The sequence below is a fragment of the Podarcis erhardii genome, assembly GCF_964252035.2.
Source record: "Podarcis erhardii genome assembly, chromosome: 1".
NCBI lineage: Eukaryota > Metazoa > Chordata > Lepidosauria > Squamata > Lacertidae > Podarcis > Podarcis erhardii.
The window spans coordinates 23883194-23946654 of record NC_138497.1 but is presented as its reverse complement, the minus strand read 5'-3'; the positions used below and the strand labels follow the sequence as shown (position 1 = coordinate 23946654).

Below are 63461 nucleotides of genomic sequence, written 5' to 3'. Positions count from 1 at the left end.
GACCCCTGGGATATTGGAACAGAGCGGCATGCAGATTGAAATTGTACTTTTCTCATTACTGGTGGGCCATGCAACCATCGATCGTCTTCGATAAGCTTCTACTGCAGTTTGGAAAAGCAGAGCATGGAAGTTAAAAGTTAGCATTAGTTGGAAGGGTGTGAAGGAAATGTTCTGTTTGTGTAATATGATTTGGGGCTTGTTACCTGACTTGTCCAGAAAATTGGAAGGACAGAATTTCACTGAAGATGAGGTGAATGACAAGTTGGCTTGCCTGAAGTTGGGAATTGAGCCTTGAATAGTTTGAGTGCAAGTCATGTAGCCCCAAGCAATACCTGCCAGTGACTTGCTTTGGTAGTTAAGAGCAAGGATCTCAGAGTGACAGAGTAACATTCAGCCAGGACGGACGGCTTAAGAAATGGCAAGTCAGACGTAAGTCTGTATCTTTAGGGATCAAGGCTGCAAACACACTGAACTGTTTGTAGCACAAAAAATGTAGTTTTTCTCATTCTGCAATAAGAAAGCAGCTCATCCTCAACATGCTGCTTTCAATCCAGATTGATGCTAGATCCTGCCATCCAGAAGGATGGTGTGAATAATTGATATGCATTTAAAGCCCTCCCACTGATTAGGTGGTCCATGCCTTTTCCTCCTTGAAATGCCCCGTATGAATGAAGAAGTGGTAATTGCAAATTTGATATATGCCCACCCACAGGTGTGAATATACCCTGCTCCCCACATTGCTAGGACTGTCTACACCTGTTTTCAAATGAACACACTGGGGGGGGGGGCATAATGCAGGATCAATCTGCAATGAGCTTTTATTTTTGGAATGAAACCAGTTTCTCAAGAAGTACTTTTCAAGGGTAAAAAAAATATGCAACAGACCTAGATTGTGTGGACTACACAGAAGAAGAAAAACACAAGTACTCAGTCTCCATTGATTTTAGAATATATTGTGTGTATGTAGCCAAAGTCTAGAGAGGGAAAGCAGAATGTGTTTCACTTTTAATTCGTTTATTCTTTTGCTCTCAAGTGGAAGAATGATTGCGTGTGCACATTACTTTTCTTGTGTTTAAACCCTTTCACTGCCTTTTATTCCTTCTTCTTTTTTTTGGAAACTTTTAGTCTTTCATAAAACCTTGTTGACCCCCTTATTTTAAAATTGCCCCATATCTAAGCCTTTGAAGGAGGCTTTGAAGGAGGCTGATGGATGAAAGGCAGCCTTGTAGAAAAATAGCCCTTTCACCTGGTGGCAGCAAAGGTCTGAGGGGAAGGGGAAGCGAATAGATGGGTACACTCTGACTTGGCTGGATCTGCCTTCCCCCCACACAACAGAGGGCCCAGGGAAGCTGATGTACTGTGACTGTCATGAGTCCTGCGTAGACGTCATGGAGAAGATGGTCAGATGAGGAGGAGGATGAACAAGAGGAGCTTGGAGGAGGCTGGTCCAGGGGACTGACCTAGTGGGCTGTGGATTGAGAACTTGGAAGAGGAATCTGATCCAGAGAAGGGTACCAGCAGAGTTCCTACTCTGCTGGTCTGGATTCTAAGGATGGGTCTAGTTGTTAGTTGAGTGGTCCATCTCTCTCATACCAGACACCTTAGGCACTATGTCATCAGCTGATAAGGTGGCACCAGTGTCCTCCCTTGTCGGTGAAGAGTCCTCTACTGCAGAGGAGTCCTCTAAGAGAACATCTGATGGCAAGCTGGCTTCGCTGACCCTGACCCTGTCTCGAAGGATTTGGGTGTTACAGCACGGGCACAAGCAAACCATGCAGGCCCAGCCTCCACAAGATGCAGGACACAGCTTGCACAAATAATCATGCCTGCCCTAGTCTTCAGTTGACAGGGGGCATGTCAATTGTTGGAGCAACATATTAGCTAAGCCTAGCCATTTCTTGGAGTTATCTGCCATGCTTTACCTGCTTGTAACGTGCCATCCCTTGTTGGGATACTGTTCTGAGTGATGAGAGCAAGAGGTGGTGGACTCTCCTTCCGTGGAAGTTTCTAAGCAGAGGTTGGATGGCCATCTGTCATGGATGCTTTAGCTGAGATTCCTGCATTGCAGGGGGTTGGACTAGATGACCCGTGGGTCCCTTCCAACTTTATGATTCATCAATAAAGCTTTTAAATCTTCAAGTCATGGTAACGGGTGAAGCTCTGTGTCCAAGGAGAGCCAGGATAGTTGCTGTTGTTTAGTCATGTCCAACTCTTCGTGACCCCTGCCTTGTCATGGCAAAGGGGCTTGAATAACTCAGAGACACTATGAGCTATGCCGTGCAGGGCCACCCAAGACGGACTAAATGTGATCCACCTGGAGCAGGAACCGGCAAGCCACTCCAGTATCCCTACCAAGAAAACTCCATGGACAAGAACAACAGGCCAGGATAGTGGTAATTTTAAAAAGGGTAATTAATATAAATTTAGACTAAATGTCTAAATTTAGGGAAATGTCCTGGTGGCATGAGTCAACAGGATGCCTTAGAAAGTGGCATTGGTAGAGGGTTGGACTTTGAGACTTTTGGTCCTTTCCAACTCTATGATGCTGCTCAGCGGAGTTATCATACATAATATCCTGCGAATATTCATGCCATCAGACGTATGTTTGAAACAACAGCATATACAGCAGGGATGGGGGACCTGTTTCCCTCCAGTTGTTGCTAGACTACATCTACCATCATCCCTGTCCACCATGGTGACTGAGGCTGATGGGAGTTGAAGTCCAACAATGCCTGGCAGTCCACAGGTTCTCCGTTCCTAGTGTATGGTGTGAACCTACTCTGAGTGTGGAAAGCCAAAGAACTTACTAAAGCACTCATGAGGGATAATCATATGTGATCTGAAGTGTAGGATGCAGAGATAGAGGAGACTTATTTGGCAACCCTTATTAATTTTGTGGAGAGAAATAAACGTCTCTCATCTCCCTGATTCACAGACAGGAGGATTGTGGCTACAATTCTGCTTTCTACCTGAAAATTAAAGAAGGGTTTGTTTTTCTTATTTAAAGAAACAATTCTCTGTACCTCTGTAAATACTGTATCATCTTGCTGTAGAGTCGTAACAGATCCCAAGCTATATTTGCTGCTCAAAAGCTGCTTACCTCCTTAATTGATAGCCTTTCTCTCGGCACCCAAATGACAGGCTCCTTTGAACTTCAAGGAGGTGATCATCGCTGAAAGCCCGCCCCCCTGCAGGGAAAGGGTAAGCACCAGCGTGGGTTTAACCATGAACCTGCATCTTAACCACCTGATGCTGGCTGGGGCTTTGATCCCACAGATTGTAGGGTTGCAGGAGGGATGCTTTTGCACGCTCCCCTGGACCTGCCAAACTGTTAACCAGCCTGCTTCTGCAGCAGTCTGCCGCAGAGTTTGCGTTATTAATACTTCTTGCTGCCTGTACACTGTACACGTTCCCTGGCAGGAGCGGAGAGGGCAGGGAGAGGGGGAGGAGAAACATACACTTATCAAGAGCAGAGCACTTACTGCTGCATTGCAGAGGATGCTGCCATATAACAGCAGGGGTCAGTCGCCTGTGTCCTCCAACCCTTGGTTGCTATTTCTGTGGACCCCTTATAACTAGGGAGGGCATATCACTCACACCTTCCATTCCCCAATGAAGGGCAGGAGCTTTCTAATCAAAGGGTAACTAGAGAGAAAGAACCCGAATAACCTCGCGTGTTAATACCCACTCCTCTCCTCTCTCAACTGCAAATCATTTCACGTGTGCCATAAATATGACATGCCCCATGTGGCAATGTTCACCCGCTGCTGCCACCCGCTCTCCATTCCCAGCAGCTATCTGTGTTTCATAAATATATGCATCAGAGAGCCAGGATTTAGCTACTGTTCCCCAGTGCACACACCTTCGCTGCCATGGATAATGTGAAACGGACAATAGGGATAGAAATAACTTCCCCTTGGAAAAGGACTCGTTTCTGTTTCTACCTGTTTCTTCTATTCCCAGTCTTCAGCGCTCCACATTTCCACATCAGTTTGTGATTGAAACAAACAAGCACAGAACAACCCCCAAACCCCATGTCCTAATTAGTAAGAATTTCTCCTCATATACATGTTTTTGATGCAATTTTGCTGAATATATGCATTCTGGCAAAGCACTTTCACCTGATGCAATGCATTTTTGTTATTTAGGGCTCTCCCAGTTTGTTTCGGGCCCCACACATCAAGCAGGCCACACACTGGATTTGATCTTTGGCGCTGGTATAGATGTGATCATGTCTCCTTCGATGAAGGTGCCATGGTCTGATCACTACGCTCTGAAAGCCAGGATTGACTTTCCACCCCCACCCTGCTTAGGTGGTGAGCCGATTTGGGCTCGCCCGCAGAGGCTGATGGACCCTGATAGATTCCGTCAAGCCTTGCGGGACCTTGCTCCCCCTGGCGACTCATTGACTGAGCTTGTTGAGGGCTGGAATACCCAGCTCCTGGCAGCCATCGATGAGATCAGGCTCCCTGGTTTACCGAGGAGCTTCGGAAAATGAAGCGGGACCTCAGACGGCTAGAGCGAGTATGGCGGGGTGCCCGTGACGGAGCCTCAAGAACATCTTATACGGCTTTTATGAAAACCTATGAGATGGCAGTGAAGGCCGCCAAGAAGTCCTACTTCTCGGCCTCCATTGCATCCGCTAGCTCTCGCCCGGCGCAATTATTTAGTATAATTCGGTCTTTAACGTCCCTTGAAGGACAGCCAAATTTAAATAATAATCTGACACACAGCTGTGAGGCATTTGCGAGCTTTTTTGCGGAGAAGGTCCTGTTGCTCCGCCATGACCTCCCTGCCAATTTGGATACAATAAAGGAACTGGAGGCCCCTCGACTGTCCTCTGGTCCAGTATTGGACCACTTTGACCGGATATCTCCAGCTGATGTGGACAGACTCCTCAGAGCTGGAAAGCCCACCACCTGTCCTCTTGACCCGTGCCCGTCATGGCTGATTAGAGCGTGTCCAGACGAGGTGCGGGCCCCCCTGGGGGATATCATCAATTTGTCCCTTGGATATTCCCAGGGGAACTGAAGGAGGCAGTGGTGCGTCCGCTCTTAAAGAAAACATCATTAGATCCCTTAGATCTATCCAATTACCGCCCGGTCTCGAATCTTCCATTCCTGGGTAAGGTGATTGAGAGAGCGGTTGCTGAACAGCTTGGTAGATTTCTGGATGAAACATCTGCTCTGGATCCATTCCAGTCCGGCTTCCACACTGGCCATGGGACCGAGACGGCTCTGGTCGCCCTAACAGATGATCTCCGCAGGCAGCTGGATCGAGGCGGGTCGGGGCTGCTGATTCTTCTAGATCTGTCAGCAGCCTTCGACATGGTCGATCACGAACTCCTGGACCACCGCCTTGCCGACGTGGCGATCCAGGGCACAGTCCTTCAATGGCTGCGCTCGTTTCTCTCTGGTCGGGGACAGAGGGTGGCGCTTGGGGGGGAATTGTCATCGCGCCACTCCTTGGTGTGTGGAGTGCCTCAGGGTGCGATTCTCTCCCCGATGCTTTTTAACATCTTTATGCGCCCCCTCGCCCAGCTTGTCCGGAGTTTTGGGCTGGGCTGCCATCAGTTTGCTGATGACACCCAACTCTATCTGTTGATGGATGGCCATCCTGACTCGGCCCCAGACACACTGGCGAGATGTCTGGAAGCTGTGGCTGGATGGTTACGTGGGAGCTGGTTGAAGTTAAATCCTTCGAAGACAGAGGTCCTCTGGCTGGGCCGGGACGATATGGGATTGAGGGGGCAACTCCCATCTCTTGCGGGGGTGCAATTAGTGCCAGCACCGTCCGTTAAGAGTTTGGGTGTAATCTTCAATACCTCCCTCTCTATGGAGGCGCAGATTACAGCTATAACAAAGGCGGCATTTTTTCATCTCCGCCAAGCTAAGCAGTTGGCCCCTTATCTCTCTCGCCCTGACCTAGCCACTGTGATCCATGCGACGGTCACCTCCAGACTGGATTATTGTAACTCGCTCTACGTGGGGCTGCCCTTGAGACTGACCCAGAAACTCCAGCGGGTGCAGAATGCCGCGGCGAGACTCCTTATGGGGTCTTCGCTGCGAGATCACATTCATCCAGTACTATACCAGCTGCACTGGCTCCCGGTGGAGTACAGGATCAGGTTTAAGGTGCTGGTTTTAACCTTTAAAGCCCTATACGGCCTAGGACCCTCGTACCTACGGGACCGCCTCTCCTGGTATGCCCCACAGAGAAACCTACAGTCTGCAAATAATAACATCCTCAAGGTCCCAGGCCTCAGAGAGGTTAGGCTGGCCTCAACTAGAGCCAGGGCCTTCTCGGCTGCGGCTCCAATCTGGTGGAACGCTCTGTCACAAGAGACTAGGGCCCTGCGGGGGCCTGCAAGACAGAGTTGTTCCACCAGGCCTTTGGTCAGGGCGCAGCCTGACTCCCTCCTCTGGCAACCTGCACAGAATATTGCTTAATCGGTTGCCATTAATTTGATTTTAATTAATTTTTATAATGAATATTTTGAATGTGTGATTATTTGGTTATTTGATTATTTGATTATTGTTGGCCGCCCTGAGCCCGGCTTCGGCTGGGGAGGGCGGGATATAAATAAATTTTATTATTATTATTATTATTATTATTATTATTATTATTATCACAAATATATGCATTTTAATGCACACTTTACCTTAGAATATGTGTTTCTGTACAGTATATGGTACTATGTGGGGCTACCTTTGAAGGTGACTACAATCCAGAATGCGGCAGCGAGACTGGTGACTGGGAGCGGCCGCCGAGACCATATAACACCGGTCTTGAAAGACCTACACTGGCTCCCAGTATGTTTCCAAGCACAATTCAAAGTGTTGGTGCTGACCTTTAAAGCCCTAAATGGCCTCGGTCCAGTATACCTGAAGGAGTGTCTCCACCTCCATCATTCTGCCCAGACACTGAGATCCAATGCCAAGGGCCTTCTAGCGGTTCCCTCATTGCGAGAAGCCAAGTTACAGGGAACCAGGCAGAGGGCCTTCTCAGTAGTGGCACCCACCCAGTGGAACGCCCTCCCACCAGATGTCAAAGAGAAAAATAATTACCAAACTTTTAGAAGACATCTGAAGGCAGCCCTGTTTAGGGAAGCTTTTAATGTTGAATAGGTTGTTGTATTTTAGTGTTTTGTTGGAAGCCACCCAGAGTGGCTGGGGAAACCCAGCCAGATGGGCGGGGTAGAAATAATAAATTATTATTATTATTATTATTATTATTATTATTACTTGGCAAAATTCTCAGCCATGTGAATTTTGAAGAATGGCCGTGTTTCAATTCACATCTTGGTTTTGGAAAGAGCAGTTTAGGTAGGTTTGCTTTTAAATGGAAACTGACTTAAGTTTCTCTGCCTTCCCTACTCAGTAGTAGAACATCTGCCTCGCATGCAGAAGGTCTCAGTCTCAGGCATCTCCAGGTAAAGGCTGGAAAGCTGTTGACCGCTAATGCGCTGAGCTCGATGGACCAGTGGTCTGAGTCAGCATAAGGCAGCTTCCAGTGTCCCCCTGCCTCATAAGGAAACAGCCAAACTGCTTACCAAGGCTGGAGCTGTTGCTTCCCATTCTTGCTGCTTCCAGTAAATGCTTTTAGCGCTGGGAAATGCTGATTCATGAAGACCAGGAAGACACATTTACTGTGGTGATGTTGGCTGGGTGCAGGAATAGGACTGTATGACAGCACTGTCCACTGAGGACACAATGCTTGCCTAGAGAATCTAGATTTACAAGGTAAAGAGAAACTGCTTAAACATCAGGATTAAGAAAAAGAAAAGAAGGCATGATGGAGGCAGGCCTGCTAAGTAATCTTTAAATTCCCAGATGGATGAAACAATAAAGAGCTATGGCGTGTTAAAACGATCTTGTTCAGCACTAGATGGTCATCTGTGCTCCTGCGGAATAACCTTTATTCTACTAAGATAAAATAATGTTTGAACACAGCTTATGTATTCAAACATAATGTTTTTAGTAAAAGGAAAATTGTTATTGCACCATTATGGCTCAAGGAAAAAAGAGGCATTGTGATCCTGCTAATGTCAAGTACTTCCAACTCGGAATTACTTCAATGGTAATGCTAAGCATGCTTTTCACAGCACAACACACATTGTTTACTCAGAATTGTATATGCATTTCAGACCAACTGTCTTTCATAGCTCAGAGACTTCTGACTCAACATTGTTGTTCTTGTTACAGATAGGTAGCCGTGTTGGTCTGCCATAGTCAAAACAAAACAAATTACTTCCAGTAGCACCTTAAAGACCAACTAAGTCAGTTCTTGGTATGAGCTTTCGTGTGCATGCACACTTCTTCAGATACACTGAAACAGAAGTTTCCAGACCCTTCTATATAGTGAGAAGGTGGGGAGGGGTATTACTCAGAAGGGTGGTGGGAATGGGTGATTGGCAGATAGCTGTGATGAGCCTGTTGACGACTCTTAACGACTGCAATAGGTCTTACAGGAAAAAGCAAGGGGTGAAAAGGTGAAAAATGGCTTTGTCATGTATAATGAGATAAGAATCCAATGTCTTTGTTCAGACCAGGTTTCTCCATTGTTTTGAGTTTGGCGATAAGTTGAGGAACAAAGGAATTTCAGAAATAGACTGGAAAGAGAAGCTGCTGATTTACAACTTATCACCAAACTCAAAACAATGGAGAAACCTGGTCTGAACAAAGACCTTGGATTCTTATCTCATTATACATGACAAAGCCATTTTTCACCTTTTCACCCCTTGCTTTTTCCTGTAAGACCTATTGCAGTCGTTAAGAGTCGTCAACAGGTTCATCACAGCTATCTGCCAATCACCCATTCCCACCACCCTTCTGAGTAATACCCCTCCCCACCTTCTCACTATATAGAAGGGTCTGGAAACTTCTGTTTCAGTGTATCTGAAGAAGTGTGCATGCACACGAAAGCTCATACCAAGAACTGACTTAGTTGGTCTTTAAGGTGCTACTGGAAGGAATTTGTATTGTTGTTCTTGTTGTCTAAGTGGTAATACATGAAATGCCATATAGATGGGTTAAATTTTCTAGCCTGAACCGGAGGAAAGCCAGAGGAAAGAACTGAAGTGTTGACAGCAATACTGTTTCTTCTTACACCGTCTTTGTGTAATTACAGAGCGTGAAGCTTATAGTTACTACAAAAGGCTTATTGTGTCAATTTACCATTTTAGGCAGTCATTTGGAGCAACCCATGGTTAAAATTTTGCATAGTTAGCTGATTTTAGTGGAATATCACCTGTGAATTTTAGACCTCCTGGAGAATAAATGTCTGCACTTGAAAAGCCTGTTTGCTAGGGAGACCAGGTGTAAGACAGGGTGGGTCCCCTGTGCCTTTAATAGTTGTGCTGAAGAGGGGCTTTCAGCAGATATAGCTTGGCAGATATAGCTTTGCATTGGGTCACTCAACTGTTCACTTGTTAATGCCTTATCTTGCTTTTCTTTCAAGCCATCTCTTATGGTACAGAAGTTGTGCAGGGTATTTCAATGTGCAGTAGCACATGAGCCTACGGGTGCATATCATGCATGGATAATTAACACTACACTCACATTTGCACTGCAGTTTAACAGTGGTCAGAAATATGCATGGGGAAGGGGTGTTCCAACATGGATGCTTTGGGCCATATATGGCATCTTACACCGCAATCCTGCGGCAACACAGAATTAAACTCATTGAGTTTAATGTAACTTATTCCTAGGTAAAGTGTGGACAACATAGATGCCCCCAAGGCAGTCAGGGCCAACCCAGTGGCTGTGGGTACCACAGTGCTTCTGGGCACTAGATTGGAGACCCTGTTGTGACGTGGGGTTTGTGATTTCAGCTCTCTTGACATAATATGCTGGAGACAGTTCTCTAGTAACACTTCTTTATTAAAAGCAACAAGACTAAAACCTGAGGAGGGGAGAGCTACATTTATAGGGACAGGGAACAAGCTAGAAGGGATACATTTTGGAGGGAACAATATCAGGCAATCACAGTCCTGCCTTTTGGAGGCAACCAATAAGACAGAGGATCCAAATACAGCAGCTTAAATGAACCAATAGTAGCTGTACCCTCTGGAACCAAAAGGCAGTTACTTTACCCTAATTCAATTACAGACAATAATAATACAGATATAAAATCCTTTGACTCAATACACAACACCCCTCCCCCCCTAGTGAGCACAGCAGACGTAATCTCTCAGGTACTGTGGGGTCCTACAACTTCTACTTGATCTCCTGACAACAGGTGTTGCCGGTTCTGGATTGGGTGTCACCTGTGGTAGGGGGGCTGCTATAGGGGTTTCGTCAGGAACAGATGGAGTCCCAGACATCTCAGGGTCCCCTACCTGTACCTCGTCATCCTGAGGACTAGCAGACCCTGGTTCATTTGCTGAAGCCCCTGGTGATTGCACCTCTGGGCCATTTTCACTCTGGTCTTGCAGCTCTGTGTCGTTAGCCAGGGATGAATTATCAGACTCCTCCCTGCTGAGCGCCCGGCGCCTCAGCTGATCTATATGTCTCTTCCAAACTTGCCCATTTTCCAAGGTCACATAATAGGACACAGGTCCACTAGCCCGGGTGACCACACCAGCCACCCACCGCGAACCTCGTAAATAGTTCCTCACCCAGACCAGATCTTCAGGGGCGAAATACCTTGTTGTGTCAGTCTCAGCCTGGGGGTTTGCTCTTGAATTACGGTTTGGCATTTTATCCGGGTGGACATAATCCAACACCGTTACCAATCTTCTACCCAAGAGCAGCTCAGCTGGCGACTTGCCCGTCGCAGTACACGGCGTCGCATGCTGCAAAAATAACATTCGTGCGATGCGAGCTGACCAGTTACCCTCCATTAAGCGCGCAATGGATTCTTTGGCTGTTCTTACCATGCGCTCCGCCTGCCCATTGGAGGATGGGTGAAAGGGCGCGGATGTGACCCCCCTTATGAAGTTATCAGCCAAGAATGCCCTGAATTCCTGGGATACAAAAGCTGCCCCATTATCTGATACAATGGTCTCAGGTAACCCATGGGTTGCAAACAGCTGCCTCAACACCTTGATTACGGCAGCTGACGCCATGCTAGGGACCATCGCCACTTCTAACCATTTGGAATATGCATCGACGATAACCAAAAAGACCTTCCCCTGGAATGGCCCAGCAAAATCTAAGTGCAGCCGGCTCCAGGGAGATCTGGACTGCTCCCACCAGTGAACTGGTGCTCTGGCCACTTCTGGCCGCACCTCTTGGCATGCCTTGCATGTTCGTACCCATTGTTCTATGTTCTGGTCCATTCCAGGCCACCACACATAACATCGGGCTAGCGACTTCATCCTGACCATTCCCGGGTGTCCCATGTGAAGCGTCTCAAGAACCCTGTTTCTCAGTGGTGCTGGGATGATCACCCTATCTCCCCACAGGAGACAACCCTTATGCATGGATAACTCGTGCTGCCTTGTCGCATAAGGCCTGAATTTGTCTTCATGCGGACCACCTGGCCACCCCCTCCCCACCCAAGTGAGCACATGGGAGAGAACAGCATCTTTCTTCGTTTTCTCAGCAATATCAGTAGCCGTTACAGGAGCCCCCGGAAGTGTTTCCAGCATCATTATGTGCTCCGCTGGAGCAGGATCCTCATTGCTCCCGCCAGGAAGGGGCAATCGACTCAGCGCATCAGCGTGGCACAACCGTTTTCCCGGTACATGGGTCAAGGTGTACTGGAACCCGTTCAGGAATATAGACCAATGCAACATTCTGGGGGAGAGAATTTGTGGCGTTTGTTTGTTCGGGTTGAACAACCCCAACAGTGGTTTGTGGTCCGTTTCAATGGAGAAATGGCGACCGTACACATAATCATGGAACTTTTTGATTCCTGCCACAATTGCAAGCGCCTCTTTGTCAATTTGAGCATAGTTGCGCTCCGTGGGCGACAATGTACGGGAATAGAAAGAGATGGGCTTTTCCGACCCATCCGGTTCCCTATGACCCAGCACCGCCCCCAGGCCATATTGAGAGGCATCACATGCCAGGACCAGCGGCTTCGATTCATCATAATGAGCAAGGACGCTCTTGCTACTCAGCATTCCTTGCAAGGAGTCAAAAGCCTTCTGCGGCTCCTGCCCCCATCGCCACACATTCTTTTTCTGCAACAGTCTATGTAATGGTTCAGCTACCGAAGCTTTCTGGGGTAAGAACGAATTATAAAAGTTAATAAGTCCCAGGAATGACTGCAACTCCGTCTTGTTCTGTGGTTGTGGTGCCTCGATGATGGCCTTAACCTTAGCATCTGTGGGGTGGATGCCTGATGCATCAATTTTAAACCCCAAGAATTCCACAGTTGGCACCCCAAAACTGCATTTTTCCTTTTTTAGTTGCAACCCCACCTCCTTGAACTTGAGCAACACTGCACGGACACACGCAACCAGTTCCTGTGGGTCTTTTCCAGCAATCAAAATGTCATCAAAAAATGGCAAGACCCCCGGCAGACCTCTTAACAGGCGTTCCATGAGCCCTTGAAAAATCCCTGGGGCCACACAAACTCCAAATTGTAATCTGTTAACTCTGAACGCCCCTTTATGTGTGACAATAGTCTGTGCTTCCGCTGATTGTGGGGTTACTGGCAGCTGTTGGTAAGCTTGTGCCAGGTCAATTTTGGCGAACACCTTGCCCCCAGCCAGTTTAGCCAACAGATGTGATACGACTGGAATGGGGTATGAGTTTCCCCTGAGTGCCTTATTGATAGTACATTTGTAATCAGCACAGATCCTGACTTCCCCATTTGCTTTAAGGGGCGTGACAATTGGAGTCTCCCACTTAGCGGAGTCCACGGGTGAGAGAACTCCCTGCTTGACCAATTTATCCAGCTCTGCTTCAATCTTGGGTTGCAGTGCAAATGGCACTTGCCTTGGTTTGAGTCGGATTGGGGCCACCCCAGGGTCCAATTCGAAGTCAGCTGGGGGCCCTTTATAACAACCCAGTTTTCCATTAAAGAGACCAGCAAATTCTTTGCATAATGCCTCGCTCATCTCAGGGCAGGTTTGGATTGAATTAAGCCCTGATATACTCAGTCCCAGGGCGGGGAACCAGTCAGTGCCCAGGAGACTGGGGCGACTGCCCTTCGCAATCACCAGTTTCAGTACCGCCTGTTTGTCCCGGAACTGTACTCTCACGGCACACATTCCCATGACATGGATGCGGCCCGCTGAGTATGACTGCAAAGTTGCCGGGAAGGGCTCCAGAGGGGGCAACTTACCCCTGGGGAAGAATGTCCTCGCGATCTGGTCCGACACGATAGTGAATCCAGATCCGGAGTCCACCTCCATGTCGCACATCTGACCCTCAATCTTCACCTTGACGTGTGCCTTGCCTTGCGCTGGAAACTGCACGACCCTCCCGTTGATCTCCGTTACGTAGTGGCAGTCCTTTAGAACATGGTTTGCTGTGGCCGATCTGCGATGCTCCAGTCTAGGTGCTCCTGTCGCTCCCAACGCCGCCGATCTACAGACCCTGGCGATGTGACCTGTCTTTCCGCACGTCCGGCACATAGCATCCCGGAAACGACAACTCTTCCGCTCATGGTTTCCGCCACAACCAGGGCATCTGCCTCGGTGATCTTTGTGCACTGTGCAGGCCTGACGCACTGACTCGACCCCACGGACTGGGCTCTGGCTCGGAGTAGCCTCTAGCTCGTCCATGGCATGCGCAATTTCTATCTGTGGCTTAGGGGCCCTGCGACTGGCATCAAGCTCCTCTCTTTCATAATTCTCCGTGGCAGTGGCCTCCTTCAAGGCTGAAGCAAGGGTAACCTCTTCTTTAGCCACGATGCGTCTTCTGGCTTTCTTGCTGCTCAGACCACTGACAAACCGATCCAGGAGAGTCTCTTCCAGATCTTGGAAGTCGCAGTGCTGAGCGAGCTTCCGCAGTTCAGCTAGAAATGCAGATACAGACTCCCCAGCACGCTGCTGCCTCTTATGAATCTCCATCCGCCGGGCCATCTTGGTCTCAGTAGGCGCTAGATGGCTTGTTAGGCAGGCAAGAATATCTTTGAGAGATGTCTCACTTAGCTTCGCTGGGGCAAGCAATGCCTTGGCCAGCTTGAAGGTCTCAGGCCCACAGTAGCTCAGGAATGTGGCCCTTCTTTTGCTGGCATCGGTGATCCCTTGAGCCACTGCGAAGAACTCGAAGCGTTCGACGTAGTCTTCCCACGTGTGGGGCTCTGATGGCTGGAAGGGCTCCAATACCCTTGGACTCTCCATTGTCCTGTGGGCAGGGTCGTCTTCTCAGCTGGCCAGTGAGTCTTGTTCTTAGCTACAATCCGGACTCTGAGGCAGGGCTCCTTTAACCGCTCCTCAGCATTCCAGATCCCATCCTCGTCGCCAGTTGTTGTGACGTGGGGTTTGTGATTTCAGCTCTCTTGACATAATATGCTGGAGACAGTTCTCTAGTAACACTTCTTTATTAACGCAACAAGACTGAAACTTGAGGAGGGGAGAGCTACATTTATAGGGACAGGGAACAAGCTAGAAGGGATACATTTTGGAGGGAACAATATCAGGCAATCACAGTCCTGCCTTTTGGAGGCAACCAATAAGACAGAGAATCCAAATACAGCAGCTTAAATGAACCAATAGTAGCTGTACCCTCTGGAACCAAAAGGCAGTTACTTTACCCTAATTCAATTACAGACAATAATAATACAGATATAAAATCCTTTGACTCAATACACAACAGACCCCATGTAGATTATGTTGTGGAAATGGCAGGCCAGTTTCTGGAGGTGAAATGGTCTGTGCCACTTGCACTCTGATTGGTTTGGAAGCAATGAGTGCATTCTCTCAAATACTGCATTACACCATGCCTCCTTGGCAGCCATTTTCTGTTCAGCCATGCCCCCACCCCCCATCGCATAGCAGCCATTTTGTGACTGGCACTCACAGCATTTTCTTGAAAGGCATTGTCTGGTTCAAAAAGGTTCATGGCCCATGTGTATAGGATTGCAGCCTTGTATGTGTGTGTGTATCAGTGGGAGAGTTTAACTCCAGATTGCTAAGTTTTTTACTTTCTTAGTACAGTGGTACCTCGGGTTACATATGCTTCAGGTTACATACGCTTCAGGTTACAGACTCCGCTAACCCAGAAATAGTACCTCGGGTTAAGAACTTTGCTTCAGGATGGGAACAGAAATCGTGCTCCGGCGGCGCGGCAGCAGCAGGAGGCCCCATTAGCTAAAGTGGTGCTTCAGGTTAAGAACAGTTTCAGGTTAAGTACGGACCTCCGGACTGAATTAAGTACTTAACCCGAGGTACCACTGTACTGTATTAGCAACTCCAAAAGAGCTGTGCTTTCCTTTGAGGTAACGTGTAATAGAGTGTCTGAAGATTAATGAATATAACCTTGTAAAAAGGAGCCATAGGATAAAGGAGAACAAAAGTACTGAAAATGCAAACAAGGAAAAGGAGAAACTAAATAGCAAGGGGGAATGATGGTTCTTTTAGGAAAATGAAAATGAGAACCACATTTGGTTGCAGACCTGAAGAATGAGCAGGCCTTGATGCTACTGTTTGGCAGAGAAGATCGAGAAAGAAAAGGTTGCAATTTTGGGTTGTAGGGAGAGGTGCACAAAGCGATTCCAATAATCCTGTTGGTTACAATGCTCTTCGAGGTGGCTGGTTTCTTTTCTTTTCGCTTCCAAACTTGGTGTGAAGATACATATCCCTGCTGCACTTTCCCCAGCCTAATTTCGAAGCAGACATTTAGCAGGCCTTTCTCTGTAAACACCCCATAAGGCCAAATAGCTTTTCTATGGTCTTGCTACAGAAAATCCTCTAAAGCGTAGCTGTCAGTGCTTTATCAGCAGGATATGGGTCTCTTACATTCTCCAGCATAATCTTCCATTTGCATAATAGTGGCAGCTTTCCCCGTTCAAGGATGCCCTATTGTCTGACCACCTGAATGATGAAACTTAGCAGGGAATTTTTATTATTTCAGACTGTTACTTCAAGCACACATACACCAAGCAGAGTGAGTGTTTGGATGCAGAGGTCTGGAAAATATACATGAGAGCAGAGAAGAATTATTGCAAGACATAATTTACCAGAAGCGGAAGTCTGCCAGCACCAATATATTGCTCATTCTCAATGCTTTTTTGCCCCTAAAAAAAAATGTTTAGGGGTACTCTCATTTTCCTACTCGTATTGAAATACTGTTCCTCAGTGAGGCCAAACTTAGATTCACAAAATGTTTAGGAGTATGCATACCTCTGCGTCTCCCCCAGAAAAAAAGCACTGCTCGTTCTATTCTTTTCCAGTGTAACCCTCTCCTAGCTTTAACATCTATCGAAGAACCCATTCTCCCATGGGGCAAGGTGCTTTTGCCATCCTGAATACTGCAAACGGCAAAGAGGACATAGATTTGCAGTAGAATGCATGGTTTGCATGCAGGAAGCCCCAAGTTCAATTGGCGGTATCTTTAGGTAAAAAGATCTCATGCAGTGGGACTGGGGGAATACGCTCCCTGAGATCATAAGAAGCCATGGAAGACAAGTACTGGGTTAGAGCGCTCAATACATAGCAGCTTCATAATCAGATATGTAGAGGAGATGTGTAGATTCAGAGGTTAGGAAAAGGTAAAGGGACCCCTGACCATTAGGTCCAGTCGTGTGCGGCGCTCATCTCACTTTATTGGTCAAGGGAGCCGGCATACAGCTTCTGGGTCATGTGGCCAGCATGACTAAGCCACTTCTGGCGAACCAGAGCAGCGCACGGAAACGCCATTTACCTTCCTGCCGGAGTGGTACCTATTTATCTACTTGCACTTTGACATGCTTTCAAACTGCTAGGTTGGCAGGAGCAGGGACCGAGCAACAGGAGCTCACCCCGTCGTGGAGATTCGAACCGCCGACCTTCTGATCGGCAAGTCTTAGGCTCTGTGGTTTAACCCACAGCACCACCCACGTCCCAGATTCAGAGGTAGCCCATCAGAATTCTCCCTGGTTCCCCACGTCTTTCGTGACATACCAGTACATTAAATTTTACAGCACATCCCACCTAGTGGGAAGAAGAAACACACAGATTGAGTGCAGACCCATCACACATCCTTTACCTTCCAATACTCTTTGATTCGCATCTCCCTTTCAAATTTTACCACCATTCACCATTGCAATCCAACAGTATACACAGAATAAGCAGGCCTGCTTCCTATCCTGCCTGGATCAGCCCAACGGAACAGCTTTTAGGAGAGGCGATAGAAACCACTGCGCGGTAGAGAATCTGTGCATTGTTCTCTCCGTCCCTTAGGGAGCTCTCCTATCTTAATTCTGAGTTGCTATTGAGGAAGTGAAGGTGAGTAGGGGAAAGGCAATTCTCAGCTGTATGTATATTAGTGTCCCAGTGCACAAAACTTGACATGTGAAAAACGCACGTAGCTTTTGAAAAAGAGAAAAGCACGGCCAATGGATAACCTCCCTGGCGATGACATTGTTTGATAGAGATGGTGGCAGATGGATAATAGAGAGGGGATTAGAAGCAGCAAGGAGAGAATTTGCCACAGCCACGTTGACTGGTCTTAAAGCAATACAGAGGTTTGTCAATGTCTGCATCTTTACAGATGAAGCTTTAAATATGAAGTAGTGTGTGTGTGTGGGGGGGGTGTTCTGTGAATGATTGTTATAATTTTATCATAGCTATCTAAACATCACTTTTATCGTTTACCTCAATTTGTTTTCCACAAGGGTGATATATATATAAATAAAACAGTTGGAGTTTATCTGCAGTGTGACTTAAAGGTATTTTGAGGGGGAAGAGGGAAACAACACAAACAGTTCAGGTAATATCTTATACTGGAAATAATTCCAAAAGTCATCTGTTCTGATTAGCCATATTGATTCATATGCTGTTAATTCTCCCAGTGCCAACACAAACAAACAAACAAACAAACAAACAAACGAATGAATAAATGAATGAATAAATGAATGAATGAATGAATGAATGACCTACCCACATGACGTTGACACAAAAATCCTGCACAAACTATGCAATAAAAAGAAATATCATTATCCCCTCCCCTCTCTTTCCTCCCAACCACACAATGGCTATGGCAATAGTGTCTCAAACCAAATGTAAACGAACTGTGAAAAAGACTCTATGAATTGAAAGTGGAGACGCTATATGTACTTTTCCTTATTTATTTGTTTTGTAACACACACAAAAATCTTTCATAAAAACTAATGTTAAAAAGTCACCTGTTCTAGCCTCCTGTAGGGCTGATTCAGTCCAGTCCATGTGTATTCACACATATATAATGTTGATCATTATCATTACATATGAATGAGATGCCATTGGCAATCAAATGGTGAGAATGCATAAGCTAAGCTAGTCTTCCCCAACCTTGTGCCCTCTAGATGTTTCGGACTACAACTCCTGTCAGCACCACTGTAAGCCAGTAAAAGGTGCACTGAGACACAGAAGTCACTTGGGCATCTAGTGACAAAGAGGAATCAATGAGCACCCTCAAACTACAACTCTGGCCATTTGGGCAGACAAACAAGCTACTGAGAGTATCTCCAACCTTGTCTTGAGTGAACTATAGCTTATTGGGTTTCATCCAGTCCATTACTGCAGCTAGACATTGATCTAGCATGTCCCTTACTTGAATTCAATAAAAAAGCATACTGCACTATCTGTGGGGTCTCACACCACAGTTTCATTTAGAACAGGGTTTTCAGCTGTTGTTGGACTGCAACTGTTGGACTGAACTGTAGTCCAAAAACAGCTGGAGACCCAAGTTTGGGAAACACTGATGAAAATGACTAGCTGGTTGGGAGGGGGGGTAGGATGAAACCCTGTAGGACCCCAGTGCATAAATTCCATGAGGTTAAACAGAAATCCAACACTAACAGCTTCTGAAAATGGCTATCTAGATATGAGCAGAAATACTAATAAGCAGAGGCACCAACACCCAGTTCAGATAGTTTCTCCAGAAGGATACCATGGCCAATGCTATCAAAAGTCAAGGAGACTCAACAGGGTTGCACTCCCTCTGTTTTTCTCCCAGTGAATGTTATCCATAGGGTGGTGACCATGGACTGAGGTAATTTTGGTGCCAAAACCAGGCCTAAATACTGATTGAAATGGATCTAGAAAACCAAGGTGCTTCCACATGGCAGTTTATTGTGGGCTGCTTATGCATGACAAAGTTAACTTCCAGAAAAGCTCCAAATTCATGAAAAGGCTTATATTAGGATCCAGTTTTGTCCATTCAATCTTTTTCAGAGACAAAAGAAAGAATACCTCTTGTATGCCAAAAGAAGAAACTTCCATAGAAGAAACTTGCACAGCATATTTGATTCCCCTTCTCCCTCAAAAATTAAAAAATAAAATAAAAATTCTGGCCTTCAAGAAAAGTTAGGTTAATTCCTGAAGGCAGAGGATTTTAAAAGGCGAGAGGGACCAGATAGGGAAGGGGAGAGAGAGATCAGATAATGATAATGCTTTGATAAATCATGTGAACTTGGCAATTTTGATGACAATTTTAGAATACTGCTGTGTTTCCTGGGGCTATCAGTAGATGCCCCAGCAAGTACGAAATCACATCACACAGAATTAGGCATGATATGGAGCACAGCAGATGACAGACAAGGTGAACCAAAGTGCAGTGAGCTCAGAGTGGGATGAGGGACTAGGAAGAGCAATGACAGGGAGGTTCTTAAAGGTCCTCCCTTAAGTTGCAAACTTCTTTTCTGACAGAACTCTTTGCATCTTAAACACCCACATAAAGGCCAAAAATTCAGCTGGGAAAGGTGTCTCCATCTCCACACCAGGAAAAGGTCCTGGGCTCCTTTGGGAGGGAGGATGGGCTATAAATTTAATAAACAAATGAATAAATAAACGACTGGTTTCTCCCAAACAACGAGCCTGTTTGGTCTCAGCATACTTCCTTTGACAAGATACAAAGTCCTTGCTTGCCCACAGTTCACTTCACCGCAGCAGAGTCATGAGGCCCCCACCTCAGTGGCAGTGAAGCGGCCTTTTCTGCACACCAACCCCATTTGGAAAACCCAGCCAAAATGAATCCACCCCCAGGTGCAAATCGTCTTTGAGATTTAAATATGGATTTGAGTCTTTCTCTCATGCTCCCTGTGCTGATGATGCCAATGGAACTGGTGGAAACTGGGATGCAGTGGTTGTGGGGCAGAGAAACCATTCCTCTCCAAAGTCCTTGAACAGAAACATTTTCCTGGGTTTCAGTTACACTCTGTAGCTGAACCGCTGTAACAATGCAAGGGCCAACAGAGGAGAGCTTGTTTTCTGTCTGTGGATTAAGACATGCCTTCATTTCAACCCTGTGCTGATTTGCCTCAGAAACACTGTCTTTTTTCTCTCAGTTCATGCAGAATTCTCCTCAAACAGATATGCAGCTCACAGCCATACCTCACACCCCCACAAGTGCTAAAAATGGGTCCAATACACCATGTATTTATGTAACAATTCTCCACAGTTGTTTCTTTCCTTCCTAGCTACAAGGGGCATGGAAAAGACAATTCTTCCCGGGCAGAATTCAATCCATTTTTGAATTACCACCGTGCATACTTCTCCTGTACCTTGCAGGAACACAGCTTTCAAGGATGTTGAGGTAGGTGGTGGTGCTACGTCTACGTTAGCTTGAGAACTTGTGTTAAAAAATATAAATCAGAAGCAGCACAAAGCCAACCAAAGGCAGATTTCTGACACACACAAGCAGACACCTTTCTGCATTGTTTCATCCGAATGGTTCCTGGTTTTGCTAGCATTTATTTGTGACACCTCCGTGTTTCTCCCTTTTCAGTTCTCTGAATTCTGCCTCTCAAAACTGTCAACTGAAATCCCATTCATTTCTTCTATTTACCCACCAATATATTTTTAAAAATTTCCTCAGTACTAAGAAGCTTCTGTGGTGGTGGTGGTGATGATGATGATTTATTACATTTCTATACCACCTTTGGGACGTGGGTGGTGCTGTGGTTAAACCACAGAGCCTAGGACTTGCCGATCAGTAGGTCGGTGGTTTGAATCCCCGCGACGGGGTGAGCTCCCGTTGCTCGGTCCCTGCTCCTGCCAACCTAGCAGTTCGAAAGCACGTCAATGTGCAAGTAGATAAATAGGTACCGCTCTGGTGGGAAGGTAAATGGTGTTTCCGTGCTCTGGTTCGCCAGAAGCAGCTTAGTCATGCTGGCCACATGACCCGGAAGCTGTACACCGGCTCCCTTGGCCAGTAAAGCGAGATGAGCCCCGCAACCCCAGAGTCGGCCACGACTGGACCTAATGGTCAGGGGTCCCTTTACCTTTATACCACCTTTATCTTCCAAGGATTTCAAGGTGGTGAACATGGTTCTCATCCTCACAAACAACCCTGAGAGGTAGGTTAGGCTAAGAGATGGTGGGCTGGCTCAAGGTCACCCAGTGAGTTTCAAGGCAGAGTTGGGATTCGAACCCTGCTCTCCCAGCTCCAACACTCTAACCATTACATCACACTGATTATAGGAAAGAGCCTTTTCTCCAACAGTTTCTAGGGTGCTGCTCAGTGGAGGCTGGTCCATCAGGGCAAATAGGGCACTGCTCCACCATGGGTATATAGCCAGGCCTTTTGTTAGGGGGGCAGAACCTTGGTTTGCTATCTATTTTTACTGATTTGGGGGGCAGCTGCCCGTCCCTGCTCCCCCTTGGCTACGTCCATGTGCCCCACCAATGTACACCTGCCCTCAGCTAGCCCCTCACTCCCCTCCCCCCTAACAATCAATCAAAGGAGTTGCTGTGGCTGATGGGTGTTGTAGTCCCACCATAGCTGTCAACCGTCCCTTATTTGGCGGGAAAGTCCCTTATCCCAGTGCTGTGTCCCGCTGCTGTCCCTTATTGATGATGTCCCTTAAATTTCCTTGGTTTCAAAGAAAAGCTCCTCTCCCTCCCTCCCTACCGGCCAGGGAGGAGGGAGGCTCCAACTGTGTTGCTTGGCTGCGTTGCTCACCCAATAAGGAGTCTAAGAACGACTGAGTTTGCATGCCTTGTGCCTATCAAATTGGCCGCATTGCCTGGGGACTTGCCTTTGCTCAGCACTTCCTAGCAGAGAGGTGATGGTGGTTTTCCTTGCTGCATCCTCTTTGCTGGGTTGCTGCGCTGTGGGAACCACTGCTTGAGGCTTCGTTTGGCTGATGGCTGGGCTTTCTGCCTTTGGCTCAGAGGAGCTCAGAAGTTGAACATACCTGTGCCCAGAAAATCCCTTATTTTGGCTGCTGATCCCTTATTTTCGAGGCTGCTGGTCCCTTATTTTCAAATCTGTAAGTTGACAGCTATGAGTCCCACACATCTGGTGGGCCCCTGGCTGGTGAAAGCTGCCTTATTAAACAGTTCAAATTATCCCTTCTTGGAGATGAAGCTCCTCCCCCAGGATCCCCAGAACCTAAATCTCTGTGTGAGGATTGAGTGATAACTGTTGACAACATATCCGATGACAAGTTTTTCTTCTATGTCCTTCTTGGGTACAGTGGACTACTGTAGAGTCAGTAGAGTCAAGTGTTCAGGCAGTGCAGACTCTGCCATTAGGCAGATTCTGGCAGCTGGTTTGGGGTCAACAACCTGTTACTTGGTTTATTATTACTGCATTTTTTCTTTTTAATGTCCAGGGATTTTCTGCATGAGGGGCCAAAACAACTTGCCTAGCCCATGTCCTCCTTGACTGGGGTTGGGCACTAAACGCTATTCCAATGCAGGCAGAAGAATCTCTTCTGCCGGGGGGGGGGGGGCGCGAAGATATAGAAAAAATTGTGCTGCCTAATCCCACCCAGGGAAGTAGCTTTCTTTGCTCACTAACAGGCAGCTTGATAGTCAGAAAAGTTAATGTGCCAAATGGATACTCAAGGTAAAAAAAAAAGACTACTTAGAACCAATGATTATATCACCGGATGTAACACTGATAAGCAGATAAGCATGCTCTCCATTTGGAGACTGGAATTCCTATTCTCACTCACCCAGAATAAACCACACTGAGCTTCTTACTTCTGAGTAGACATCTACAGGCTTGCACTGCAAAGCCTTCCTCTGCCTGCATTCCCATGTTACTACAACAAAGGCTGTACAGTGGTACCTCGGGTTACAGACACTTCAGGTTACAGACTCTGCTAACCCAGAAACAGTACCTTGGGTTAAGAACTTTGCTTCAGGATGAGAACAGAAATCATGCAGCAGTGGCACGGCGACAGTGAGAGGCCCCATTAGCTAAAGTGGTACCTCAGGTTAAGAACAATTTCAGGTTAAGAACGGACCTCCAGAATGAATTAAGTTCTTAACCCAAGGCACCACTGTACACACATTTGTAGCACATTTTCCCAGCCACACCCCAAAAGAATACAGTGGTACCTCGGGTTACATATGCTTCAGGTTACATACACTTCAGGTTACACACTCCGCTAACCCAGAAATAGTGCTTCAGGTTAAGAACTTTGCTTCAGGATAAGAACAGAAATCGGGCTCCGGTGGTACGGCAGCAGCAGGAGGAGGCCCCATTAGCTAAAGTGGTGCTTCAGGTTAAGAACAGTTTCAGGTTAAGAGCAGACCTCCGGAATGAATTAAGTACTTAACCCGAGGTACCACTGTACTAGGAAATGTAGTTTGCCCCTTACAGCTCCCAGAACCCTTAACAAAATGCAGTTCCCATAATTCATTTTGGGGGGGGGGTAGGAGGGTGTGCCTTCAGCATGCTTTAACCGTATGGTGTGTTCACAACCAAAGACTGAAGCCTGCTGAACACTTCAGGGTGCTTTGGGAGAGGCGATGTGGAGTAAAACTACACAGCATGCATCAAAAGCTGCAGATTTATAATGAGCCAGGAGCATTTAAATGAGAGTCAAGGGGACTTTGCAATTCTGCGTGGGCAGATTTCAATTGTAAATTTGGCAGCTCTGGTATCCTGTGTTCTAATGCTATGGGATGAGGGGGGGGGGGAATAGGCTTTTCTCTCTGAGCAGTTGATTATTGAATCTGCACCAGCTGTTCACAGTAATCCACACTTTTCTGTGCAATGCATCCAGTCTGTAATTGAGGTCTCTCCATGTCCCTGCCTCCCGGCTCCCCAGCCCATCCATCACTCAACCTTCTGTAACCCTCAGAGCTTTAATTTTCACAGCTTCTTTTGCGGTATTAGAGGATGCTGGACAGCAAGCAGGGAGAAGCTACAGCAACAAGCATCAACACCAGTCACGGATTATAACCAATTAATCAAGAACCACCGTTCACTGCAGTGGTTGTTTTTCCAATCAAAACACTTTTAAAAGACTGTGTTTTGGTTACAACAGGAACTGTAAGGTCAAAAGCCCATAATCATAGAATTGTAGAGCTGGAAGGGACCCCAAGGGTCATCTAGTCCAACCCCCTGCAATGCAGGAATCTCAACTAAAGTATCCCAGACAGGTGGCCATACCTGCCCATGCGCCCCACTTGTCTCTTTAACATTTGTGAACCTGTAGAGCAGCACTAAGGGAACCTTTCTTAGCCCAAGAATTGCACTCCTTCATAGGCAACCAATCTGGTGCCACATGTCAGTGGTGGGCGGGGCCAGAGGCTAAAGTGGGCGGAGCAAAGGGTGAGGCTCTTACCTCTGTACAGTAGGCTGCATTCCAGTCAGGCAAAAGTCAAAGATTTCTGTTTAGATATATACCATACCCTCTAATATTCCTCAGATGAAAACAGCACCCAGCACAAGCACTTTCTCCTGGAGGGTCAACAACTTGGTACCTAGCAGTCCAGGGGATTTGGCCATCCCACATCCTCCAACATTTCTCCGATGAAAATAGGGGCACCCTATTATTATTATTATTATTATTATTATTATTATTATTATTATTAACTGCCCATCTGACTGGGTTGCCCCAGCCACTCTGGGAATCTTCCAACATATAATAATAATAATAATAATAATAATAATAATAATAATAATAATATATTATTTGTACCCCGCCCATCTGGCTGGGTTTCCCCAGCCACTCTGGGCAGCTTCCAACAAAGATTAAAAATACATTAAAATGTCACACATTAAAAACTTCCCTGAACAGGGCTGCCTTCAGATGTCTTCTAAAACTCAAATAGATAGATGTTTATCTCTTTGACATCTGATGGGAGGGTGTTCCACAGGGCGGGCGCCACTACCGAGAAGGCCCTCTGCCTGGTTCCCTGTAACTTGGCCTCTCGCAGTGAGGGAACCGCCAGAAGGCCCTCGGCGCTGGACCTCAGTGTCTGGGTTGAACGATGGGGGTGGAGATGCTCCTTCAGGTATACTGGGCCGAGGCCGTTTAGGGCTTTAAAGGTCAGCACCAACACTTTGAATTGTGCTCGGAAACGTACTGGGAGCCAATGTAGGTCTTTCAAGACCGGTGTTATGTGGTCTCGGCGGCCGCCCCCAGTCACCAGTCTAGCTGCCGCGTTCTGGATTAGTTGTAGTTTCTGGGTCACCTTCAAAGGTAGCCCCACGCAGAGCGCATTGCAGTAGTCCATGCGGGATATATAAAAACATAATAAAACATTAAACATTAAAATGCTTCCCTATACAGGGCTGCCTTCAGATGGCTTCTAAAGGTTGTATAGTTACTTATCTCCTTGGCTCGGGGGCCACATAACTCCACACCCTGCAACATTTCTCCAGTGGAAATAGGGACGTCCCAAAGAAAAGTGGGACATTCCAGGATCAAATCAGAAACCGGGACGGCTTCTGTAAATCCAGGAAAATAGGAGGGTCTGGCATCTTTCAGCTTCTACCGCCTGCCACACCTCCTCCTCCGAGGTTGGGGCAAGGATGCAGATGTAGTGGCCAATTGCAGCAAGTCAGAGCCAAACGGCTGCAATGGCCACTTTTCAGTGACCCCTCGGCGCTCCTCGCAGCCATGACAAGCCCCACCCCCTTCTCCCCCCACTCACCCCTTTCTTTATGGGTGGCCGACTGACTGAGGAGTGGAAAAAGGGTGAAAGGCTTTCTTAGTGACCCCAGATCTTGTTTTCATAAAAACAGGAAGTGACGCCATATTGAATGGGCAGAGGGAAGGGAGTGGGAGGCATAGATCAAAGAAATGTGTTAGAGGGATGATCGGATCCGATCTTCTGGTAACACACTGACATGTTGTACCTAAAGGGAAGGTTCCTTGGGAATTTGGGACTCTGTGTGACAAAGGGAAATGCTGGGTTTTTGTGACAGTCCCGGGATTTGGGGGGCAGTTGGAGACTGTGATATACACATACACATACACATATCTCCATCATTCAATCAAGGTAAGCAAGAGACATTATCGCAGCTCAAAGATATATGTCAGCTAGGTAAACTCACATGAGGATAGAAAGCTGGGCCAGTCAGGGTTACGGCCTGGGGAGGGGGCATTATTATTATTATTATTATTATTATTATTATTATTGAAGCGCCCTGAGACCTCCAAGTATAGGGCGGTGTATAAATTGAATAAATGAATAAATAAAAATAAATATTACCCACACTTCACCAGCACGTTTTAAATGAAAAACAATTACAGACACAGGAATAAGGTGGTCTTGAAAACACACATTGTAGGTGTGAAAGGTCAGCATAAAGTGGTACATCCTCAGCATTCACTGAAAGTTGTGTAGTGATGAAGATACACAGCTGTTGAGAGGGATTTCCACAGCTTAGGGGTTGCCACAGAGAATGCCCTCTCCCACCACCACCCCAAACTTCTGAGGCATATTCCTATGTAACTCTGTGTAACCATTTGCGGATAAAGAGCCTCAAAGAAGCTGATTATTTATGACATTACTTATATAACACTGCCAATAAAGAAGTTTTACTTCACAAATATTTGAGGGGTTTGGTCAACAACAGGCGCAGTTCCTTTACTGCTTGATATCCAGTTTGCATCCCATTAATCACATCATGTGCCGTCCTAGGGCTATTGCCCACTTGCCCTTATTTTGAGAATACGAAGATAACTGATGTTGCCGTTAAAGACAACAACCCCTTTCTAGTTTTGTGAGCATCTCATTTCCCCAAAAATTCCATGGAGGGTTATACTACAGAAGCTTAAAACCTGGTTTGCTGTAGTATCAAGTCAGCGCCGCTTTAAAGTCAGTTGGCAAGCTCTGAACAGAACCCAACATCTTCCCAGAAATCATTAAAAAATAAAAAGATGGCGCCTTTGGAATCTCCCTTATGTTTGCCATCTTGATCAGAGCCAGTCAGGGATGGCTGGCAGAATCCCTCTTCCCTGCCATCCATCCCTGACTGGCTCCGAGGGCTGGAAGCAGAAGCAAACTCACACAGATCACATTTGGCTGCATCTAGGGGTTGAAAAGGCTCAGCAGCAGCAGCACTCTTAATTTATCCTCTTCTCTAGCATCGCTGGCCTGGGGAAGGTTCTCTTCAGCTTTCCCCTGTTCCCATCAAGCGCAGCACGCAGGGCTCCTGCTGGGCCCAAATCCCTTGATAGGGTTTCGCAGGCAGCACTTGAAGCCTCTCTTGTCAAGGAGGAGCTGATGCAGTATGGCATGTGGCAGGGCCGGGGACAAGCAGCTTTGATGGATAAGGTGCAGCAAAGGGGCCATTGGTACCCTGCAGTTCGCCTCTGTGCTTTTATGGCGCAAGCCTAACCCAGAATGTACAGCACATTCTAATCTCAAAGACGTCAGGGTAAAAGGGGAGAAACTCTTTCAAAGTCAGTGGAATGAAGCCAGATTTACAGGCTGTGTGTGTGTGTGTGTGTGTGTGTGTGTGTGTTACAGAACAAGAGCCAAAAAGCCGTGGCGGGGCGGGGGGGGGGGTGAGAGGGAAAGGGAGCGATAGAATAAAATCACTCTAACAAAGCATCCCTGGATATTAACCGTGATGACCTACTTCTGGATATTCGGTCAGTTCATTAGTGCTTATGGCCTGGGGCTCCTGTATGCTCTGTAAAAGGGAAGAATCTCTCCATCACATTTCAGCTTAAAAAATGAGCTATGCTAGAATTGTGAGCCTTATGTTTGATCAGTTGGCATATAGACGCCTTAATGTGAACGTCTCTCTTTCAACACATTTTTTTGGTCATAATTAATATATCACCAGAAAGAATAAATAAGAGAATCACTGGTCAGATAAAGCGGCGCAAAAGTAAGAAGGGCAATCTGGGGGACAGAGATGAGTTGCTGCCACCTCCTGATCCAGTGATGGCAAGTGATAATCCGCCCTCCTCCCCAACCCCCATCACCCTACAGATCTCTTTACACTCGCTACTTCTACACACTCTCTTTTTTCATTACACACACAAAAATTCAAAGGCTCTAGAAAGAAGGCTGCATGCCAAAGGCACAAATCCATTTTTTGGGGGGTGGGAAAGAATAGCAAAAAATAAAGAAGAGGGCTGAGGAGGAGGTAATTGCTTGTCTTGTGATGATAACATTGCTATGGTTATTGTGAGGTATAAAAAGGGAAATCAGCAAAACAACATGCATTTATTTTAAGATACACCATGGAACTTGGAGTCTCAGCTTCCTGCTGAAACACTCTGTCCCTCCATATCTCTCACACACCTGTGAATTGTGTTCTTTTATATATATATATATTATATATAATATAATATAATATTTTATATATATATATATATATATATATATATATATATATATATGCAGGTTTTGGTGTCCTCGGGTGTCTTCCCGTGTAAAAGTTGGGGTGTCTAGGCGACGTTTCGACGAGGTCTCACTCGTCATCTTCAGGCTGGTGCTTTCGGCTTCTTGTTACTGGAACAGAGCAGGATCTCAGTGTTTGAGTTCCTATAAATACTGTAGAGGGGGTGTGGTGTATAGCCTCCAATGTTCTGGGCAGAGAGGAAGTTCCCAGGCTAGTGTGCCTTTTCTTCTTTTGTTCCTTAATTACTTGAGAGATATCTTGAGTGATTTCTTGAGTGATATCCTGAGTACCACTTAGGTGGGTCATTAGGTGTGGATTAGTTGCTAAAGTCTTTGTGTCTTGACCTCTTGAACTTTGTGAAGAGTTTTCATGAGAAGATGGCTGTACTGTACTTAGTTGTGCTCTGGCTTGGCTTCGTGTATAGGGGCGAGCTGTGGTTTTGTGGCTTGTGTCAGCCAGATCTGTGTAGGGATTGCAGGGGGGTGCAGCATCCGGAGGTGCCACCATGGATTGGCTACTGGATGGTGTCTGTAATTCATCTGTGGAGAGGGTCTGGGTTTGGGTCTGGTGTGGTTGATTGGTGTTGGCGTTCTGTGTGCCTCTGGATCTGGTGTCAGTTTTTGTGGGGAGGGCTAATTTCCAGATGTCTGGCAAGCGGGATGTGTCGTCACGCTTGTTCATGTTGTGAGGGTGTTTCTCTATCTCGATGGCTTCCATGATTATTCTCTTGTGGTGATGTTCCGTGTTAAAGAGCAATTTGGAATCTGCAAAATTAATTTCGTGTCCTGTTTCTTTCATGTGTTGGAAAAGAGAGGAAGTTTTTTCTTCTTTTTTGACGGCATTCTTGTGTTCTGCGATACGTGCATTTATTCGTCTGTTTGTTTGTCCAATGTACGTGGATGGGCAGACTTTGCAGGGTATTTCATAGATCCCTTGGTTTTCCAACTGGATTTTATCCTTGGGGTTTCTGAGGATATTGGCTATTTTTTGGTTGGTGCAAAAGGCTGTTTTGATATTGTGTTTATGGAGGATTTTGCTAAGTTCAAGAGGTCAAGACACAAAGACTTTAGCAACTAATCCACACCTAATGACCCACCTAAGTGGTACTCAGGATATCACTCAAGAAATCACTCAAGATATCTCTCAAGTAATTAAGGAACAAAAGAAGAAAAGGCACACTAGCCTGGGAACTTCCTCTCTGCCCAGAACATTGGAGGCTATACACCACACCCCCTCTACAGTATTTATAGGAACTCAAACACTGAGATCCTGCTCTGTTCCAGTAACAAGAAGCCGAAAGCACCAGCCTGAAGATGACGAGTGAGACCTCGTCGAAACGTCGCCTAGACACCCCAACTTTTACACGGGAAGACACCCGAGGACACCAAAACCTGCATTCCTGTACCCGTGAAAATCTACGAAAGCAAATATCTTACCTCTACGGGGAGGAAACCTTCCAGCTGACAAGAACCTACGAGAAACTAGAAGTCCGAAGAGCCACCATCTTATGTGATCTCTTGTTCCTACGCAACTGCCGAGACAACAACTTAATTCCCACATGCTTCCAACTTAAATTCCATTCTAAAACCCCAGCCACCGAAAGGATCCTGAAACGAACTGAACTATCCCTAATCAGAAACGAACTACACAAGAAAAGATACCTACTAGACCAAACCAACAAAGATCTACTCACTCTTCACCTCAAACTCTGTAACAAAATCCACCCTGCACTCTGGGACAAATGCAAACAACTAGCCGTCTGGAGAGCTGAAACGGAGACCTCACATAAGACAGACACACACACCAACAAACTCCACAAACTAGAGAAACGCCAGAAGCCCAGCCACCCTCCACAGCAACCCATGAAACAAACAGTACATAACATATCAGACAGGATCCTCACCACAACTGAAACCAAAGTACTCTCCAAAGGTTTCAACTTTGCAGTCGCCCCGAGACGCATCCCCACGGAAAACATCATATGCGGAGTCGAAGCTAGCCTAGCCAAAATCAACCCAGATGAAGCCAATAAAATCAGACTTGAAGTCACCAACATCCTCTGCCCCAGCAAACCACCCAGAAGCAATTTACACAAAGAACAGAAAGCACTCACCAACCTGAGGAAAGACAACAACATAATCATTCTCCCAGCAGACAAAGGTAATGCCACAGTGGTGATGAACACATCGGACTACCAAGCAAAACTATCAAATCTACTCCAAGATCCTGCCTACAAACCTATAAAAACAGATCCCACCACCTACCTGGAAAAAACCACCAAATCCAAAATAAAAGCCTCTCCTATCAGTGAAGAAATCCAGCTAAGAATCATCCCCAGAGAAAAATCATCCAGATGCCCCAAACTCTACGGCCTCCCCAAGATACACAAAGAAGGAACACCACTCAGACCAATAGTCAGCTCCATAGGCTCACCTCTACAAAATCTCGCTAAATTTCTCGCCAAGCAACTTCAGCCCTATGCAGAATCCATCTCTTCACACGTACCAAACTCCTTCCAGTTCATAGAAACAATAAAGAAGCAAAACCTACATCCTAATGACCTACTTGTGAGCTTCGATGTTGTATCTCTCTTCACACAAGTGCCCATTAATGAAGCCTTGACAGCTATTCAAAACAAATACAATCCCCCCGAATACATCTTGGACCTGACCAACCACTGCCTAACCAACACGTACTTCATCCACAATGGACAAAGATACAAACAGATAGAAGGAGCACCTATGGGATCACCCCTCTCACCGGTCATCGCAAACCTGTACATGGAACACTTTGAAACCAATGCTTTAGACAAGTCAGAACACAAACCCAAACTTTGGCTCAGATATGTTGACGACACCTTTGTAATTTGGCCACACGGGAAGGAAAAACTGGATAGCTTCCTCACACATCTCAACAACTTACACCCCAAAATACAATTCACTATGGAAATAGAAGCCAACAACCAACTTCCCTTCCTTGACGTCCTAATCTACAAAAAACCTGATGGCTCCCTAGGACACACTATCTACCGGAAAAAAACACACACCAACCGCTACTTACATGCACAATCACACCACCACCCTGCACAAATAAACTCCGTAGCCAAGACTCTCATCTCCAGAACCAAACGCCTGGCTGACAAAGACCACTTGACAACTGAGTTACAGAATCTCTCAAACGTGTTAATTGCCAATGGATACCAGCAAAACAGGATTACGAAGCTAATCCAAAAGGAAACACCCCCCAAAAACCAAGACACAGAAGAAAACAATGGCATGGCCCTCCTTCCTTATATCAAGGGCACTACAGATAAAATTAGCAAAATCCTCCATAAACACAATATCAAAACAGCCTTTTGCACCAACCAAAAAATAGCCAATATCCTCAGAAACCCCAAGGATAAAATCCAGTTGGAAAACCAAGGGATCTATGAAATACCCTGCAAAGTCTGCCCATCCACGTACATTGGACAAACAAACAGACGAATAAATGCACGTATCGCAGAACACAAGAATGCCGTCAAAAAAGAAGAAAAAACTTCCTCTCTTTTCCAACACATGAAAGAAACAGGACACGAAATTAATTTTGCAGATTCCAAATTGCTCTTTAACACGGAACATCACCACAAGAGAATAATCATGGAAGCCATCGAGATAGAGAAACACCCTCACAACATGAACAAGCGTGACGACACATCCCGCTTGCCAGACATCTGGAAATTAGCCCTCCCCACAAAAACTGACACCAGATCCAGAGGCACACAGAACGCCAACACCAATCAACCACACCAGACCCAAACCCAGACCCTCTCCACAGATGAATTACAGACACCATCCAGTAGCCAATCCATGGTGGCACCTCCGGATGCTGCACCCCCCTGCAATCCCTACACAGATCTGGCTGACACAAGCCACAAAACCACAGCTCGCCCCTATACACGAAGCCAAGCCAGAGCACAACTAAGTACAGTACAGCCATCTTCTCATGAAAACTCTTCACAAAGTTCAAGAGGTCAAGACACAAAGACTTTAGCAACTAATACACACCTAATGACCCACCTAAGTGGTACTCAGGATATCACTCAAGAAATCACTCAAGATATCTCTCAAGTAATTAAGGAACAAAAGAAGAAAAGGCACACTAGCCTGGGAACTTCCTCTCTGCCCAGAACATTGGAGGCTATACACCACACCCCCTCTACAGTATTTATAGGAACTCAAACACTGAGATCCTGCTCTGTTCCAGTAACAAGAAGCCGAAAGCACCAGCCTGAAGATGACGAGTGAGACCTCGTCGAAACGTCGCCTAGACACCCCAACTTTTACACGGGAAGACACCCGAGGACACCAAAACCTGCATTCCTGTACCCGTGAAAATCTACGAAAGCATATATATATATATATATACTGTGTGTGTGTGTGTGTGTGTGCATATATATCACCCACATTAATGAATGATAGGTGTTTTGTATGAATTATTTTAATGATCCAATGTATTTATGTTTTTTAACTGTTGTAAGTAAGTCACATGTTGACCTTTGGGTAACAAGCAACTAAAAGGTCTAATCATAATATTTATTTGTCCCATAACATTTATATACTGCTTGATTGAGATCCCCCAAACACAATTTTGTGAGTATACACTGGCAAAGTACCGGTCCCATGTGCCTAGCCATCCCTGCTCTGGAGGGTTTATTCAGTGGAAGAGCATCCCTATCAGTAGGCAGCTTTTCCTCCACAGTTGGAGGGGGGAGGAAAGACAACATAATGTAAGAATGCAAAACAAATAACACTGTGCTCTGCTGATGTTCTCCAATTAGTGAGCTGACGCCCTAAAATAAAAGACATGCCCTGAAATAGAGGTTATTATTGGATATTGTTGTTCACAGTAGAACAATTTCACTGTGCTAGATGGAGCTGCTGATTGTTTGGTTTGATGACATGAAAAAAAACCACAAGGAGCTCATTAGCAAACCAGTTCATTCAATGATGAGCACATATAAGCCTACATATTGCCACACCTTTAACACAGAAGGGCATCGTTTCTTCCAGTGATGATACTTTCCTGCAATTTGGGAATGGAGCGAGCAAATGGTTTCCTACTTTCAGATAAATGTTTCTATTCTAGTAACTGGGAGTATGGAATCCATTCCACAGCAGAACAATGGTCTGAGCTTGTCAATCAAAGAAAAATAAAATAAAATCTCAGCAACTTTCAGTCGCAGATCCCATTTTATATTTCAGAGAGGAGGAAGAGATTTTAATAAGGGAGAAAGAATTAAATTCCACCCCTGAATTGCAAAAAGAAAGAAAACCAGTGCATTTTAAGAGCATCTGTTGTGATTATTTTTGTAGATCTAACAATAACAAGGGCATTATTACTAAAACAGGAGGGTCCATCTGCCTCCCCCCTTTTAAACAAGGGAACTTGTGCTCTTGGAGTGCATATTTATTGGTGGATGCCACCCCGGTCTCTGAGCCTTGCAAGATTCCAGGGCATGAAGATGGTGTCTTTAAGATATATGGTTTATTTACACATATACAACCTGAGCCTGTGATGGAGGGGTTCACGGCATTTATACTCCAAGATGGTCTTGCTTCTCCCATAGCCACAGGCTCAGATCCAAGCAGAAATCAGGCATGGCTCTCTGTGTGTGTGTCTTCCCATCCTGCTGGCCTGCTTCCAGCTTCCAGCTCACAAAAACTGCAAAACGATTATGGCACCTGATTCATAATAATGTATAGCACACCTGTGCTGCCTCTGTTTCCATTTCCAGCCTCCAAATCCCCCTCTCTTCTACTCTCCTTGCCCTCACTCTTTGTTTTCTCAGAGTTGACTCATAACTCAGTGTTCTTTGAAACTTGTCGTCACTGGGACAGTTACAAGGCAGACGGGACAAGAAATAAGGCCAGGGACCAAAATGCTACAGCAGATACAAGAGCCAAAACGATCAAGCTAGGGAAAGAGGCATTGAGGGGAGGCTTCTTGGTCTGTATTTATTTATTGGATTTATGAATCCGCTTCATCCAAAAGCAACCCAGGGCAATGTTCAGCAGAAGAGCAAATGACAAAACAAATAGATAAAACACATCCCAAAGCCCAATATATCTGTAAAATAACAAAATAATTAAAATACAGTATCACTTGCCACAGGATGCGGGTGGCACTGTGGTGTAAACCACTAAGCCTAGGGCTTGCCGATCAGAAGGTTGGCGGTTCGAATCCCCGCGACGGGGTGAGCTCCCGTTGCTCAGTCCCAGCTCCTGCCAACCTAGCAGTTTGAAAGCATGTCAAAGTGCAAGTAGATAAATAGGTAGGTAAATGGCGTTTCCGTGTGCTGCTCTGGTTTTGCCAGAAGCGGCTTAGTCATGTTGGCCACATGACCCAGAAAAACTGCCTGCAGACAAACGCCGGCTCCCTCGGCCTATAGGGCAAGATGAGCGCACCAACCCCAGAGTCGTTCACGACTGGACTTAACTGTCAGGGGTCCTTTACCTTTACTTTTTTAATCACTTGCTACTATTTGCATTTAATCATAGAACCACATAATTGTAGAGTTGGAAGGGACCCCGAGAGGCATCTAGTCCAACCCCCTGCAGTGGAAGAATCTCAACTAAAGCATCCATGACAGATGGCCATCCAACCTCTGGCAAAAAACCTACAAGGAGGGGGTTTAGGCAACAAAATATCAGCATGAGTAAACAAGAGCACCTTCAGCTGACAACTGGAGGCAAACAAGGAGGGCAAATGTAATTTCAGTAATGAAGGCATTCCAGAGTCAGGGTGTCACCACAAAGAAGACACTGCTAGGAGTCCATGAACTGTGAATGCTAGAGGGGAACAGAAACAGAGCCTTCTCCCCACTAATTTTTGGAATTGAGTCAGCTGAGAGTGGAGCAGGCACGTACCTCACAGGATTGTTGTGAGGATAAAATGGGGAGAGGAAGAACCATGTACACCACTTTAGCTCCTTGGAGGAAAGGTAAATATGAATGTACTAAGTTAATAATTGTAAGCCTGCTCCCATATGATCCTCACGAGGTATTAAAATAATCTGCAGCAGCCTTAGTCTTGGTGCAGTGGGAAGCTAATCAGAAACAGGGACTTTTTTGTGGTGGCACCCAGACCATGCATGGAATGCCTTTCCCAAGCACTGGGTTCGCTTCCTCGCTCCTCCACATGCAGCTGCTGGGCGACCTTGGGCTAGTCACACTTCTCTCTGAAGTCTCTCAGCCTCACTCACCTCACAGAGTGTTTGTTGTGGGGGAGGAAGGGAAAGGAGATTGTTAGCCACTTTGAGACTCCTTAGGGTAGTGATAAAGCGGGATATCAAATCCAAACACTTCATCTTCTTCTTCTTCATTGGACAACCCACATTACTGGCTTTTAGATGTCTAGTTTAAAACTTTATGTATTTTTCTCAACATTTTGAATTTGTGTTGGCAGCACTTATAACTTTTGATTGCTTTTACTCACTTTTCTTTTATCGATTATTGTGGTTTGATTTGATCTTGACATACCGTTTTACAGAACTCTGATTGTAATCAGCCTTGGGAGCCAGGAATGGCAGAATGGCAGGGTGTAATGACTTAATTCTGTAATAAATAAGAGGACAAAGTCAGGCTGGCAAATGAAGACTGGGAGAATTTGCTTTTTTAAAAAAAGTATTTAAATAAAAGCACAAAACTTGGCACATCCAGTATGCTTCCTCCCAATTCTTGTTTTTAAACAGAGATAGGCCTCCAAAAGTCAATTTGCGGTTCCTCTGATGTGCCACTCCTTTTTTGATGTTTGGTCCTGTCTTGTGATCACTGTGTCTGAAATGCAGCCTGCCAGCATGAATTCCTCATTAGCCAAGGGAAAGGAAATCTCACTTGCTGGGCTAAACAATAGTTTGTGCAACATGCTGTTCAGAATCTACAGTCCTGGGATAGAACAGGCCTTCCCTCTTTACGCCAGAATCCACAGGCCCCTTGTCTCTGATCTGACACCTGGAAGCAAACAGCATGTTCCTCTGGAATAGACTGGCTGACTCATGGGAGCGATAGGTATTATATACCATATTCCACAATATTGATGAAGTAATAAACCTTAATGGCAGACGTTTCACGGGCTTGCTGGTCAGCCTTGAGTTTAACAATGCATCTAATAAGTTCAAACTGTGTACTTACCAATCTCATCGAGTGATGCGAGATTCCTGGGTTGCAGGCGTGCCTTAACCCAGGGTCTGTACTTCCTTTTGAACAAATGAAGCACAGTGGAGATACTGGTGTCTTTAGGATCTATGGTTTATTTACACATATATGCAACCTGACCTTAGGTGGGGAGGGGCTCATAGCTCTGGCATCTAAAAAAGGTCCCTGCTTCTTTTTGTGATAAATATATTTTTTATTGATTTTCCAATATTGTTCCAATAACAGCCTCATTATAACAATGCCAATTTTATCCAGTTATTAAAACCAATTATTTATATACTGAATTATACACTTTAAGTGACTTCCTCACATGCTAGTTTTGATGGGTTCCTCTTTGTTTTTTATTTTTATTTTCTGCGTTCCAAAATCTTAATAATTTCAATTACATTCCCTTCAAGATAGTATTCCCTTATATACCACCGACCATAACATCCTTCTGGACCGTCTTGAGGGGCTGGGAGCTGGGGGCACTGTCATACAGTGGTTCCGCTCCTTCCTCCTGGGCCATGTTCAGAAAGTGGTGGTGGGGGATGAGTGTTCAGACCCCTGGGCTCTCACTTGTGGGGTGCCTCAGGGTTCTGTCCTCCCCCCCATGCTTTTCAACATTTACATGCAGCCACTGGGAGAGATCATCAGGAGGTTTGGGCTGGGTGTTCATCAGTATGCGGATGATACCCAGCTCTACCTCTCTTTTAAATCATAACCAGTGAAGGCGGTGAAGGTCCTGTGTGAGTGTCTGGAAGCGGTTGGAGGATGGATGGTGGCTAACAGATTGAGGTTGAATCCTGACAAGACAGAAGTACTGTTTTGGGGGGACAGGAGGCGGGCAGGTGTGGAGGATTCCCTGGTCTTGAATGGGGTAACTGTGCCCCTGAAGGACCAGGTGCGCAGCCTGGGAGTCATTTTGGACTCACAGCTGTCCATGGAGGCACAGGTCAAATCTGTATCCAGGGCAGCTGTTTACCAGCTCCATCTGGTATGTAGACTGAGACCCTATCTGCCTGCAGACTCTCTCGCCAGAGTGGTACATGCTCTGGTTATCTCCCGCTTGGACTACTGCAATGCGCTCTACGTGGGGCTACCTTTGAAGGTGACCCGGAAACTACAACTAATCCAGAATGCGGCAGCTAGACTGGTGACTGGGAGCGGCCGCCGAGACCATATAACACCGGTCTTGAAAGACTGACATTGGCTCCCAGTACGTTTCCGAGCACAATTCAAAGTGTTGGTGCTGACCTTTAAAGCCCTAAACGGCCTCGGTCCAGTATATCTGAAGGAGCGTCTCCTCCCCCATCGTTCTGCCCGGACACTGAGGTCCAGCTCCGCGGGGCTTCTGGCGGTTCCCTCACTGCAAGAGGCCAAGTTACAGGGAACGAGGCAGAGGGCCTTCTTGGTAGTGGCGCCCGCCATGTGGAACACCCTCCCATCAGATGTCAAAGAGATAAACATCTACCTGACATTCAGAAGACATCTGAAGGCAGCCCTGTTCAGGGAAGTTTTTAATATGTGACATTTTAGTGTATCTTTCATCTTTGTTGGAAGCCGCCCAGAGTGGCTGCGGAAACCCAGCCAGATGGACGGGGTACAAATAATAAATTATTATTATTATTTATTATAACAGCTACAATCTTTTGGTTTCAATTTGTGTTGATATATTAAGTAATTTATAACGTTTCAAATGAGCTAGTCTGTGATCATTGTTCTTTCCTGCGTGTGGTAATTCCCCCCCAAGATGTTGTCCCAACCATATATGGTGTTATGTACTTCATTCTTCCAACTATTAATATTCCCCATCATGATTCGGAGGAAGTGGTTGTCTCATAGTTTTTACAAAAGCCTCTGCATCACTTTGTCCTGTGATTCAAGAGTTTGCTAGAGACCCCTCTGTTTCAACGAATAAACTGTCCTTGTCATCCCCCCCCCCAACCTAGGAAGAGCGGTCTGATTCCAAACTGCCAATGATTAATAAGAAAACCTCTGACCTTGCAGTTGGCAGACTCCTTTCCTCCTTTCAGCTGAAAAAATTATAGTCAGTTATCTTTCCAGTTAGATTACATTCCAAATTGTTTCAGTCTCTTTCACATTCCTTTGAAAATAACGTAGAGTGGGGGTGGTTTCATTCTATATTCTAACACAGTCATTTCAAAGGGTGAAACTCTCCCCCCCCCCATTACATTCATCTCTCTTACACAGTTCCAGTTTGATGTTAAATTTCATGTTATTAATCCATTTTCTTCCACCTTCACTTTTTATATTATGTTTTAACCTTGCATTCTTAGGAGGGTTGCCCAATCAGAAATGTAAAAGAAAAACTTTGAAAAACAACCACAGGCTCTCCCCCCACCCCACCCCGTCTCTGGCACCGAATGAAACTTTATCTCAATTCCAACCTTTAAATCCTTGTAGCTGAGATGTTCCGCAATTTGTTGTCTCATTGCCTCCAGGGAATTGAGTGCCAAACCTCAGGGCAATCTGCAGGTGAGTGCCCATTCCTCTCCCACCCAGAGAGGGATTCAAAGAATGAGCCCCCCCCCCGATCATTCTTTGTTTATCTTCATCTGTTTCTCTCCCTGTCTCGAGGGTGCAGGCAGAAACAGGAAGCCAAAAGGTCCCTGTTTCTTCCATAGCTGTAGCCTTGCACTCAAATGGACAGCAAGCATCATGACCTGCCCCATCTCCCGCTTATTCCAACCCACTGCTCTAAACCTTAACCCTTTTAATCCTCTGAAGAAGGAAGCCTATTCAATTTGCACTTTTCACGCTAACCCCTTGGAGGCTCTGAAATTCATAATTGTTTATCTCCCCAACCTAGCCCCAACTATCATCTCAAGGAAGGTTGCCTGACTTAACCTAAAATAGGGTTACCATATTCCCCAAAGTGAAAATCTGGACATGGTTGTTGAGCTTTTGGGGGGAACATCTCCCCCCCTCAAAAAAAGTTTGGGGACTTTTGGATTTTCAAAGCATTTATTTTTTAAAAATGTGCCCTACTTGCTGTACATCTGGGTTTCTCTGGACATTTTGCCAATGCAGGAAAAATCCACCCTGACACCATTTTCTAAGCTCGATTCCTGGACGCATCGTAGCCCTAACCTAACTTGTTAATTTCCTAAGATGAATTGTAGTGGTGGTGATGTATTTAATTTATGAATTGCTTCCCTTGAGGCATCTTGAAGTGATTTACAATATAACAAAAACATGCACCAAAAAGTTTATTTTTTTATACACACACACGCAGGAGCGGGGGCGGAGACAAAGAGTTTAAAACAACAATAGCACAAAGCTGTTGCACCCAGTGTTGTTTAGCCTCTGTACTGTTTTGAAATTGTCTTTATGTATGCAATTGTTTGTTTTTTTAAAAAAAATGGAATTGTTTTTATTGTTGATGTTTTTACCACAAAAGCACTTTGAAATATTTTACATGAAGCGATTAATTTGTGGAATCACTGAGCGTGCTTCTCGCAAAACTCTTAAAAGTACAGACAACTCGCTGCTCCTCTGTCTTAAGATATCCTAACACTGTGGCATAGCCAATGTCAGCCTAGTCAACTTTCTGGGAAGTACATAGATTACAATTTCCTGTCAGCTTGTTTTTGTTGGATAATTTTAAATATATTTTAAATAGGTTTCAGCTGCCCTAAGTATTGCCACGGTAACAAAAAGGGAAGATACAATTTTTTCAAATAAAACCCCAGCAAGAACTACATTTGGGAAATGAGGGTTGCTGTTTTTTAAAATGTACAACAGTTCTGCTCTCCCCTTTTGCACCTGGTTGCCCTTAGCAACAATGAGTTCCAAAATACAACACAGCTATCCAAGGGCTGTGATCTCCTTTCACCATCGAGTACAGGAGCTTCTTGAGAGCCTGGATTCCAGTGTTCAGTTTTTAGTGAGTTGTCTGCCTCTTGTAAAGACTTAGAATATTCCACTCCTGGGAGCTCCATTTGATTAGGTAGTGAAAACAGTGTAATTAGACAGATCTCTGTGCCAGGAGGGTATAGATAATTCTGCATGCTCTGCGCAGTCTTGCAGAGCGAACATCTACATCCACTGGGAAGCCAGTTCCTCTTACGCCTTTTATTCATAAAAAAAAGGACTTGTGTAAAGAACTCGTAAAATATTTGCAGAACAAAATAGCATCCGTTTGAGTCATTAGCATAGCTCTACGCAGTTCTGTTAGCAGTTAGCAAAGCGTACATTTGTGTATTAAAAAGAAATAGTTTTTTAAAAAGTAAAAATATTAAAATAATGCATCTTAAATATTGCATGTTTGAGCACAGAATACAGGCCTGTTTTCAAAACTGGCCTTTCAATATTTCATTCCTTCCCTTTCCTCCCTCATTTCACTTCTTCCATGCTAGAATGACCTGTCTCATTGACTGAATGGAAATTTACAGAAGCATTTACAGCAGTGGCCTCAATTAAATAGGCACTTAGTCTTTCTTTAAAACTGAACTTTAACAGAAATCTAATTTACATAACAAGCACTCAGATCCTATTATGAGGCAAATGGAAACACAGTGTTGTATTTTATCCTTTCCAGCTGACAAACGGAAACAGAGCTCTGTTGAAAAGCACCTGCCCCACCTACTCATTATGACAGAATTTTTTTGGGGGGGAGGGGGACAGCAATTTGTACATATTTTTGCAGTGTGTCACAAATGCACACATTTGCCTTGATCTTGGGGAACGCAGGAAGAGCAGGAAAGGGTGAAAGCCAAAGGCAGTGCCTGGTGCAGAGGGGTTATCTTCACTCAAGACCTGAAAACCTCATCATCAGAGGAAATATTATGGCTGGAACACAGTCTTGAGACAGATGAATTCTGTCTGGAACATCTCAGGAAGCACGGCCAGCCCTACTGTTAGGCAGAGTGAAGCAGCTGCCTCTGAGCAGCAGGTGAGGAGCAGTGGTGAGGTGCTGGGGGGACAGCACTGTGTGTGCTAGATAGGCCTACCTTTTGACCCTTAAACTGGCCTGATGCTACCTGTTGCAATGAAGGAAACCTCCAACATTCAGGTGCTAGTCCAATCAACTTCTGGATGCAGAATTGTGGGGGTGCTGTCCATCCCAGGCAGAAAAATGTTTTGCTGCCTCTGAGGCAGCAGTGGGAAGAAGAAGAAGAAGAGTTTGGATTTGATATCCCGCCTTTCACTCCCTTTAAGGAGTCTCAAAGCGGCTAACATTCTCCTTTCCCTTCCTCCCTGACAACAAACACTCTGTGAGGTGAGTGGGGCTGAGAGACTTCAAAGAAGTGTGACTGGCCCAAGGTCACCCAGCAGCTGCATGTGGAGGAGCGGAGACGCGAACCTGGTTCCCCAGATTACGAGACTACCGCTCTTAACCACTACACCACACTGGCTGTATGTCTTGCTGCTGCTCTCTAGGTAGATAGGAAGGGGCAAGGCGGCAGCGAGATTGGCGTGGCGCAAACACAACAATGGAGGTAATCAGGTGCTCTTGCTGGGACATTTGCGCCACATCAGCCTCCCTGCTGCCTTACCTCTCTATTTCCTGGTAAGCAGCAGTGGTTTGACTGCCGAGAGATCACGTGAGTGAGACAACACCCCTCCTCACCATCCATTACTGCTCTGAGGAACCATCTTGTGTAGACATCTGCAGATGATGATGGAAGGGAAGTACCAAAAAACTCCACCAGCCCCCAGGAAAGCTTTCTGCATCACTAGCCCCCAGGAATGCAACTCTGATGACATTATTGGGAGCATGTGAGAACTCTCTTAGCTCATAGAATCCAACCATCAGCACACACAGTTCCCAGATACAACCAAGGATACATGAGGAGACTTAGCAATGTTCCTGGAACTCATACCTTACAACTCCTACTTGAACCTGGGAAGCAGGGCCCCTGCAACAGCATTTTCAGGCATGATAAGCTCTTGACAAGTGAAGGAAGGACATCATTCCTCCTGCATTTATTGCCCCACTCATTTTAGTGCACTTCAACTTGAGATCTTGTGATGAAGGACAGTATATTATTATTATTAATAATCATCATAATAATAATAACTTCCAAGTGCTTCACAAATACCTTTACAATAACCCTTTAAGATGGGCCAGTCATCTCCTCATATAACAGATACCAGGGCCTGAGAACATCATTGTCTAAGGCAGGGATGGGGAACTTTTATCAATGTTTGTCAGCCTGAGGGCCATATTCTCTCATAGAGAACCTTCCTAGGGCCACATGCCATTGGTGGACGGGGCTTGGGGCAAAAACGGGTAAGGCATTGGATGTGACTCTTAGCTTTGTACAGTGGGCTATATTCTAGCCCAGAGCTTTCCAAACTGTGTGTCGTGACACGTTAGTGTGTCGGCTGCAGTGTGTAGGTGTGTCACATGAACGCTCTTCCTGGGGCTGGAAAGGGTTAGTTTAACCTTGAAAAGTTTGGAAAGCTCTGCCTAGCCAAACAGAAGTCAGAGGTTTTTATAGCCACACTCCTGCCATATGTACATTTCTCTCCATCAATGCAAGCAAGAGGCTTTATCACAGTTCAAGGACACGTTCCAGCTGGGCAAAAAAAACTGAGGGACATGTGGAGCAGGAGGACCAGTAATGGATGCCGCCTGGGGAGGAATGTGACTTTAAAAGCCATGCTTCCCCACAAAGAATCCTGGAAAGTGTAGTTTGTTAAGGATGCTGAGAGTTGTTAAGAAACCCCTATTCCCCACACAGAGCTACAATTCCCAATGTGGTTTAACAGTCAATGCCATTTCTCAGGGAACTTTAGAAGCTGTAGCTCTGTGAGGGGAATAGGGGTCTCCTAACAACTCTCAGCACTATTAACAACCTACAGGGATTACCGTATTTTTGGCTCTATAAGACTCACTTTTTCCCTCCTAAAAAGTGAGGGGAAATGTGTGTGTGTCTTATGGAGCGAATGCAGGCTGCACAGCTATCCCAGAAGCCAGAACAGCAAGAGGGATTGCTGCTTTCACTGCGCAGCGATCCCTCTTGCTGTTCTGGCTTCTGAGATTCAGAATATTTTTTTTCTTGTTTTCCTCCTCCAAAAACTAGGTGCGTCTTGTGGTCTGGTGCGTCTTATAGAGCAAAAAATACGGTATATCTGATAGTTGCTGTAATTATTGCTTATCTGATTTCAGTGCTTATCACTTCTTTCCAATCCTATGCTGTACCAATGACACATGAGAGCTCTGTGGCTGATTTGTTATTATTCTTTACTGTACGGGAACTTGCAAAATAAAATTATTAACATAATAGTAACTTCTTCCTTTTTTTACTGATGCTTATAAGTGTAATAGGGACGCGGTTGGCGCTGTGGGTTAAACCACAGAGCCTGGGATTTGCCAATAAGAAGGTCGGCGGTTCGAATCCCCGCAACGGGGTGAGCTCCCGTTGCTCGGTCCCTGCTCCTGCCAACCTAGCAGTTCGAAAGCACGTCAAAGTGCTAGTAAATACGGTACATAGGTACCGCTCCGGTGGGAGTGTAAACAGTGTTTCCATGCACTGCTCTGGTTCGCCAGAAGCGGCTTAGTCATGCTTGCCCCATGACCCGGAAGCTGTACACCGGCTCCCTCAGCCAATAAAGTGAGATGAGCGCCGCAACCCCAGAGTCAGCCATGACTGGACCTAATGGTCAGGGGTCCCTTTACCTTTACCTTATAGGTGTAGTAAGTGTATGTAAATGGCTTGGTGGGGTGCACTTGAAGAGAGGCTTATGATTACCTTAAAAAAAAGATATATTCCTTAAACTGCTGATTTTAGATTAGAAGTTTCCCCCACACCTAAGTTGCCTCGAGCCTGACAGTAAATAGCTTTCAGTGACTAAAATAAGAGAAGAGGTTGGTTGAGGACACAATCTTCAAAGTGGAACTGAGTTCAGATTCTTGAAAAGGGTTCTGATTCCGCTACTCCTACCCAGCTCCTCCTTGCCATGACATGCAGCTTTCTGAACTAATTTAAAGTTAATAAATTTAGTTTAGTCCTCTGTTTCTCTTTATGTAAATTAATTTGTTGATGCTGCAGGGGAGGTTTGGGGGCCATTATATTTTTTTTGTACCCTTAGGTTTGTATACATGGAAATTAGCATCCCAGGGTTTATTTACAATCCTGTAACACATTAGCTAAAGATAAAATGATTACACTCAGACTTGTTTAATCCATGCTTGGTAAATATGTTTAGCTGATCCCTTAAATGCGGGTATTGAAAGACTATGAGCAGTGAAGTATTTCCGTGTGAAAACAGGACTCGCAGACCAAGGCTGGCTATGACCTTTTGCTGGTAGAGGTGATGGAGAAGATGGGTTTGTTTCCCTCCTTATTCCATGCACAGGTCAACTGGACTGGCAACTGAATCCCACTCCAACACAGCAATTGGGATAGTGTCCTTCATGGTGCCTGAGGCAGCACCTGAGGCTGTGCGCAATCCCCAGCCCAGCCCACCTGATTCGGGGCCTAATCTGGTGTTCTGGAGTGGCCCCAATACAATCCAGGACTGAGTTGGATCTGGGCCCTGAACAGCCCTGCGGGTAAACAGTCATGGGGTGGGGAGAAGGAGACACAGACGTAGGGTGCATCTCTCTCCTCACAGTGAGTACACCTCCCCGCTTTAGACAGCCTTAGATCAGTCTGGGTGGACCATATTTGACCCAGATTTGAATCCAGGGCCAAATTTTGTGCACAGTGCTTCTGTTTAAGGGGCACAGGGCAGGGTGCATGGCCTACACAGTGGAAACAGCCAGGGCTTCTGCCACTGCCCGCTAGCATTTGCCACCTGAGGTGGCCATATCACTCTGTCTAATGACAGAGCTGGCCCCTTTGCCACCCACAGGGGCAACAGATGCCTGGTCTAGGCATGGAAAATGGAGAAATCATGTTTTTCAGTGGGGGGTTTTTAAGAAACCATTGTGATATCTGTCAGTACTGTTGCCACACTTGTTGGAGTCCAGTAACTTTTGGATGGCAACAGGGTCTCCGCCCCTGATGCAGACACCCCTGCGATAGGTTGAGAAGATGGTTAGGGGTACAGAAGACTAGTCCTATGGGGAGATCACCATTTGGAAATATATGGCAGAGGACAGGACTAGACTGAACAAGCTCAAGTTATAGGAGGTAGATTTCACCAGAACATTAAGATAAACATTTGAGCAGTTCAGCAATGCAACCAATTTCGTAGGGTTGGTGAACTGCAAACAGAGATGCTGGGCAGCCATACATGGGAATGCTCTGACTCTGGGTTTCCTGCAGTAGATAGTTGCATTAGATGACCTAGAAGATACATCTTCAACTCCATGGTTCTATGAATCTGGCTTTAAAAAATGTGCCTAGGTTGTGTATGCACCACACATTCAGAGCACCTGACTTCCTCCAAAGGGGGAAGAAAATTATGGGACAAAGAATCCTCAGAACATACATTAACCAAAGACAGCCTCTTCCTTAGCTGCAGTAGTAGCCTGAGACTCTGCCTCTCCTTAGTTCTGCTGTGTAGCAAAAGGATTAAATCTAATTAAACACCAGAGACAACATAAGAACCAGTGATCAGCAGCAAGAGCCTTTTTGTAGATGACATTCAAGATGAAAAGTAACAAACTTGGGCATAAGGGAAATACCATTAAAGGAGGAATTATGTGCTTACAAATTAGCTAGAAGGTATACTGGGCCTTTGCCTGGGGGCATCCAAGATGCAGAACTCTGTGGGTATGTTATAACATCATATTTGTCTTCTCCTTTCGGTAAGGTCCATTACTTAAGTACCCTTAAGTGCCTTATTATGGAATACAGAAAGAGAGAAAGAAGCTCTTGATTGCTTCTCTAGCCTGATGAATCTCCTTAGAGATGGAGTTCCACAGAATTGCTCCCACCCTGTACAGAGGCCCTCCAGGTTTTCAATGGAACACATTGCAGATATTTAAGCAGAGGCTGGAAGGCCATCCATCAGGGATGCAGTAGCTACATCCTGCATTGCCGATCCTGCATTGAACATGGGGCTTGGACTGGATGACCTCCGAGATCTCTTCCAACTCTATGATCCCATGATTCTAGATAGTCCCCCTCCAGCTCTATGATTCAATTTGTCTGCCATGATAACATAATGGAGCGATTGTTTCTGTAACAATCTTTAATCACCATGTTCCAGAACATTAAGCTTTTCACCCTCTGTTGCTGTGGTAACTATGTATTTATATATATATATATATATATATATATATATATATATATATATATATATATGGCTAAGTAGCAGTGCCCAAGGTGTGGGGGCTCACATAGGGGGTGCAATTTGGGCTGGTTTCCAGCACACTCTATCAAGACATATATATATCTTCTTCGGGAAGCCATTTATAGACACTGTTAAGCAGTGTTATTTTTCTAGAAAAGAGGTGTCGGAACTCACCATGATGCCTGTGGGATGCTGTACCTTGAAAACTAGAATACGTTGGTGGCCCTTTGTGTTGGCATCCTACTTTTGCTGTTAAGCCACTGTGGGGCTCATGGAAGATAAGGAGCTGCCTTAGGTCACAACCACTTCGTACATTTAAAGCACTCATGGCTTCCCCCAAAGAACCCTGGGAAATGTAGTTTATTAAAGGCACTGAACTCACAGATGTACAATTCCCAGCACTCTTAACAAACCACAGTTCCCAGGATCCCCCAGGTGTTATAAGAGTGCTTTCAAGGTATGGTGTGTTTGTACTGAGGCAGACCATTGGTCCATTTAGCGCAGTATTGTCTAGAGTAGACTGAGTTTCCTCTAGCCCTTTGAGGAACATGGGACTTTCTACATGCAAAGCAAATGTTCTACCACTGAAGTGCAGCTTGAAAAGGCAATCCTGTACACACTCACTGAATAAATATGCCCAGGACTGCAATGCAAGCACCATAAACACGAGTTTCCCATAGCAATATACTACCAAGGCAGCTATCTATTTGCCAGCTTAACAAAATAAAGGTGGCATGAGTCATATGGGAAAAAATGTTTTTTACAACCCATTGGGTGCTTGGCATTAAGAGAATTACTACACAATATATTGAGTGACAGCTCTCTTAACTGTAGGTGTGCTTATCTGAGTTGTGCCGTTGATAGTAAACTTTATTATTTCCCCCCAGGATTGTTGGAATGCCCCACCTTGACGGCGACCTGCACCTGAGAGACTTTCCTCTCAGATCAAGCAGTAGAAGAAGAAGGCTGATTTGAACTTTACTCCTTTAAACTGAAATGAATCAAATAACCCTAGCTGCATAATATGTACCTTTTGCTTTTGAGTCATGTTTTAAGGAACCTTGGCTGGAAGCACACCAAGGGTTGTTCAGTGAGGACACCAAGGGTTGTTGGCTGACAAAAGACCATTTCCCCCTTAGTACTAGTTGTCTAGTTGTAGAACAGAATTATAGAGTTTGAAGGGATCTCAAAAGCCATCTAGTTCAATTATTTGCTAACAGTTCCAGCCTACGACCCAGGAGGGTTGGCGTATAAGTCTGTTGCTGCAGAGTCCTGGGCCACATTGAAGACACTCTTTTGTGGGCCACAGCAGATTGTCAGATCAGATGCACGAAGTTGTCACCTAAATGGGAGGGTACATGTGCCTGAGTAGGGGTGGTGAAATATACTCGGAGTCGAGTGTGGATTTCATGCTCTTTATTCAGCTCATAGTAGTGAGGAATGAAAGTTTCCTAAAAATATCTGCTTTATATACATTATTTACACAATGGGTCGCACGTGATTGGCTAATTCTGGGATTCTCCTGTAGGCCAATCAGGTTGCGGATTCAATTCCACCTGGAGCTGGATTGGGTGGCTCCTGCGGACCAATCATACTGCTGCATTGGTCTAGGACCAATCAGACTGCTGCATTCTGGACCCTGTTGTTCTAGGACCAATCAGACTGCTGCATTCTGAATCCTATTGTTCTAGGACCAATCAGACTGCTGCTTTTTCGATCCTATTCAACTCAGTACATAACAGGTGGGGTCAGAGCTATTTTTAAAAAAACCAAGATGAGGCTAAAAGCATACTCTCCAACAATTTTCTGATGAAAATAGGGACATCCCATTCCATAATGATAATTTTACTATTTATACCCCACACATCTTACTGGGTTGCCCCAACCACTCTGGGCAGCTTCTAACACAGGCATAGGCAAACTCAGCCCTCCAGATGTTTGGGGACTACAACTCCCATGATCCCTAGCTAACAGGACCAGATGGGAATTGTAGTCCCCAAACATCTGGAGGGCTGAGTTTGCCTATGCCTGTTTTAACCTATATAAAAACATAATAAAACATTAAACAAAACTTCCCTATACGGGATTGCCTTCATACGACTCAGAGGTCGGATAACTCTGTACCCTCCAACATTTCCCCAATGAAAATAGGGGCATCTGAAGGAAAAGCGGGACATTCTGGGATCAAATCAGAAGCCATGATGGCTTTTGTAATTCCGGGACTGTTCCTGGAAAATAGGGGCACCTGGAGGGTATGATATTCTTCTTCTCACACACCCTGCACCTATAGCATCCTATTGGATTTTCTTTTTTGGGGTGTTATAAGCCCTGCCTCCACTGTAAACAAAATTGCAGTTGCGATCATGGTATCTCCCCTGTCAGATAAATTAACAGGAAGGATTCGAAACCTGCGGGACCAGAGATTTTTAGAAGACTGGAGTAAATATATGAATTATTTGAAAAGTAATAGTAATGGACAGATTACGCTAGTAGGATTGCAAGAAGTTTTGTAAGGAGGATTATTTGAAATATTACAAGTAAGACTATGAGGAGAATTATTAGTTAATGATAATTAAGTGTAATAGAGAAATTAAGAAAAGCAGAATAAGTGATCAAGAATGGAAATTCATCAGAGGTGTTGACGGAAGTCAAAAATATTGTATAAGATAAGAAGTTATGCTATATGAATGTTGGAAATGATATGTTAAAAAACTAATATTTTTTTATTTTTTATTTTTTTAAAATTGCAGTTGCTGTAAATAATGTTTTCCTATTGGAACCAACATCCCGGTGCAACAGTCAAGAACTGTCCTTTACTCTCCTGGTCAATTCTTGCTGCTGCCTCTTCTTCTTCTTCTTCTTCTTCTTCTTCTTCTTCTTCTTCCTCTTCCTCTTCCTCTTCCTCCTCTTCTTCTTCTTCTTCTTCTTCTTCTTCTTCTTCTTCTTCTTCTTCTTCTTCTCTTCCTCCACCTTCTCCTCCTCCTCCTCCTTTGCAGAGTCATTTCATTTGGCGTTCCTGGCTACGCCCACCTCCTGCCCTCCAGTTTCTGCTTGAGCGAGGCTGCCTTTTTCATTTCCTGCCTTCTATGATTGTCTTTTTCTTTTCTTTTTTATAGCTGCCCTTTGTTATGCAGCTGCTGTCACCTCCAATGATGTGGCTGAGGGGAGATTTGCGTTTGGTGTATGATCCCTTGCTAATATTATAACGCATTAGAACAAAACACCCAATTAAATGGTGAACTTCTTCTAATTCGTGGCTATTTATTTAACCATCATGAGCAGGGCAGACTGTGGAAACAATGCAGTGGGCCAGAATAAACACACCATGGAGGGTTTATTGAAATTAATTCACACACACCCCATGTCCTGGGCAAGGAACGCCCTCTTCAGCTACCATCAAGCACCAGCTAGGGAGCAGGAAAATGGAATATTCATGACCTCCCAGCACGCCAGATTGCTATTTTTGTAATAATTCCCTCAGCTCAATTCAGGGAATGCCACATGAATTCACAATATGGTCCACTTTGGACCTGTTAGCCATCCTCAATACAATCAGCACAACGCCTTTACAGGGCTATAGTGCACCCACACTATAGATTAATGTAATTTTATTGCACTTCAACAGTCATGGTTTGTCCCTTGGCATTCTAGGAACTGTAGCTTTGTGGCTCAGTCATCTCCTTTTAAATTTTAAGTGTCTGTAATCTAATTTATTCTGGAATAATTCAAACATGGCAGTGTACCTTCTTAGCTTTTTTCCACAACTTGCTTACTTACTCGTCACCTGACGACCTACAGTGAAACGGACCATTCATAAGCATTGCATTCCCCCTCTCTTTTATTGTAGTTCATATGAAAAAATAACAACAGTTTAACGAAAATGAGAAAGAAATTGTCCAGATAAGGAAGGGTGTTAAAGGTTGTTGGTTTTTTTACCATAACAGCTGGAAAGAAAGCAGGCCAACTATGTTGCCTAAGTCCCAAGAAAATTTGTCCAAATGCTTCCATACTTGTCTCCTCTGTGCTCATGTCAACACTTTTAATATTCTGTTGGAAGCTGTCCAGAGTGGCCGGGGAAACCCAGCCAGATGGGCGGGGTATAAATAATAAATTATTATTATTATTATTATTATTATTATTATTATTATTATTATTATTACACACCACCTGTTTAAAAAAAGGAGAGAGACTTGCAAATATTTAATCAATTGTTGTATGGAAGGTGATGGCTTCTCCTCCTGGTGTCAAAGCCCCATGTGTTGGGCTGACATTAGTGCAAAGACGACCCATTTGATGGTCTGGTAGTAGATTGTAGATGTGTATCTTAAGAATATATGGAGGTTTCCAGGCCTAAAGTAAACATTACTACACGTTTACTGCAAAAGGGCTAGCAGCTAGGCATCATCTTGTGAATAAAGGATCCTGTTTCTGCCCTACGTCAGCAACACCCAGTTGCCCATTGGGGCTAGTAGGGCAGAAGGCAAGTTGGCCAGCAGTGGGTGGAGCCAGAAATAATTGCAGGCAGAGCCACTTCCTGACTGGTTGTAAAGAAGATGGCAGGCAGATGACTTCTGGCAGAGGGGAGACTGAGGCTAGTGGGGCAGTGCCCCATTTGCCACTGTGGCCAAGTCCTCAAAGATGAGGAGGACCTTCCATGGCTTTCTAACGTCCTGTTCATTCAGCTGTTCAGCTCATCTCCCACCATGTTTTGTATCCCTTAGTAATTTTTAGGGAGAGTCGTCATTCATTCAACTCATCCATTCAAGAACTGGCCAGCCCAGATCTAAGCCTCTCACCTATGAAATTTTCACAGCCCACTGAGCCATCATCATGGTGAAATGGCCGTAGGGTATGACTCCATGCTGCTGGCTTATTCATTCACAGGATAACAATACAAAATTGAGAAATGGAAGATATTGGGGCTAGTAGGGCATAAGAGAGAATATAAAATTATACAACTAGAGAGACATGGAATATTATAAACTACTTAGCTCTGATTGTCGCTCAGTACATTCTGCTTGACTTATAACATAAGTCCAGAATGTTTAATTTTGATAGATGAGACACATCGAAAGCAAAGCATCTGAAGGGATGCAGTTTGCATGCAAAGTGAGATTTGAAAAGAAGGAAATGGGGTGGTTTTGTTTCAGATTTGGCCGCAGTTCAATTAAGTCCACTGAAAAGAATAGTTTTCATTTCAGGGAGTGGCAGATTATTATAATTGCTCTCTTATAAGAGTGCTCCATTCAGAGCCTGGGCTTTAAAACTTTTACCCATGGGTTTTGTTTAGTTTTGAAGGGTCAAAAGCCTTGCAAAATTTGCTCTGCAGGTATGTGACAGCACTAGTCCAGAAGAATAACCTCTAGGGAACCAGCGATATTCATCTTGCTGCTTTCCTGCCTCTGGGTGCTGCGACTGGCTAGATGCCTCAAGAACTGGCCAGCCCAGATCTAAGCCTCTCACCTATGAAATTTTCACAGCCCACTGAGCCATCGTCATGGTGAAATGGCCGTAGGGTATGACTCCATGCTGCTGGCTTAGATTCTCACACTTGTGAGTCAGGGGCAATTTTTTTTAAAAAAAGAATGGTAACTGAAAGTCTTCTTCTAAATTAAGCCCTCCTCTTCTCTCCACAGACCTTTCCGTGAATGGCACAGAGCTTCATCTGTCCCCAGGTTGAGGGGGGGGGGGCACAGGCAGAATGGCATTGCACACCTAGCTTCCCAGTGCTGACCCTCATTGCTGCTTACCTAGAGGAGGAGGGACAGGGCATGGGAAATTCAGTAGAGAGCTGGCAAAGCGGCAGAGCCAGTCTAACGCTCCTGCTGCAGCAACCGCACTGCACTGAGCTCCCCAACCCTCTCTCAGAAAGTGACAGCGGAACTCAGTGCTGGGAAACCAGGCATGCTGGCCTGCCTGGGCTTCACTACCAGTCGGTGCTATTGACAATAACCCCCCACCCACCCCCACAAATTTGTTTGCTTAAGCCCTGTGAAAAAAGCCCTTAAGGGGGTTTACAAAAGACATTAACAACAATAAAATCAGTATATAACCACATCACTAAATAAAAACACACAGACATATGGATAAAATCATTGTGACAGACATATTCAAGATCGTAAAAGGTAAAGGAGCCCTGGACAGTTAAGTGACTATGGGGTGTGGGAGCCGGTGTTTGTCCACAGACATTTTTCCAGGTCATGTGGCCAGCATGACTAAACTGCTTCTGGTGCAACGGTACACCGTGACGGAAGCCAAAGCACACGGAAATGCCATTTACGTTCCCAACGCAGCACTACCTATTAATCTACTTGCACTGGCGTGCTTTTGAACTGCTAGGTTGGCAGGAGCTGGGACTGAGCAATGGGAGCTCACCCCGTTGAGGGGATTCGAACTGCCGACCTTCCAATCAGGCTCAGTGGTTTAGACCACAGCACAACCCATGTCGTACTCAAGATCTTAATGGGATTATGACTGCATTCAGCTGAGGCCTTCAAATACCCTTTGAAATAAAATCATTTAAGCCAGCAATGTAATAAAAATAAGACAGCATACTTGGCCAGGCCTCTTTTGGTAGAGTTGTCCACAGTGCAGGGGCTAACACCAAAAAGGTCCTATTTCTTGATGCCATTTTTCTAGATTAGATTAGTTCAATTTACCGTATGTATTGCTTAAATTTACAGCCTTTGTATATCAACAACAAGTAATATACAATCAAACTCCACTAACAAACATTGTTCGTTCAACAAAAAATCACCCAGCAACATAGATCATGCACCTCACTCCACCAAAAACAAATGACAAAAAAACAGGCCATTGTTGTTGTTTAGTCGTTTAGTTGTGTCCAAATCTTCGTGACCCCATGGACCAGAGCACGCCAGGCACTCCTGTCTTCCGCTGCCTCCCGCAGTTTTGTCAGACTCATGTTTGTAGCTTCAAGAACACTGTCTAACCATCTCATCCTCTGCCGTCCCCTTCTTCTTATGCCCTCAATCTTTCCCAACATCAGGGTCTTTTCCAGGGAGTCTTCTCTTCTCATGAGGTGGCCAAAGTATTGGAGCCTCAGCTTCACGATCTGTCCTTCCAGTGAGCACTCAGGGCTGATTTCCTTAAGAATGGATAGGTCTGATCTTCTAGTAGTCCATGGGACTCTCAAGAGTCTCCTCCAGCACCATAATTCAAAAGCATCAATTCTTCGGTGATCAGCCTTCTTTATGGTCCAGCTCTCGCTTCCATACAACACTACTGGGAAAACAGGCCATTAGCACGGGTCAAATGCCTAGGAGAATAAAAACATTTTGCCAGGTGCTGGAATGTTTACAAAGTCGGTGCCTGGAAAACCTCCCTAAGCAAGGAATTCTACAATCAGGAGCCACCACAGAAAAGATCTATTCTCCTTGCCACTCTCTGAACCCCCAGCTCCTGTCCATCTCTCTGCCTAGTGGTAACAAGAGTAAATGGGATCTGAGGCGCCCACACAGGGCCTGTGTCTCTTTGGAGAATAGAAGACGCTCTGGAGACTGTCTTGCTTTAAGAAATAGGGTTTATTCTCCTTTTTATGCCTTCCACCTGCATGGAGGGAGTCCAGATCTTACAGCATGGCCCAAAGCATTGCAGGCAGTCCTTCCTTCCCTCTTGCCAAGGTGGGATCTCCCCCTTCTTCTTCCTCCTAGAAACCCCTTCCCGCCCCCTAGCAGTTACCCTGGCAACCTTCCAAATCTCCAGTCCCTAGTTACACCTGGAGCAAGGAGTTCCCGAGGATCCTCAGTGGCTCTCTATTACAATGGTAACAGCTCTGCTTTTCCTTCAGCCAGCCAGACTGGTTTGCAATGGGCAGACCAGGAATTCCCTGTCTGGCACAGCCCTGCAGTTTATGTTTGTTTAATCCATTTCCCAATCAAAATCAAAGTTTATTTGTTCCTAGTGTTTAGGGGGATCCCCTCCTATTTCTATAACAGTATTTATGAACATGCATAACTGGAAGTAAGCAGAACAGAAACTACAGAGATATTTCAGCCAATAAAAATGGAGAGCAGTTCCATTAAAAAGCATTGCAAAAGGAGGAATAAGAGGATGGGAAGAGCTGTTCGACAATGGAACGGACTCCCTTGGAAGGTGGCAGAGTCTCCTTCATCTGAGCAGAGGCTAGATGACCATCTGGCAGGGATGCTTCAGTTGAGATTCCCACATTGCAGAGAGTTGGACTAGATGACCGCCGGGAGCCCCTTCCAAACTCTACAATTCTATTATTCTATGAATATATAAAGACTGGGTACAGTAAAGAAAAGAATGTGATCTTTATGGAGTTGCTATATTCAGAGCCTGGTAGCTCCAGGCTATCAGGTTACTGACACTGAGCAAACACATTAATACATATAGCAACAAGGAGGACAAAGAAAGGGTTTGTTTGTGGACTCCCCGTCCCTGCCCCAGAATATTCCACTAAGTAAGAGTGAATTAGAAAAAGCTTGCTGCTGGGAGCTCTGCTTTCTTTTATCTACAGCTCTACCAGATTACCAGATAGAACAGTATACCTGGGACTCCACGATCTGGATTTTGTGCAGCAGCAAACACCGGCTTGCAAAATAAACAGATGGGCAGCTGGAGCCGTGGTGGACAAAGTCCATTCACATTCAGAAACAGGGTAATGTAGCAAGATGGTGTTGAGTGACATGGCAGCCTCAACCCTTGCTTGATATAAAGGGCAATGATAACAGAGACCCAGGTAGATGAAACCAATTAACAAAGTGATGAGCCCGCCGGAGATTAGCAGGGTTACGATGGGGTCACCTCCTTTTGTTTATGGCGACGAAACAGGAGGCTGGCTTGCAGTGAGGACTTTTATGATAGCAATAAAGGAGCGTGACACACTCTTTAGACGCATTATGTCTTCGGAAAGGGAAATGGTGCAGAATAGCCATGGGGGAGGGAAACAGAATTTATCGTGGCAGATTCAGGGCTGATATAAGATATATCAGGTCAAGCCAAACTGGAAGATGATGTGTTTGGCGTAATGTTGGCTCAAGTTGATTGATGGCTATGTCGTTCCCATTCTCCGTTGGGCATAAATGGACACTTCTTGGTTTCATGAGGTGTTGTAAAAAAAAATCTTCCCTTATTCCCTTATGGGGGACACAAGAGCCCTTATAGAGTCCTTTGTAGGTTCTCAATCAGTAGGAGAAAATAACAGAGGCCATCCAGAGAATATTGAGAAGCAAAGCAGCTAGTAAGCCTGATCTTTATTGCAACAGGGTGCTCCCCTCACATGCAGGAGATAGGAGGAGGACCCAGAACCAAGGTATGCCTGCCCTTATATAGACATTTTAAATTTCCTGCCCTGGAGCTCAAGACCACCCCTCCATACATCATACATACATCAAAGAAGGGGTGTAACCCAAGACCACCACCCTACAAACATCATACCTACATCACAGAAAAGGCGGTCTACAACAGAAATTTGAATGTTGTTGTTTTTCCTGTCTGCCAGGTTATCTGATAATGCCTTATCTGATTGCCTTTCCTGGTAGTCTGGGCATTCCTTTGAGATGGTGAATTCCTGAGACAATGGGAAGGTTCCCTCACCCCCTCCCTCCTTGCAGAGAAAACATTTGGTCAGTTTGGGAGTCAAAATGGTTTCAGGACGGTCTTCCTGTGCTGCTCCAGACATGTGGACCATGTATCTATCTACGTGCTTGGTTGGTACATTTATGAACATTTATTATATATATAAGACCTTGATTTTTTAAAATTTTATTTCAGAGGATATCTTTTTTGATATTGTCGTCTGCACATCTGAGTGATGAGACCTCCAGGGAATTGTAGTCGCTAGAGATAATGCTGGTGTTCTGGGATATGAGTTATATTTACATACATTTACAGGTTGAGCATAAGGATTCACAGGTGTTCCAGTTTTTGGTGCTCTCCAACTCCTCCAAATTTCCTCCAGAGAGCAACTCAGCCCTCTACGTCTCCTTTTCTCAGCCTGGCTCAGTCTGGACTTTCCATTTCTTCATCCCTTGCAGGGAGGTGGAAGCTAGAGGAAGATCGGCATGTCCTCTTCAAGAAGGAACCTGTGATGGCCATCTCCTCAGTTATGCAAAGGCCAGCTATCGGGTGGATCAGTGCTAATCCTCCCAAGAAAAGGGAACCTGCCAAGCCATACTGGTCCAGCCAGTTTGACCCACTGCCTGTTTTTGCAACCAAATGACAGCTTGTGGGAAATCTTTGAGGAATCATTCAGACCAACTCCCCATCTCATTTCAAAACGTTTTGACCAGGTTTGCACACATTTCCAAGTGTGAAAGCTTGTTGTTAAGCAAACACTATGGGCACATCCGGTCTGTCACCATTTTGGGGGATTTTACACACCATAAAAACTGGTTTGGAGCTCTTGCACAACAAACCCATTTTGCAACAAGGAAAGTGATTGGGAAATGCACTGAGGACAACACTTGCCTTGGCACAACATCATCTAGTCTCCCCACAAACAAATCTGGCTGAATGTTCATTTAATTGCCAACATCATCTAATCTCCCTGCAGACACATCCGGAGGAATGCTCAATAAACAAGTCACCTGGAAATTACCTCTGTATCAAAATGCAAATACAGTATGGTTTTTCTGACTACAGTTCTCATTTCCTAAGATCCTTTGAACCACTTTTTAAATATATTTTGCTACAGGTTTTTTTCCTTATTTCTAACTGTACCTGATGGAGGCAGCCATACTAAGCAGTGCGGATGCTTAGCAGCATGTGAAGAAGGCAGCTGTGTTATATGCTCAGAGAATTTTTATGAATTTCCCAGCTCAATGACAGATCAAAAAAGGCTGCAGTCACAGCACCTGAAACTCGGCTTGCAAAACGTTTTCTGAGCATATTGATGAGCTTACCACAGACCCTTCTCCCTGCTGCATTCTCTGTGGGAAATGCTACTATAATGAATGCTATTGAAGCTTTCTTCCAAGCTAGTACTGAACAGATTTAGTTTCCACTTGCATACCAGGTCTGCCATTATTTCAACCAGGTGCAAAATGGAGACCTTGTAAGGGTACCTGGGCTGGAAAAGAGAAGGGCCAGGTAGAGAAACTTGGTTCGTTTCCCCTTACTGTTCTCTTTCATCGCAAAGAGCCATGCCTTCTCTTTAAGACATGCACTCCCTCTCCTCAGGCCACAAATCTCAATAGCCCTGAACTGCACCCTCCTCGTGTTTTGAATGGTCTCCAAAGGTATAGTGTTACTTTAGTATGGCTGGAATATACAAAGGTAAGGGTCATGTCTTTCTGCCTTGGACCTCCAACCCCCACTCTCATGTGGTCCCCGGAACATTCTCATCTAGGGAATGTGGCCTACAAGGCTGAAAAAGGGGCCCCAGAGTGAGGCCCCTGGTTTTGGGTGTATGACATGGTGCAGTTGGCTAGTCATTTAGCTGATTCTTCACAAACGTTTACTCCCAGGGAGAGGCACTTGCGGGATTTTGTGCCTCAGGTGTCAAAATGTATTGGCTAGCCCTGGGTATTCTGCACATTGACTTCGGGTGGGAGCTCCATTTGCTGCACTGCCTCAGGCAGCAAAATGCCTTGGGCCAGCCCTGAGCTCACAGTGAGTGAGCGAGCAGAATTAAACCACCACCTTTGCAGGGTCCACAAGGTACCGTACTTTTCCGTGTATAACCTTCCCCCCCCCATTTTTGGGGACTCAAAATTAAGAAGATTCCCCCAAAATTGTCGAGCTTTTAGAGGAGGGGAATTGCATAGGATTGTTGAGCTTTTGGGGGGTTAAAAGCAACAAATCGATCACCCAATTGCTGCAGCGGCAGCCAATCAACAACAGCCCTTGGAGCAGCTACCAATAACAATCTCCAGCTCGCAGCTGCAACCCATCCCACGGCCCCACAATGCACTACCCATGTATAAGACAACCCCTAATTCTGAACATGATTTTGGAAAAAAAAAAAATAGTCTCATACACGGGAAAGTATGGTATATAATTTTCCAGACTTACAGCACAATCCTAACAATGTCTACTGAATGGGGCTTAATACCAGGTGAGAAGGGGTAAGATTGCACTATGTGGGTTTAGCATTGCTGGTACAGCAGCAGTTTCCTGAGGTTACAGAAGGTGGCACAGGAGCAAAAACATGGGGTTACCCAGTGGGTAAGGAAGCTGATTCTCCCCACTTAATGTACCCAACGTTTTCCTCTTCTGTGTTTCATTTCACAATATGTTAAAAGAAACACAGCCGTCCTTTGAAATCTGCACTGGTGTAAATTGTACAAGGCAGTTAAAAAAATATATGTACAAAAAATAATGTATATACAGTACTAGGGGAAAGTGTGCATAAATGCACATACAGTGTTACCTCGAGTTACAGACGCTTCAGGTTACAGACTCTGCTAACCCAGAAATAGTACCTTGGGTTAAAAACTTTGCTTCAGGATGAGAACAGAAATCGTGCGGCTGCAGCGGGAGGCCCCATTAGCTAAAGTGGTACCTCAGGTTAAGAACAGTTTCAGGTTAAGAATGGACCTCTGGAACGAATTGAGTTCTTAACCCGAGGTACCACTGTATTAATGAAGATAACATACAAAAAAATGAAATACGTTAACAGAAAACTGCTTTGCAACAATATGCATATCAAGCAAAATTTGATACAAAAATGTGCATATTGGGAGAAATACACACTAAAATGCTGGTTTAAAACTTTTTTAAAAAATCCAAGTGATGCAGAAATGGGGCGAGCTAAACTTAAAAGCTAGAAGAATCAGACACCTAGAGAAACCGAAACTGGCAGATTTGCCTGTCCCTAGTCTAATTGCACCACAGGCAGATGCTTCTATCAGATCTTGGGCTGGAATATATGGTTAAGACAACCACTGATGAAGAGCGCAGTCCGCCCTGCCTGACACTCTCCACTCCAAATAGAATTTTCTTCCATTAACCCAGATGTCCGGGTTTGTTCAAATAATATGATCAAAGGATAACACGATAATAATACTGTGGAAATATAAAATGATTGTCTGGTGAGTTGACAGCAGCTTCAGATCATCTTTGGGCAGCAAGGTGGGACACAGCAACAACTTGTTCCATAGAGCGGCTGAGGTTCCCTGCCTGGGTTGCTAGCATGATGGCTATTATATGTTGGTTTCATGACAGGGATCCGTAGATTCTTGTCCAAGAACCATTGTCCTTAGTATGCAACATATTACAAAATCCTGTCTGGACTCAGATGTGTAACAGAGTCAACTATTTGGACCTGGTATGCTTTTTATTATTATTAATGGGTAATTTTTTAAAATCAAATATTCAAAAATACAGGAATACAAAACAAATCAACAATAATGAGAGAGCAAAACCAATAACCATTTATACAATTGTCTGGTCTGTCCACTGCACAGCATATTTATGCCTCCTTTTCTAACATATACTGCAGGATTAGGAACTGTCTCTCTCGTCTATTGGGCAAGAAAGCATGTCGCATTGGGACTTTTCAAAACTCTCCCCATTCCAATGTAAACTGAATAAGATTAAACCATACTGAACAGAGCCTGTCTTGTTTTGTCTGGCCGCTAAGCAAGTGAAAAACTTTGGGTCAGTTTTTTTCTGATCTAGCGAGGAACTCAACCTTCTTCTTGCGTCTCCCTTGAGATGAAGGGGGGATTAGTTTCCCCAAAGCTGAATTTACATCCAGCTGGATCTTTATGTGAGTGAGACAAGCTCAAGCGTACAGACCACAAGAGCTACCTGTCTTTAACCTCTCCATTAGTAATACCCACTGCAATGGGGCGCAAACAATTTGCTCTCTCTGTAATTGGACAAATACAATCTGAAGCACATTTGCTCTTGCTGAGTGCAGGGTAAGAAGATTAGAAGTGGCAAGGTTACTTACAGCATAACATCCGGTTTTATGAGTAATAGCTTAATCTTCCAGAAATAATCAATGTGTGGTGCTGCTCTGATGTTGTGGGTCTATCCAAGGAAATTTTATCTAGAAAGGTTTCAGTTAGTCAGCAATCTCTGTACTATAGTCATCAGAAATTCAGGTTAATCTAAAACATGAGTGTGTGTGTACTTGCCTGCTTTGTAAAATATTGGTGCTCCTCCTTCCGTATTTTTTTTTGGGGGGGGGTGGAGATTACTTTAAAATGTTTGCAGGACAACTATTTAAAAATGATGTCATTGCTTTCGGCCCTCTGAATTGTCATTGTGGCATCATCATGCAGCCAGGTTGGCTATGTGGCATCGTGATAGTGAGACAGAGTGTTCATTATGTGGTTCATCCAGGGAAAGGTTATGGCACTTTTTGCAACAGCAGAAAATGGAAGCAAGCTACCAGACACGATGGATAAAAAGGGGTCTGGGGATAGGAAACATTTGGGGCCTCTGAAAGTTCCCTTTTGAACCTGAAAATGAGAAAATATTCAGCTCTGCCCTACCCTAAAAAAACCGAACAGTTTTCCCATCTGTCACTCTGTATTCCATGACCACTGACCATGCTCAGTCCTCATTGTGGGAGTGGGTGGGGTTGCCCCCTTGATCTGGTTTTGCTTTTGCTTTTTTCGTACTTCTACAAACTTCTGGGTTCTCTCAAGCATGGTAATACCTCTCTCTTCTTTCTCAGTGGCCCAATTCTGCCAGCACTCTTTGTCGGTACTTGGTTTTCAAGCGTAATCCTTTCCAGAAGACTGTTCGAGTTCAGAAACGGACTGCGTTCGAAAACCGAGACGCAAAGGGCAGTCTGCAAATATAATAGAGACAATTGAGAAAAATAACTCAGCGGAAGCCGTTCGACTTCCAAGGCACGTTTGAAAATGGAAGCATTTACTTCTGGGTTTAAAGGTAAAGGGACCCCTGACCATTAGGTTCAGTCTTGGCCGACTCTGGGGTTGCGGCGCTCATCTAGCTTTATTGGCCAAGGGAGCCGGCGTACAGCTTCCGGGTCATGTGGCCAACATGACTAAGCTGCTTCTGTCGAACCAGAGCATCGCACGGAAACGCCGTTTACCTTCCTGCCAGAGCGGTACCTATTTATCTACTTGCACTTTGACGTGCTTTTGAACTGCTAGGTTGGCAGGAGCAGGGACCGAGCAACAGGAGCTCACTCCGTCATGGGAATTCAAACCGCCAACCTTCTGATCGGCAAGTCCTAGGCTCTGTGGTTTAACCCACAGCGCCACCTGGGTTTACGGCGTTCGAAAACCGAAACGTTAATCAACGGAAATGTTCGAAAACTGCGGTACCACTGTATTTGCTATTAGAAGGAGTGGTTGTTGTAGGCTGCTGGGTAGACCCACAAAGCCCATCAGATTGGCCCACGGGTGTACCACAAATGTTGCACCCCCCCATCCTGTGGTAGAAAGAGGAATAACAAGGGGGAGGGATAAACAGGATTATCTTGGAGCTACTTACAGTGCTTATGGAACATGGATATGGAACAACTGATTGGTTCAAAATTGGGAAAGGAGTACGGCAAGGCTGTATATTGTCTCCCTGCTTATTTAACTTATATGCAGAGTTCATCATGCGAAAGGCTGGGCTGGATGAATCCCAAGCCGGAATTAAGATCACTGGAAGAAATATCAACAACCTAAGATATGCAGATGACACAACTTTGATGGCAGAAAGTGAGGAGGAATTAAAGAATCTTTTAATGAGAGTGAAAGAGGAGAGCGCAAAATATGGTCTGAAGCTCAACATCAAAAAAACGAAGATCATGGCCACTGGTCCCACCACCTCCTGGCAAATAGAAGGGGAAGAAATGGAGGCAGTGAGAGATTTTACTTTCTTGGGCTCCATGATCACTGCAGATGGTGACAGCAGTCACGAAATTAAAAGATGCCTGCTTCTTGGGAGAAAGGTGATGGCAAACCTAGACAGCATCTTAAAAAGCAGAGATATCACCTTGCCAACAAAGTTCCATATAGTTAAAGCCATGGTTTTCCTAGTAGTGATGTATGGAAGTGAGAGCTGGACCATAAAGAAGGCTGATCGCCGAAGAATTGATGCTTTTGAATTATGGTGCTAGAGGAGACTCTTGAGAGTCCCATGGACTGCAAGAAGATCAAACGTATCCATTCTGAAGGAAATCAGCCCTGAGTGCTCACTGGAAGGACAGATCGTGAAGCTGAGGCTCCAATACTTTGGCCACCTCATGAGAAGAGAAGACTCCCTTGAAAAGACCCTGATGTTGGGAAAGATTGAGGGCATAAGAAGAAGGGGACAACAGAGGATGAGATGGTTGGATAGTGTTCTCAAAGCTACCAGCATGAGTTTGACCAAACTGCGGGAGGCAGTGGAAGACAGGAGTGCCTGGCGTGCTCTGGTCCATGGGGTCATGAAGAGTCGGCAGTGGCGTAGCGTGGGTTGTCAGCACCCGGGGCAAGGCAAATAATTTGCGCCCCCTAACCCGTGGATTTGCCCTAACCCCAGATGTTGCGCCCGG

General features: G+C 45.2%; 1 long non-coding RNA gene across 1 annotated transcript; it reads right to left on the bottom strand.

Moving 5' to 3' along the window:
* Window positions 1–36106: 36106 nt before the first annotated feature.
* Window positions 36107–38911, bottom strand: LOC309345612. The gene is made up of 3 exons (XR_014158325.1): window positions 38809–38911; window positions 36803–36867; window positions 36107–36226 (listed from the first exon to the last, which is right to left on the bottom strand). It is a non-coding gene; the product is annotated as an uncharacterized lncRNA (long non-coding RNA).
* Between the last annotated feature and the right edge of the window lie 24550 nt (window positions 38912–63461).